General features: G+C 43.2%; 2 protein-coding genes across 3 annotated transcripts in view; one reads left to right on the plus strand and one right to left on the minus strand.

Moving 5' to 3' along the window:
- Positions 1 to 19719, plus strand: part of CYTH1 (cytohesin 1) — an 84651-nt gene extending 64932 nt beyond the window's left edge. Inside the window, exons 6-13 of one of the 2 annotated variants that reach the window (XM_032210524.1) lie at positions 202 to 282; positions 1259 to 1371; positions 3046 to 3194; positions 3509 to 3620; positions 13401 to 13477; positions 14109 to 14180; positions 16499 to 16653; positions 18032 to 19719. In XM_032210524.1, the coding sequence (XP_032066415.1) occupies positions 202 to 282; positions 1259 to 1371; positions 3046 to 3194; positions 3509 to 3620; positions 13401 to 13477; positions 14109 to 14180; positions 16499 to 16653; positions 18032 to 18110 (838 nt within the window). In that variant the 3' untranslated portion in view covers positions 18111 to 19719. Of the gene's footprint in view, positions 1 to 201; positions 283 to 1258; positions 1372 to 3045; positions 3195 to 3508; positions 3622 to 13398; positions 13478 to 14108; positions 14181 to 16498; positions 16654 to 18031 lie in introns of both variants that reach the window. The other variant, XM_032210525.1, reaches the window with a different exon arrangement.
- Positions 19720 to 28474: 8755 nt separating this feature from the next.
- Positions 28475 to 56599, minus strand: LOC116523910 (autocrine proliferation repressor protein A-like). Its single transcript, XM_032239002.1, has 11 exons — positions 56586 to 56599; positions 56283 to 56362; positions 51307 to 51490; positions 45391 to 45508; positions 44311 to 44430; positions 42742 to 42840; positions 41783 to 41872; positions 40163 to 40292; positions 39515 to 39635; positions 38304 to 38409; positions 28475 to 28820 (listed from the first exon to the last, which is right to left on the minus strand). The coding sequence occupies exons 1-11, from the start codon at positions 56597 to 56599 to the stop codon at positions 28695 to 28697; spliced, it is 1188 nt and encodes a 395-aa protein (XP_032094893.1). The 3' UTR covers positions 28475 to 28694.
- Between the last annotated feature and the right edge of the window lie 10162 nt (positions 56600 to 66761).

Raw genomic sequence — 66761 nt, forward strand, 5'->3', positions numbered from 1 at the left:
GAGTTGAAGTCCACAAGTCTTAAAGTTCCCAAGTTTGGACATCCCTGCTCTAAGCTATATGGATCCATCATATAATTCTTAAGAAGGAGGTGCAAACACAGACCTTAACTATAGTTAAGCATTGTCACCTGTATATGATGTAATCGATAACAATAAATTGCTCAGTCCAGAATTTCAATGTATTTTGTTTCCTTCCCTCAGAGATGATTTCAACATCCAAGTATTACATTCTTTTGTGGAGCTGCACGAGTTTACAGATCTCAACCTTGTACAGGCACTGCGGTGAGTGACAAGAGGAAGAGATGATAATATTAGACATATGCATGTGTGTGTATCTATAGGTGTAGCTGTAGATCGTGTTTTCTTTCCCATGGTTTTGGATTAACTAGATTAACTAGCATTTTCTATGACTGTAGAGAGCCAGTTTGGTGTAGTGGTTAGAGGCACCAGACTAGAGGTTGGGAGACCATGAGTTCTAGATCTACCTTAGGCACAAGGCCAACTATGTGATTTGGAGCCTGTCAACCTTTCAATGTTGGGAAATTCCCAGCCAGGCAGGAAGGAGGAGTCAGGTGGGGAACTAGCCTTGGGTGCTTGCATAGCCACAAGAGGTATAAGCCTGACTCTACACCCTAGGTTTCATGGAACCTTATCTGGTTATTCCCAAGAAGAAGGTAAGTAGTCTGGAGAGATTCTTGTATTATAGGTAGAACACAATAAAGTTGCTGACTTGGACCCTTCACTAATGGACTCCTAATCCTAAAATTGAGGGAATGGCAAACCGCATCACACTGACTGAAAAACTGACTCAAAGGCACACATACACACAAAATCAGCATCCATGATTATACAGCATGTTGGCTGGGGCTGTGGGAGTTACTGAGGGTCTGGTAGCACTTGAAAGTCCAGATCTGCTCTGTTCCTGATGTGGCCCGTGGGTAAAGGTGTGGAAAAAGTTTGAATCCTATTTCAGCCTCAAAACAGGTTTTTCTGATCTTACCAGAAGTATGCCAATGCTTTGTTGACAATTCTGAAGCATTCCTGCCTTTGAACCAGCCTTATTTTTCACTAGCCTCAATCAGATATGCTGGGTTTGTAGAAATTCCCAGCTGGTTGCTTATGTAGGCAAGAAATTTTAAAAGTTGTATTTCCAACACTTTGCCAGGGAAAAGATGCACGGAATGTTAGTTGTGGTATCTTTCCTCACAACTGTACAGCACACAAATGGACTTGGGCTTAATTTTCATTGTCCTCACAGGCAATTCCTTTGGAGCTTTCGGTTGCCAGGTGAAGCACAAAAAATTGACCGGATGATGGAAGCATTTGCACAGCGGTACTGTCAATGCAACCCTGGTGTATTCCAGTCAACAGGTAAGTGGACAACCATCTCCAGAGGTTATGGCTGTTCCAACATTGGAGGTTTTTAAGATGATATTGGATAGCCATTTGTCTACAATGGTAGAGGGCCGTGATGGTGAACCTATGGCATGCGTGCCACAGGAGGCAGGCAGAGCCATATCTGCTGGAATGCAAGCCGTCACCTCCAGCACGCATATGCGTGCCTGTTAGCACCTCTCCATTAAATAATTAGGAAAGAAAGACCATGAGACTCCATGTGTGGAAATCAAGTGTACTTTTACTAATTAAAAATGATTAAAGGCATAGCGAAGCGAAATCTGAATATTTAGGCGTGAAAGCGATTGATATATAGAATACCCCATTCCCCACCCCTTGGCATCACAGTTACAGTCCAATCATAATTCTCCCAAGTGTCAGGTGCGAGATAACTTCAAAAGGCATCATGAAGATGGAATGTCGGTGCCGTTAGTCCTGGCGGGAAACTCCCACGCATGTGCAGTCCGATCAACTGGTGAACTCCAGAACCTTCCTCCAGCACAATGAGTAACCCCTCCCAAATACCATTCCCCCCCTCCCCGTTTCATGGCAGCTGAAGCAACAGCAAAGCAGAGGCTGACAGTGCCAGGTAGCTGATTTTCAGCCTTCTGGAAGGCTGGGAGAGGCAGTTTTCACCCTCCCCATGCTTCAGGAAAGCCTCCAGAGCCTGGGGAGGGCGAAAAACAGAGCCAACAGGCTTGTTGGGCCCCTTTTTCACCCTCCCCGTACTTCAGGAAAGCCTCCGTAGCCCGGGGGGGGGGGGTTGTGCACGCATGTGCAGGGTGTGTGTGTCAAGTAAGCTCCCATTACTCGTCCCACCTTCTGCCAACCTAACAGTTCGAAAGCATGTAAAAATGCAAGTAGAAAAATAGAGACCACCTTTGGGAAGAAGGTAATAGCGTTCTGTGCTCCTTCAGTGTTTAGCCATGCTGGCCACATGACCATGGAGATGTTTTTGGATAGTGCTGGCTATTTGGCTTTGAAACGGAGATGAGCACCGCCCCCTAGAGTCAGGAACGACTAGCACATATATGCGAGGGGAACCATTACCTTTACCTTACCTTGAGTTACTTATAAAAATATTAAATGCGGGATATAAATAAATATGGTAGCTGGCAGTATTTTAGGTAAAGTGACCCCAATTGGCTTAGAGTTTCAAAATATTTTAAAGGTCAAGTTGGGCTTCTCAAGTAGTCCTCAACTTACAACCATTTCTTTAATGCCCATTGGAAGTTGCAACAGCACCGAATAAAGTGAGTTACAAGCAGTTCCATTTACAACCGTTGCAGCATCCCCATGGTTATGTGATCAAAACCAGGGCACTTGGCAATGGGCTGCAGTATCCTGGGGTCACATGATTGTCATTTGCAATCTTCCCAGCTGGTTCTTGACAAGCAAAACCAATGGGGGAAGTTAGATTGGTTTAACAATTGTGTAATGCAGTGATTCACTTGATCATGACAAGAAAGGTTTTAAAATTGTGTTGTCTCGTTCAACAACTGACTTGCTTAGCTATGGAAATTCTAGCCCCCAATTGTGGCCATAAGTAAAAAACTATCTGTAGGCTCTAATTTGGATTTGATCTTGTGTAACCTGAACTATGTTCCCAAATGGGCTTGAATCCCCTGTTCCTTTTTCTTTCTGTCCCAGATACCTGTTATGTGCTTTCTTTTGCCATAATCATGCTGAATACCAGTTTGCATAATCCCAACGTGAAGGATAAACCCACTGTGGAGCGATTCATCGCTATGAACCGTGGCATCAATGATGGCGGGGACCTACCTGAGGAATTGCTCAGGGTGAGTTTTGTGGGAAGAGAACAGACTGAAATGCTGTGTGTAGGCCATAATGGAGAACTCGGTGGGTGTGGTGAATCACCGCAATAGAGGGCCTTCTGTCTGTCTATCTGCCTGGCAGGCTCACCAAGGACCCAGGAATAGGTCAGGGTTGAGCCTACCTTGGTCTTCCCAGTATCTCCTGCTCAAATATTGAGCTTCCATAATGCAGTCATGGTTCTTGGGAAGTAGAAACTGCACTAGTGCAATATTGAAAAGGTGGCACAGAACCTTTCCGTGGAAGTGATCCCCCACATGTTTCTCCTCCCTCACACCAGAATCTCTATGAGAGCATAAAAAATGAGCCCTTCAAAATCCCCGAGGATGATGGCAATGACTTGACGCATACCTTCTTTAATCCGGACCGTGAAGGCTGGCTTCTGAAGCTTGGTGAGTGTGTGTGTGTCTGCACGAGGCAAGACCTGACCAACAAGGAGCAGGGCTGCTGATGGTGTGGCATGGGCTGCAGGGAGCATGGAGCTCAGCAGGAGTCTCTTTGCATGGGGCTCGGTGGCCACAGTCCAGCACAAAGGACCAGCTATACAACCTGAAAGCTTCTCATTGTCTTTTCTTGAACAGCGTACCCAGTGAGGAGGGCCTTGGTTGCAGTGCTCAGGAACTTCCTATGGCTCTCTTAAGTTGGCTTGGCCAACCAATTCTTACCAAAATTGGGCAAAATAATGTACTTAGGAAGAAAAAAAAGGCAGGTTACTTGAGTCCCAGGAATGGCAGATGAATCTAGTTCCAAAATGCGCACCTACAACCACCTACAGAGAAGCTGAAGACTTATATATGGTCCCTAGCTTCTCACTTTCATTTTTCAGACTCGTCTCTGGCATCACTGCACGCATAGCAGCTCTGCACTCACTGACAGGTCAAACTAGGATGCATTCACCAGCTCTCCTTCTGCAGCTCTTGGCTCCCTCTTCACGTTTACTCAAACCTGGTTTTTTTTTTAATTGCCAGGATTTGGCTCGAAAAATCTTCCGGGCTTCTTTAAGGAACAGGTGGTTGCCTAGGTCCCCCCCCCACTCTCTTGTAGGAATATTAAATCACCTGAAATCTGAAAATCAAATCTGAAAATGGAATTCTCCTAAATAGTCAAACTTGTAATTGCTGAATCTGAACTGAATTAAATTCATGAAATTATTCTACATATGTAACTTTTCATACTTTGCTTTGAGCCAGAGAGAAGACATACACTCATCTAGCTTTGATGTCCAAAATAAGATCTGATTCTAAGTCCACACTTTTTCTGCCCCTCTTCTTCTGTTTCTTTCAATCAAGGCATGCAAAAAACTATTATGGAACCTGGAGAGTAGACTGATAAGTGTGTCAGTAATACATACCGGTAGTTGTACAGTAGTAATATAATTGAGTACTACTGCAAGTGCACATAATAACTACATTTTCCTATATAATCATAATATAAGATTAATACATTTTGTAATTACAGTAATTGCAATAAGGTTTGTCTTAGCTCGTTAGCAAATGATCCAGACATGTGATGGGAATAGAAAAGCTATGGTGCTTTAGGAGTTAGATTCAAAATTTCTTCTCCACTAACTAGCCTCTATAGCCAAAGGATGATGGAGCTGTAGTCTATCTGTATCATGTCTGCTCAATGAATAATAAGCATTCCATTTAAATCAGAGGTCTTCAAACTTGGGAACTTTAAGACTTGTGGACTTCAACTCCCAGAATTCTCCATAGCTGGCTGGAGAATTCTGGGAGTTGAAGTCCACAAGTCTTAAAGTTCCCAAGTCTGGGGACCCCTGGTTTAAATAGTCGCACAGTTGAAAATCTGATAGCTTTCAATTGCACAGCAAACACCAGAAATCTCTTCCATTTTCAGTTTTACAATTCCTAAAAATGTATTGAAAAATATTTCACTGGACTTGGAGTAGCTGCACGAAAGGAATTTAAAGTGCCTTCTGAGCAAGCACCGTGTTTCCCCGAAAATAAGACAGGGTCTTATTTTCTTTTGACCCCCCCAAATTTTGCTTGGGTCTTATTATCGGGGGAGGGCTTATTGGTTTGGGGTTGCCAGGTGGCTGCTCTCTTGCAAGTGGGCGTCCGAAGAGCTGGGCCCAGGGGGCAAACGGCTGTGTTGCGCTGTCGCAGCAGCGCAACAAACCCGCCATGAGGTGACCACGCTCATGAGCAGCTGCCAGCAACGCCCTTTTCCAGCCAGGCAGAGCACCACTCACCAACCCAGTAATATCCCAAAGACGCTAAGCCATGTGGCACTCTTCTGGGAGTGGCCGCTCGGAAGACTCGGCAGCGGATCTCCGGAGTATGGAAGCTGGTTATGCTCGGAGCATGGCGGCGGCGGTGGCAGTGGGGTGGTTGCGGCGCCCTGGCCCAGCCCTTCAGGGAGAATTGGGCATGGTGAGGCAGGGAGGCACACAAGCTGGAGGCAGAACAAGTGCTCGTGCAACCTCTCTTTCTAGCCGGGCAGAGCGCCACGTGGCTTAGCGCCTTTGGGATCAGTGAGTGGCGCTCTTCCCGGCTGAAGCGGGGCATTGCCGGGCAGCTGCTCATGAGAGCAGCTGCCCGGCAACCCCCCGCTCCAGCTGGGCACAGTGCCACCCACCAACCTAGCAGTATCCCAAAGGCGTCAAGCAATGTGAGCGCCTTTGTCCCCCCAGCTCCTGTGGCTTTGTGCCTTCGGGATATCGCTAGGTTGGTGAGTGGCGCTCTGCCTGGCTGTAGGGGAGGTTGTCCAGGGGGCTTATTATTGGGGGAGGGTGTATATTTTTGCCCACAGGAAAAATACGGCATGGTCTTATTATCAGGACATGTCGTAATTTCGGGAAAACACGGCATGTTTAGCTCGCTTGACATTTTGAAGAATAGCTGCAGTATTTGGGCAGAACTATTAAGCTGCATATGCAGAAGAACTAGAGTTTGTTATGGCTCAGAATAAAAATTTAAGGCTGTTTGGTTGGCTACATGCTGACCCAGTTCTAAAGAGGTTCTTCACATTGAGGAGGTTAAGCAAGTAGAGGCAACTGAGGGACAGCACAACTTTGTCACCTTCTTTCTGCAAGATGGGTGGCTATATAAATTTGATGAATCCATAAAATTATAGTCATATTGACTATCAGAATAAGACAATGTCTATTATTAGTTGTTTTTGTGCTTCCCCTTAGATATAGAAGTGACCATGGTTTAGGGTAGATTCTTGCCATCTAGTCAAGAGAGGTTGATTGAAACAAAAGAAATGAGGATTTAGAAGTGAAATGCAATTTTCAACATTTAATATTCCATTTCAGGAAACAAATTTACTTCAGTTCCAAAGGCAGAATGTTTTGTTGTTTGCATTTCAACTTCTATGGCAACTGTTTTAAAAAATATGTCTCAAATTGTGACCGTATTAATGCCAAGAACCCCAACATTGTACCTGACACCCAATTCTGCAATCCCCATCATTGTAGGTCAAATCTTTTTAGAATTGTCATGATTATGTCTATTCAGTGACATCATTTAAAAAAAGAGAACTGCAGCATTGTGCAATTCAGGAAAATGTGGCTAAGAGCACAGCAAAGAAGGGGAGACTGAGGTTTGCCCTGTAGAGACAGGAAAATTGGGAGGGGGTTTCCATTATTCATCCAGAGGGAGACACGAGGCCTCTTTGCTGTGTTCCAGAGGGGAGGGTTGAAGGAGGTGGAGGTAACAGGAGAACAAAGGTGGATCAGGTAGGCCCACTGGCCTTGACTGTGTGGGATATAACCCTGGTTTTCTCCACATATGGCTGTTCTTTGGCTGAATCCTTTGGCCCTTGATGATGCATGCTGCCCTTCCCATCCCACTCCTAGAGGTCTCCTGGCTCCAGGCCATTTTAACACCCCCACCACTGCCTTGGTACTAAAATCACTAACTCCTCAGTCAACTGTTTGTGTGGCAAACACATTCATGATATGGCCAATGGCAAGAATTAATCCAGAGAGGTGAACCTTTCTATCAAGCATCCCAGCGGCTGCTGCATTCATGGCCTTGGCATGCTGGTAGCCCCAAAAATGTATCGGTCCTTTTTTTTTTTTTTTTTTTGTATTAAAGTAGGAGATATGTTGACTCCCTTTAAGGAGAGCTCTCCCTCCCTCCTTTGTCCCTTTTGCTCAAAAATGTTTAGCTTGGGCGGTGCCCACTGCTGACTGCAATTGAAATGTGCACGAAGGGCAAATTTTAGTCCTTTGTTTTTTAATTTTCTTTTTCCCTCATTTGTATGTTTCCATGATTTTGGCTCTGCCTTTCCCTGCCCCCAAACTTCAGGAGGTACGTACCCCCATATCTCCTTGCTAGCTTTGCTGGGGCCGAGGCCGTGCTGCAGTGCTTGCTTGTTTTTTCTGTTCTCTTTTATTTTTACTTGCTGCTGATGTTTCTCGTATTGCTATTGTTGCCACCATTGCTAATTGGCTGCACAGTCCCTGGGGAACTGGGGTGGGGTGGGGGAGACGTGGGATGGTGGGGGGCAGAGGTGGGGAGAGGAAGTGCTTGTGTTCTGCTAGGCACGAAACGGAGAGAGAAGATGGAGCAGTGACTTTCCCAAACCATGATTCGGGTAGCTATCCTCTTCATCCTGCTTTTCTAAAATTCACATTGATCTTGCTGGATGTCTTCTGTGAGAGTATGGCAAGTTCTAAAGTCCTGAAGTATTTCGTGTTGTCAAAACTAGGCCTGGGTGTGGGTTTGAGCTTCCAGGGGGACAGGAGCTACCCTCTTTCCCTGAAAATAAGACCTCCCTGGATAATAAGGCCAATCAGGCTTTTGAGTACATGTGCTAAAAAAAGCCCTCCCCAAAAACAAGCCCTTTCCAAAAATATTGCAACAATGCAGTAGCCATGAGGTGACCATGTTTGCCACCTCCCAAAAATAATAAGACCTCCCCAAAAATAAGGCCAAGTACTTATTTCAGGGGTCAAAATAAAATAAGACCCTGTCTTATTTTGGGGAAAACACGGTAGGAAGGGCATGATAGGGCTTGGGGAAAAAACCCTCTTCCTCCTGTGGAATAGGTTGCTTCTCTTGCTTTAGGAAGCCCACATCCCTTTGGAAGTATTCAGGGTTACAATTTGATAGCAGAGAATATGGATATATCTGCATAATATTTTCAGTAATACTAATTTTTAAATAATACTTTAAAAAAAAGGAAAGAATTGAAAGAGGGCAAATTTAAATATCTCCAACCCCATTAAAAAAAAGAGTGGGGAGAACTCACAATTGTCAGCTTCTCTCTTTTTTTCAACCTCGCCCTTAGTATTACTGAAATTTTTCCCTATGGTGCTGACAGGCTGAAAATAATAATAATTAAAAATAAAGTATGACTTCCAACCCCAAAATGTTGTTTGACCTGTTCTGGGATAGATATTGCAGGAAAAAAAACATTTCTCATTAAGTTTGAAGTTGCTGGGAGTTGTATTTCGGCTACACTTAGCATACCACAGATTAATTATGTATTTAACACAATTGTTATACCATTCCAGTCTTAGGTAATGGGCAGTTCACAGCAATGTAGTTGCTTCAAGAGGCTTTTTCCAGATGCTATACTTCAGTCTTGATGATTGTAGTGCCATCATGAACCTTCATCTACCCTGCATCATACAGCTGATGAACTTAAAATGATTGTAAGATGAATCATGAATCTCTTTTCCATTTAAAAGTCTAGCAATTCTCAGTCATCCAGGTGATGGTTGTCCCAATGGTACTTTTTCTAGAGGCAACTGGACTTTCTTGTTTTTTCTTTTGAAGACGTTTTGCTTCTCAGCCAAGAAGCTTCTTCAGCTCTGACAGGATAGTGGGGAATGGAAGGATTTATTTTCCTTCAATTTTCAAAAGAAAAAACAAAATCCAGTTGCCTCAGAAAAAAGCACCTTTGGGACAAGCTCTCGCCCAAGGCCCTAGAATAGTGCGTATTTTTGCTTAAATCTAAAATATCTTCTGTTAATTAACCCCCTCCCATTACTTTCAGATAGGAAAAGTATCACTGTGAGGATACTTTTAAGAGGAGCCCGTTCATATTTCCTGCTTGTCATTTAAAAAAAGCAAAGAAAATGGAAACAATTAATGAATGAGAGCAGATTTAAATGCAGAATCCCTATTGGTAATATGTAATTTTCATCCAGGGGCACTAAACAAAACAAAAATGCTGCCAGTGTGAAAAGGAATAATAAAATATTAGTTGTTTAATTGATTGTGGCAATGAATTAGCCATGCTCTGGTCCTGTGTGGAACAGAGAAGAAGAACCTTCTCTTAATTATATATGAGAGAGCTTCTAGTTAGTTGGGATGGCACAGGATCAGAATATCCAACTGGATCAGAGGAGAGAAGATCGTGATCCTATCTCTTATTACATTCAGGTTTTTGGTTTAGTGCTACTCCAACTGACTAGAATTCACCACGCATAATAAAGGTTCTTTTTTTCAATTGGTTAACTTACTGATCAATTTATGGATGTCACTTTTTAACAATCCCTTTTCTGATATTTACAATAAATCTGTAAATAGGTTATCCTTTCTATTTTATGGACTTGGAATAAGAACAGGATTGGAACCAGAGGTGGGTTCTTACTGGTTTGGCCGAACAGGTAGTGGTATGGCAGACTGCTCGCTGCTGTCGCTATTTTGTTTTTGAGTTCAATTTTCATTGAACTGCACAAAGCGTGCATGCGTGAGCAAACTTGCAGTAAAGCCAGCCAGAACCCACCCCTGATCGGAACCTTCCCGAACCCTGTAATTTTTAGCCTGCATGGTTATTAAAGTATCATCATACCTGGAGATGCCTAGTTGAAGAAGGCAGAGGCTTGATTAATGCCACCCAATGAATTTGTAGCTGAATGGATGGAATCCATCATTTGTTAATCATATAATATTAGCATTAGCTATAATTGTATTATTCAGTGATTTGTAACCGGGAGGGGTTAAAATAGTTTGTAACTAAAAGCAACGCAGGTGTTTCCTTTATTGTAGGAATCTCCCTAGGCCAGGTGTGTCAAACTTGTGGCCTGCCGCCGGATGTGTCATATGCTAGCCACCCCCACCCACAGTTTTGTGAAGGGGGAAAAAGTTGTGATACATCACATGATAATGTGACACCACGAGTTTGACGCCCCTGCCCTAGGCCATTAAAAATATACCCCAACCATTAAAGTTGCCACGTCTGAATTGAAAATCAGGATGAACAATAGTTGACAGCAAGGAGCTCTTTGGGATTTTAATAACCCTGTCAGTTATTATTCTATAAGTTATTAGCTTGTAACATTTCAGATATAATACTGTTCCCTCAGCATTTCTTAGTTATAAATATGGCAGCAAATTGGAATTCTCTGAAGCGAGGGTGTTTCTTGAATATTCAGCTGTTTTACACTTACAGTTGTTCAATTGTCAAAAGATAAAAGTTGGAAAATGATGGCTGAAACCTCCTGGAGGTTTATGTCCCTCTAATTATTCACTGGAATTCTAGAGTTTATTTACATATTCACCCAAATTCAAAGATGTTTTGAAATTGACACTTGTAAGTCTACCATCCTGAAACAAGAGCTTCACTTAAGAACTTTTAAGAGAAAAAGGAGGGGAGGTGAAATGACAGAGCTTTTCACATTTTGCTTTTCAGTTCACAGTTTGGGACAAATACATCAAAAAAACTTTAATCATCATCTTCATCCAAGGCCCTGATCCTCAATTGTTGGTCTTAGTTTTAATATCATGGTGGACAATTCACTTCTCTTCCGGTTGAATAAAAGCCTCAGTTTAAAGGTGGCTGGCCTAGGGTTCCTTAGAAGCCAGCTCACCGCATTCTTTTCTGGTGGGCTCTTCTGGAAGTTGTCTTCTGCTTGCACAAGTTGTTTGTCCACCCTGCTGAGCTTGGTCTACAGTGAAATGAAATGGGCAAAACACTACTGCCAAATACTTGTGAGGATACAACTGGAGACTTGCTGAGTTTACCAATCGGTTCTTTGTCTTTCTGTAATATATTGACTTGCGATGAAGTTGGTCATTCCATGGTTAGAGGGGCTCACAACAGTTGAAACTTTCCAGGTTCCTTGGGGACTGTAGCAGGCGTTATCTGGAGCAATTGGCTTCTTCCACCCACCATTGTCCCTTTCTTTCTGTTTTTTGTTTTTATGTTGCTTGAATGAAGTCTTGTTGTTTGTGTGTGCCTATATGTGGCGTAAGAATCTCCCTGAGTGGGTCTTTATATTTTTGCTCCTGGTAATTTCTGGTTAGCTCAACTCTACTCTTCTGGATGTGCCAGAGTAGCCCCTGCTGATTGAGCTGATCTTGCCTCTTCACTTCTCAACTTTGATCTGCCTCTTGGAACCACAGGATACCCCCTCCCCCTTGCATAAACTGGCTAGACCAGCCCAAGGGGGCTGTGCAAACCTCCGTCCTTTAATGAGTGAAGGCAGGCAGTTGTGGATGGAAGTGATCTTGGTAGTCCCTCTGGGAAGTAACTGTTCAGAATAGTACCCATTTGTACCGATTCCTTCACAGTTTCTGAATCTCTGACAAAACCCGAGGTCGGTTTTTTTAAATGTTTGTCACAATTTGCCAAAAGTAATGTGCTTCCCTGCATCTGAGGCTTCTTATTGACATTGAGTTGACTTCCGGGAAAAAAACCTTTGGCTAATTGTGGGCACAGTTTAGTTGGGGAAAAGGGGAGAAAATCCAGAAAGAATCAATTGCCATGAAATAAACTGACAGGATTTATGTCTTTTCCACCGAGCTTCTGCTTTGGATAAACAGAAGGATAAATGTCTGAAACACACTGGGAGTAAAAAGGTTGTTTAGCAACTGGCAAAGCCAGGTTGTTTTACCTGTGAGGAACTTAGTATTGGGAAAAAGAAAGGAGATCGCTATATACTGTATTTTTCAGAGTATAAGACGCACCAAGGTTTTGAAGAGGCAAACTAAAAAAAAAGTTTTTGCACTCTGCAAACCTCCCCAAAACAGCCTGTTTTTCACAAAAACAGACCTGTTTTTTGTCAAAAAAGGGCATTAGGAAGCTTATAGAGTGCTCCTGGGGGCTGGGGGGGCAAAATTGAGCAAAAAGTGGTCCGTTTTTTGCTCATTTCTGCCCTCCCCAGTCCCCAGGAGCTCTCTGAAGGCCTCCTACAAGCTATACACGGCCATTTTGGTGAAGGGGGTGGGGTTTCAGGAGGGAAAAGGAATGCTGTATTCAGTGTATAATATGGACACAGATTTTCAGCCCCTTTTTTGAGGGAAAAAGGTGTGTCTTATACTCTGAAAAATACGGTACATAGCCCTAATAGGTGTTAATTTGAGCCAACTCCCTTGTAGACCTATCCCCTATCTATTGGGGAAATCTCATCTGAAAATATCCTGTTTACATAGGATAATGTTTGTTCACCTGGTACCCTTTGGGTAATTTGGACCGCTGTCTTAAGCTGGGAAAATAGGAATCATAGGTCTGAGATAGTCATTTAGAAGGCATGGAGTTGAAAGAATAAGCTAAGAGCAAATTCAAATATCAGGCCCTTTAGCATGCTTTCTTTTTTCTGCATGGGGCACAAGTAATGTTTCACAAATCCAAAATCCTTATTGCATCTTGAAGGCAAGTGGGGTGGGCATAGCTATTCCTGTCACCCATTTTGATCAAGGACTTTTCCCTTAGCGTAGCTTATTGTATCTTAAAATACAATGGTATCTCATGGGGTGAGAGCATCAAGATCAAAAAGGCTGTTTCCTGGCTGCCAAATTATCATGCAGTGTAAATAATTCCCTCTTCTTTCACCTGTAATAAAAAAGAGGTGAGAGGGTGGTATAGATTTGGCTTTCCAGGCTCAAGTGGAATCCTAGAGAGCAGCTTCATCTGAGGATCTGGCTAAAATATAGACTTTACTCATAGCAATTCTATCTTAGTGGAAATCTGTTGCCTCTTCTCCATCCTTGTGCAGAGCAGACACAGGCTTGTTCGGTAGCATATAATAGGGTTGACCAATGCAACGTTTTCTCCTTCCCCCAAGCTGTTGTGCTCAGCTGGAAGCCACCTGCTGCTCTGGTGTGGGGCTGGCTCTGCTTGCGCTCTTGACAACCATGTGCTCGGCTACTGTCTGTTGTGCCCATAGGCTTTGCCTTAGCTGCTCTTGTGTCCAGAGCCAGCTTTTTGGCCTGGGCACGCATTGTCAAGCTTGCTTCTCCCTTGTGCAGGTGGCCGAGTGAAGACGTGGAAGCGACGCTGGTTCATCCTGACAGACAACTGCCTCTACTACTTTGAGTACACCACGGTGAGTGTCTCAGGTTGTTACCATTTGTGCAGATGCATCCAAGTACAACCCAAGGGCTACTCTAAATGTGAATTCTTGTGTTAACATAAGATTGGAGTGTTTACCCTGTTTCCTTGAAAATAGGACCTCCCCGGATAATAAGCCCAATCAGGCTTTTGAACGCATGCTCTAAAATAAGCCCTCCCTGAAAATATTGCAACACAGCAGCAGCCCTGAGGTGACCATGCTCGCCGCCTCCTGCACCTAAAAAATAATAAGACCTCCCCCAAAATAAGGCCAAGGGCTTATTTTGGGGGTCAAAAGAAAATAAGACCCTGTCTTATTTTGCGGGAAACACAATAGCATAAACTGTTGTCCTGAAATCTTCACTATTGGAACAAATACCACAATGAAAACCAGAAAACTGTACCCCAATATATTTGTTGGCCTTTTTCATGCCATTTTCCCCTTACTTTATTATGATATATGCCTTTGGCCTCCTCACTGAAAGTTTTGTCTTTAAAGCATCTGTCTAGATATATTTGTCTAAGAGAGGAGGTTTTTCCCCACTTAACTTTGTGATGAATAAACATTTGTAACATGTCTACAACTGAGAAGATAATTTATGGATTCAAATCTGACTATCTTGTAGGACAAGGAACCGAGAGGCATTATTCCACTGGAGAATCTAAGCATCCGTGAAGTGGAAGATTCTAAGAAACCGGTGAGTCATTCTAATCCTGGAGACTGTGTTGTTCCTTTTTGTTTTGTTTTAATTATGTTACTATGGTTACTAAAAGTTGAAAGCATAGTTTCTTGTGGGAAGCAAAATGAAAGTTCTAGTACTGGGATGGTGAACCTATGGCACATGCGCTAGAGGTGGCATGCAGAGCCCTCTCTGTGGGCATGTGTGCCGTCACCAGCTACTGTTCTGATTTCCGGCACGCATGCGGGTTTTCATGGGCGCTGGAGCACCGGAAAACAGCCTGAAAAATGAACAAAACCCAGGCCCCTTCGGGCTGTTTTCAGGCTGGTTTTTGGGTCAAAAACGTCCCGAAAACCAGCATGAAAACAGCCCCCAAAATGGTGAAAAAACAGGCATGTGCATGACAGCCAGCTGGTCTTCATGTTTCCAACACTTCAGCGCGCACATATACACGCATGCTGATACGTTCCAGTTTGGGCACTCAGTGCCGAAAAAGTTCGCCATTGCTGTTCTAGTATATGCACCAAGATGGGGAGATCATTATTCAAAACCAAAATGAACCCCCCAAGAAAACTCCCAAGCCCCATTTGTTGCCCTTCTACATGCTTTGAAAGAAAATGAGAGGGAATTCAAGAAAAGTGGGAGTAACCTTGAAATATGAGTTATTAAGCAGGCTTACCCACATTGCAGAATTGTTTCTGTTTCTATTACTCAGTGAGAGAAGGAAAATTACGTGTGACACCCCCAAAGCACTGAGATGAGGGAAATCCCACAGAGGAAAAAAATAGTTTTCTGAGAATTGACCAGGTCTTTCCCACGACATTTTCAAGTCCTCCTTGCTGCCTTTGATCTATTTTACAATAGATCTTGATCAGTTGATTTCTTAAGATGATCGGCGTTTGTTTGTTTTTTAGAATATTTTATTTTAGTGCACAAACCATTAACTGAGGCTGTCCTTGCTTCAAAAGTGATTTGGAAGAGGTTTTTTGAATCATAAGGGAACAGTACTTCTTTAATACAAAGGAGAAATACTTCCTTAATACAAATAACACCAAGAATTATACATATAAAAGATAAGCATCTATGAAAAAAAAACATTACAAAGAAAAGAAAAACTAGGTGTGTAAAAAAACAGAAAGAGAAAGAAAAAATAAATAACTTCCTCCTTCATCCCAGCAGGTAAAAACTATTTTAATAGCTTAACACTGTTTCTTAAAAAGGTGCTTCTCGGAGGGAGATTGGGCAGTTCAAAAATGTGAATAAATAAATAAATAGGAAGCACTTCTTTAATGTGGTTGTATCTTTTCCAGGTGTGCACAGTAGCCTGAAAAAAGATTTAAGTTACCTTAAGGAGGTGATCTGCTCATGTTCCCCAGCATTCCAAATGATTTCTGAAGCATGGACAACTCTGATATACGCTATCCAGGGGTGGGCTTCAAAATTTTAGCAAGGGGTTCTCTGCCCGGTTGCTGGGCAGGCGTGGCTTAGTTGGCCTTCTGCACCATGTTTGGGGGTTTTTTTGCCCTTCCTGGGCTCCAGAGGCTTACCTTGAGGTTCCAGGAGGGCGGAAAATGGCCTCCACAGGCTCCAGAGGCCCTCTGGAGGCCAGAAACAGACCCATTTCTGGCCTTCCCAACTTCCGATACACCCATTTTTCACCCTCCCTGAGTCTCCGTGTGAGCCCTGCACTTACCTGCATCCAAAATGGGCTGTGTGGGGACTCTTGGGAGGGGAGGAGTGGGGTGGGCGGGGTCAGCCAGGAGTGGGATTTGGGGGTTCTCTGAACTGTACTGAATCTTAACTGGATGTTCTCCCAAACCCCTGCAAACTCCTGGAAGCCCACCCCTGGTGCTATCCTGAAATTGTTGCCCAGTCAAGATGAACTTTGTCGTATCTGAGCTAGGATGTAGGTGCCACCTTAACATTTCTATAAATTGCTATAACTTGACTTTGGCTTAATAAAAGAATAGATGAAGACACTTGCCTACCAGTTTTCTTTTGTTCAGGCCTCCAACAGAGGAACAATCAAACTGGGAAGCCTTTTAACCATATTTTCCTGTTTCAACTGAATTTGGAAATTAATACGACCAGTTTTGCAATAAAGTGATTGATTCAAGATTAATACTGATGGTTTAATTGGTAGTCATGATTTATCATTTTGGATGACATTGGAAACTGAATTAATATCTTCCTACTTCAGTTAATAGAAGTTGGTTTACGGAACTGATATTTGCTGCAGAAAACTTGTGACTTTTCTGTCAACTGCATTCTGTGTGTTGACACTTCTGACTTCCGTCTTCAATGAAGCAATAAGTTTTGACCTGTTCTTCTTGCAGAACTGCTTTGAACTGTATATCCCTGACAACAAGGACCAGGTCATCAAAGCATGTAAGACGGAGGCAGACGGACGTGTGGTTGAAGGAAACCACACTGTGTACCGCATCTCGGCACCCACGACAGAAGAGAAGGACGAGTGGATCAAATGCATCAAGTGAGACAGAAGAAGGGAATGGCCAGGGTTTGAAGCAATATGGCAATTTGCTAGAACTTTGTGTGTATAATTCAAATTTTTGATAGGGAAGCAGGAAGAGGAAGTATAAATCTCTTGCCAAAGAAGAACCTGAAATTGGGGAGAGAGGAGCAGCATTAGGTTTTTGCTACCGTTTTTCTGAACATAAGACAGGATCTTATTTTCTTTTGACCCCCGAAATAGGCCCCTGGCCTTATTTTGGGGGAGGTCTTATTATTTTTGAAGTGCAGGAGGAGGCAAGCTTGGTTACCTCATGGCTGCTGCTGTGTTGCAACATTTTCACGGAGGGTTTATCTTAGTGCATGCGCTCAAAAGCCCGATTGGGCTTATTATCAGGGAGGGCTTATTTTCATGGAAACAGGGTAAACTTTGTCACTAGACTTGTAGGGATACAAGTGGTCCTTGACTTACAACCGTTTGCTCAATGACATTTTGAATTAATGACAGCTCCCAAAAAAAGTTGGTTATGGTTACGACTTAAATTAAAACTTATGGCTATTACCCCACTCCTGCGCCCACATGATCTAAATTTGGGTAACCAGCTCACGTTTAGGTGTCCTTGGTGCTCTCTGAGCTTAGTTGTTTTCTTGCAGGTGTTTTATTACCCAAAATAACATCAACAGCACTGATGATGTTACTAGTTTAGGTAATGAAACGTCTGCAAGAAAACAACCAAATTCACAGTGTACCCTGAGCTGCACATTTTCTCCTTTATTCTCTTGATTACGATTTGCAATTTTAAGTACGATTTACATTTTCAGTGGGGCAAAAAAATATTTAGTCAGCCACCAATTGTGCAAATTCTCCCACTTAAAAAGATGAGAAAGGCCTGTAATTGACATCATAGGTAGACCTCAACTATGAAAGACAAAATGAGAAAACAAATCCAACAATCACATTGTCTGATTTGGAAAGAATTTTTTTGCAAATTATGGTGGAAAATAAGTATTTGGTCAATATCAAAAGTTCATCTCAATACTTTGTTATATATCCTTTGTTGGCAATGACAGAGGTCAAACGTTTTCTGTAAGTCTTCACAAGGTTGGCACACACTGTTGCTGGTATGTTGGCCCATTCCACCATGCAGATCTCCTCTAGAGCAGTGATGTTTTGGGGCTGTCGCTGGGCAACATGGACTTTCAATTCCCTCCAAAGGTTTTCTGTGGGGTTAAGATCTGGAGATCTCCTTGTTAGGTAGGAGAATGGGCGGTGAAGGCAGCTTTCCTTAAAAGAGTCAGAAAAGAAGTTGAAGCCATTCTAAGCTCCTGTGATTTAAGTCCTCCTGAGAAGCTGACTAAGAGTTTAATTATCTCTCCCCCCCCCATTTTTCTCTCTTCAGAGCTGCAATCAGCCGGGACCCTTTCTACGAGATGCTTGCGGCACGCAAGAAGAAGGTTTCCTCCACCAAGCGGCATTAGTCCCCTGGTCTAACTCTATGGTGGTGACCTTGGCAGGGGATGCCTCTTCATCTCCACCAGAGTGGGGGAAACGAGAGGCTGCCCTAGACTGTCTGCTCTCTATTGCTGCCTTCAGGAGCCCAGCTTCAGCTTTTGCTATTCTTTTCCTGTTTGGGAGCAGGAAGAAGGGGCGGGGGCACTAAGCGGACGGCAGCCACCCACTCACTAACTTCTTTCTTGGGGAAGAATGCCAGCTTCTTATCTTGGCAACCTGAATCCCAACGGCATCTTCTGCAGTCCAGTTGACCAGAAGAGAAAGCGGTTGGAGTCTTTGGGGGCTATCATAGTTTAATTGTTCATTGTGTGAGCTTAATGGAGAGGTAGAGCGCATCACGCAGTACGCACCCCTAAGGGGATGCAGCTCTATTTTAAGTTGCCGTTGCTACTTTCTAAAGCCCAAGCACCAGGAGTGGACCACAGACCTTTAAAGGCATACATTGATCTATAGAGCAGACATGCTAGCTTTGAAGCCTAGAGATTCCAGAGACACACCTCCTATTGCCTTTATTTTTTTATTTTTTAGTCAAGCAAGATTGGTGGCTTCCATTCCCAAAGCGATTCAGCCATGGGGTCTGTTAGGCATGGTTAGCTGGGGATCCTCTTTCACTTTTTTTATAATTAATCATTAGGAGTATTGAGCAATCAAGATGTCTGCTCCAACACCTGGATGAGGGGGCCTAGGGCAAGGCTGCCACCTCCAGGATCTCCACTGCCCTCATTCTAGAGGGCACCTACTTTAGGGGGTTCTTGTTATTGCTGCAAGCCAGTTCACAGACTTGCAGAAGCAGGCAGGCGGATTGTGTGGTTAGTATTGATGCTTTGCAGGAAGACCTTTGCCAACAGTTGGTGGGGACTGCCCCACGCAGCTGCTGGCTGTGAAATCTCCACCCTCTGTTTTATTTAGCATTGGAATAATAGCTCAGAATAGCAGCATTTAAGGAAGAAGGGGAGGGGGGGACTTCCGATAATAAGGAACGGTAGAGCACACACACCTTGAGTGTTGTCTTTCTGATCAGTTCTGTTGCAGTTCTTTTTTTGGCAGGGATGAGTTCAACTGAGGTGGCCAGTAGAAGCAGTAGTTCTTGACCTCGAGTGAAGCACAAGTGACTGGTTGGAGATGAGGGATTTGGAGCGGGTGTGCTTTGCTGGCTAATGTTTGCAACTCTGTTTGTGGGGTGGGTAGGTGAGAAGGGTAGCCACAAAGAAGGCTGCTTTCCCTTGCAAAGCTTTGGGGGAACTCTCGATTCTTCACACAGTTCTCCAAGCCTCCTAACCCACCGCTGTATCAGTCTATTTATCTTGAGATGTAGATACTCTCTGTACAGATTTCTTTCCCCTGGAGATTATTTTGTATTTGTTTTAAAGATTGTTTTTATGAAACACGGCAGGATTCCTGCATATTGCTGTAGCACACGGGGGAAATGGGGGAAGAGTAAAAGCTATTACAAGTCAGGCAGTTGGGTTATAGTTTCATTTTGAATCTGTTTTTCAGGGCTAGTTTGGAACTTTTATTTCCCACCACTTTGTGATTTAGCACAGAACACCTGCAGCAAATAAACATTGAACTCACCTCTGGCTCACATTCATCTTTGTCTGCTTGTGTTCCTCTGCCGACAGTTAGGCAAATTTTGTGTTCTGAGAACTGTCTTGCACCAAAAAAAGAAGAAGAAAAAAGATTCCAACTCTTGCTGGTTAGGGGCCAGATAATCTCAGCAGTCTCTTTGAATTTGCAAAATCAAAATCATATGAAGGTCTTCTTGTAGCTGGGCAAACAAGGATAATGAGATTGAACTAATTTGGAATCCAAGCAGCAATGTTTTTGCATGAGGTTATTGCCAGCCAATCCTAGGTTTTTTCCTATTGTTGGGGAGGGGGGGGGGAATAATACATTGAGGTGGGTCTAAGCAATTCTTAATAGCTATGGAGGATGTAGGCAGGATGAAGTCCAGTGTTGGACGTAACTCTTCCTGATTTGCACCTTATACTGAAAGATGTCTATTTTCTTTAAATAATTATATGATATTAAAAATATGATACAGAAATGATGAGCTTTTCAACATGTGCAGACTTGTCTGATGATGGGATTTTGTATATAAAAAAACTAAGATAATTGTTGAAGTCTTAGAACATTTCAGGGCTATTCTATGTAATTAAACTAAATAAAATGCCATCTTGTATATAAAAAAATTAAGATAATTGTTGAAGTCTTAGAACATTTCAGGGCTATTCTATGTAATTAAACTAAATAAAATGCACAGTTGCAAGAAGGAAGCGGGAAGTTTCCCACTCAGCCAAGAAAATTTGTAACTTTGTAACTTTAATAAGATCTGTATGCCACCCACTCCCTTGGGACTCTGAGCGGCTCACAACAAAAGTAAAAACATATAAAAATTTTAAAAATACAATTGTTAAAATTAATCTAGCATCCATTCAATCAAATGGAGCTGGATATTCATCAACAGCCCCATGCCTGCCGGAACAGCCAGGTCTTAGTTGCTTTACGGAAGGCCGGGAGAGTGGTGAGGGTCCAGATCTCGGCGGGTAGCTCGTTCCACAAGGCTGGTGCAGCTACAGAGAAGGCCCTCCCTCGGGGAGCCGCCAGCCAGCATTGTCCAGTCAACGGCACCCGGAGGAGGCCCAACCTGTGTGATCTTATTGGTCGTTGGGAGGTGAATGGCAGGAGGCGTTCTGTCAGGTAGCCAGGTCCAATACCATGTAGGGCTTTAAAAGTAACGACTAGCATCTTGAAGCGGGTCCGGAGACCAATGGGGAGCCAGTGCAGCTCGCGGAGGATAGGTGTAACATGGGTGTATCTAGGTACACCCATTATCGCTCGCGCGGCTGCATTCTGGACCAACTGCAGTCTTCGAACATTCTTCAGGGGCAGCCCCATGTAGAGTGCGTTACAGTAATCCAGTCTTGAGGCGATGAGGGTGTGAGTGACCATTCGAAGTGCCTCCTGGTCCAGATAGGGCCGCAACTGGTGCACCAGGCGGACCTGGGCAGATGCCCCCCTGGTCACAGCCGATAAATGGTGTTCTAACATCAGCTGTGGATCCAGGAGGACACCAAATTGCGGGCCCTCTTCGAGGGGTGTATAACTTCACCCCCCAGGCTAAGAGGTGGAATGTCTGGACCATCCTTGGGGGGCAACATCAATAGCCACTTGGTCTTGTCTGGATTGAGTGCAAGCTTGTTCGCTCCCATCCAGACCCTGACAGCCTCCAGGCACTGGCACATCACTTCAACTGCTTCGCTGAGTTGGCACGGGGCGGACAGATACAATTGAGTGTCATCCACGTATTGATGGTATTTGATCCCTTGCCGGCATATGATCTCACCCAGCGGCTTCATGTAGATATTAAATAGGAGGGGGGGGACAGGACCGAACCCTGCAGCACCACATATTTGAGGGGCCTAGGGGTCGATCTCTGTCCCCCAACCAACACCGACTGCGACCTGTCTGAGAGGTAGGAGGAGAACCACCTTAGGACGGTGCCTCCCACTTCCACCTCCCGTAACTGTCGCAGAAGGATACCATGGTCGATGGTATGGAAGGCCGCTGAGAGGTCAAGAAGCACTAGGATAGAGGAGTGTCCTCTATCCCTGGCCAGCCAGAGATCACCGATCAGCACGACCAAAGCAGTTTCGGTGCCATAACCAGGCCTGAAACCTGACTGAAAGGGTTCCAGATAATCTGTTTCATCCAAGGTCCATCGGAGTTGAAAGGCCACCACCTTCTCGACAATCTTCCCCACGAAGGGGAAGTTGGAGACTGGGTGATAGTTGTTCAAAATGGCTGGATCCAGGGACGGTTTCTTAAGGAGGGGTCTCACCACCGTATCCTTTAGGGGGTGCGGGAAGGATCCCTCCCGAAGAGAGATGTTAACAATCCTCTGGAGCCAGCCATGTGTCACCTCCCTGCTGGATGAGACCAGCCAGGATGGACACGGGTCCAGTAAACAGGTGGAGGCACTCACCGCTCCCATGGCCTTGTCCACTTCCTCAGGAGCGACATTGAAACTTGCTCCATAAAATCCGATCAAGACCTTCCCCCGGTACCTCGGCTGGTACCGTCCAAGTGGAGTCCAGGTCCGTCCGAATCCGAGCGATTTTATCCGACAGAAAGTGAACAAATTTCTCAGCTCTACCCTGTAGAGGTTCGTCCGTATCCCTTTCAAGAGGGAGTGGGCTATCCTAAACAGGGCGGCTGGGCACGATTCTGCGTATGTAATAAGAGCAGAAAAATGCGCACATTTTGCCGCCCATATCGCCACTAGACAAGTCCTAATAAAGGCTCTTAATTGTGTTCGGTCGGATTCAGAGTTACTAGCCCTCCAGCGTCACTCTAGGCGTCTCTTTTGGCACTTCATCTCCCAGAGTTCCTCGGTAAACCAAGGAGCCCTCCTGGATCCACTGCCGCGGAGAGGCGTAAAGGCGCAATCCAGTTTAGAGTCTCCGCTGCCGCTATATTCCAAGCAGCAACCAAGGACTACACCGGACTGTGGGCCAGAGAGTCAGGTATCTCATCAAGTGCCATCTGAAATCCCATCGGGTCCATCAGGCACCTGGGGCGGAACCACCTAATCAGTTCCACCTCCCTACAGTGGGGGATTGGTTTCCGAAAGTCGAGCCTCAATAGGAAGTGATCTGACCATGACAAGGGCAAGATCTTAATGCCCCTCAAATCTAGATCACATCTCCACTGCTCTGAGAGAAAAACAAGGTCGAGCGTGTGACCCGCTGTATGAGTCGGACCCTGAATTACTTGGGTCAAATCCATGGCCGTCATGGAAGCCATGAACTCCTGTGCTGCATCAGAGCGTTCACCGAGCGACGACAGGTTGAAGTCCCCCAGCACTATAAGTCTGGGGAACTCAACCGCCAGCTCGGCTACTGACTCAAGGAGCACAGGCAGGGCTGTTGTAACGCAGTTGGGAGGTAGGTACGTTAGTAACCCCACTTGACCCCCAAGGTCCAACTTCACCAGAAGGGACTCACACCCGACAATCTCCGGAGTAGGGATCGTACGAGGAACTAATGACTCTCGGATGATGACTGCCACTCCCCCACCCCTTTCTGGTGTCGTGAGTGGTGGAGCACCCGAAACCCTTCTGGGCACATTTCAGTGAGGGGGACTCCTCACTCATGGCCCAGCCAGGTTTCAGTAATACATGCCAGGTCTGCCCCCTCGTCTAACATTAGGTCCCGGACGAGGGGAGCTTTATGAACCACAGACCTGGCATTTAGCAACAGCAGCCTGAGACCAGGGTTCTGACAACTCTCGCCATCTGGTCCTGGAATGAAGCTAACAGGGCCGGAAGGGGGGATCGCTGTAACATAGCGAACCCTCCTTCCCCGGTAATGGCTAGCCCTATAACTCCCGTCAAACCTGCCTCTCCCAACTATGACCGGAATGCACCGGCCCATCCCCGCACCCGTAGGCCCCACTTCCCCTCTCATGGCCTCCATTCTCCCCGGCAGGCCATTCATACCACCCATTCTGGGACGAGAGGCGGATCTGGGCCCCCATCCACTTCTGCTTCTGCACTCAGTGGAGGGGGCACCAGGCCGCACTCTCAATCCCCCCATACATACCGACCTAACATTCTCCGCATGCATACCCCACTAATATTAAATATACAAAGATTCAGTAAAAAATAATTAAAAAGCGTAAAAATAAAATAACCAGGTCCCTTTAGAGCTAACGAATGCAGTGTTTATCCTTGGAGCAGGCAAAAAGGAAACTCTGATATGCTAGAGCTAGACCGTGTTTGGGTATTGGAAATAAAACAGCAAGAGTTTCTGACTCCCAAGCATTTCACAACAGCCCACTAAATTGGGATGCTGAAATTAAGAAAGTGTGGATGAAGAGGAAAGTTAGCTAGGAATGGATGTTTGTATAGAAAATGAGTTGGCACATCTTGTTTCCACATTCACAATTTTATTTACTGACCCTTTCTGGGTTGTAGAGATGAAAAAAGTAGATTTCACCAGCCAAAGGCAGAAGGCATGGACTTTCCACTGGGGCACCAGGGAAGGAAGGCTGCTCAAAGAGAACTTTGCAACTGAGAGGCTGTTGCAGAGGTGGTATTCTACTGGCTCGCACCAGTTCGGGCGAACCGGGAGTGGCAGTGGTACAAGGCTCCACCCACCCACCCAGACGTCATCATGCACACTGCGCATGCTCCCACTGCTGAATTGGTAGCAGAGATAAGAGGATTTCATGCCTGGGCTGTTGATAGTGCTTTTGCGTGCAGACATGACCTAATCTTAAATTTAGCCTACCCTGGATGCCTTTCAAAATAGATTCTGAAATGAGGTAAGCATTTAGAGCAGCTGAAGTTCTATAACGAATCAGGCAAGGGAGTCAGCAATGCTGTCTGGGAATGCTGGGTGTCGTAGTCCAGCACATCTATTGAACACATGGTTGTGTTCTAAAGAATAAATTGTGAAGCATTACAGTATTGTAAATTACCTAGAACAGGGGTGTCAAACACAAGGCCTGTGGGCCAAAACCGGCCTGTGAGACCATCCTGGAAAATGTAAGGGCCCATGTCGCTTCAGCCTGCTTTACCCAATGTGAAGAGGAAATGTCATGCCAGTGTGCCTTTAGCCCAGTCTACCCAATGCGAAGAGGAAACATGCCAGCAGTTTGGGGAGTGGCGTCAACCTCTCCACGCCCACCCAGTCAGCCACACCCAGTAAGTGGCATCAAGCTGGTCATGCCCATCCAATTGGCCACACCCAGCCAGCCAACCACGCCCCCTGAGCCCCCGAGGTAAACCACAGCTCTGATGCGGTCTTCAGTGAAATTGATTTTGACTACCCCTGACCTAGAAAGTTGAGTAGCAATGCTATACCACTTGGCGTGCCAAGTTAAATACAAATATTCATTTACTTACAGGGAGGATCGGTGTTGAAGAGGGATGACTCTTCAGAGTTAGAGCTACATCCACCATCCTCTCCAATTTTCCAGATCATTTAAAAGGAACAGGGTGGTGGCAAAATGAACCAAATTTGTTTCCTAGTTTGCTTACAATTTGTAAAGAAATGTTTGAGAAAGGAAAGCAAAAGGAGAGAAAGAAAAAGAAGAACAAAGAAAAGAAAGTCATATTATTAGTCTACTTTATTCAAAACTCAACATGTTCTGACAGTCGCTGTCCATGGTTTCAGTGCAGGAGTTGGCCACGGATGAAATCTCACATATGTTATTTAGTGTCACTAAGCAGGCCCACCAAAACAAAGAGGTCTATTGTGTGGTTTTGGGAGTGATTTTTTTTTACTCTTCATCAAAACCCAAACATTTCATTCATTGTCTATGAGGCATACAAGGGTGTCTGAATCACTCCAGCGCTATTTTCTCGTTTCTCTTGCAAGCACGCAGGCAAATTATATTCACTTTATTATTTCCACTGGCAAAATGGAAAAGAAATGTCTGATGGTGATTATCTCCCTTTTACTTTCACTGCCAGTCAGAATTTGAAGCTGCTTAGTTTTGTAGCTACCTGATTCAAGTTATGGAGCCCTTGTTTATTAAAGACACGCAGGAAATGAGTGTGTGGGTGTATCGTGTATTTCCTCAAATGTACGTTTTGAAACTCCTGCTGCCTGGTTGATTATACCTGAAGATGGCAGCAAACTCTGCTTTTTGAATTGTCACTCTACTATTGCAGACCTTGTTTAAAATGAGAATTGCCAATTTGGAATTCAGTATTTTTGTGAAATGGCCTTTAGCAATCACAAAGAAATCATGTCTAGAAAATGTAATTTGACAACTGGAATGGGGGTGGTGGTATTGTGTTGATTCATACTGTAGAGTACCTCACTTTATACCTACATGCAAAGTTTCTTCTGTATATGAAAAGTGTTGTGGCCTGCCAGCGGCCAGCAGAGCTGGCAGAACTTTCGGACAGTGAGGAGGTTGGGGAGGAACATGGGCCAGGCCTGGAGTCTGGGGAAGGCTCTGATGAGGGCTCTGTGTTGGAGGCAGAGAGGGGGCCAGAGCTGTATGCCAGTTATCAGCTGCCTTCAGAGTCAGACAACAGTGAGGCAGATGAACAGCTGGAGCCTGTTCCCAGTGTGCGAATGCGCAGAGTTGACAGACGAAGGGAACAGCTAAAGAACAGGGGTCGATTTGGGAGTACGTTCACAGGTGGATGATGAATGGCCAGAGGAAATAAAAGGACGGAAAGGGGAGTGGAGTTTGCAGGAGACAATTAGTTCACTTAATTGGTTCGTGACTCTCCGAGACTCCTTGCCAAGTTTTGCAGATATCAGCCTGCCAGCTCTCTAAGCCAGATAAGGTCAGTGATTGTAAATCCTCCCTTGAAAGACTGCTGGATGTGAATGAGCAGAATTCACAGTAAATTAATAAAAGGGTTGTTTGTTGGGGCAAGGAGTTGCTTCATGCTCTTGGGAAGCCTCGGTCAGAATAAAAAGCTGTTTCCTTCAGATCATAGAATCAGGGCTGGAAGAGACCTGGACGTTCTATCAATCCAACCCCCTGCCTAAGGCAGGGATTCCTATACCACCTCATATAAACAGATGTCCAATCTTTTCTTGAAAACCTCCAGGAAAGCATATCAGTCCTCATCTGCATAAAAATTTATTAACTTTCTATTTCTCTGCTTGTTATGGTGGCAAACATCCACTGCCTTCCAAACTCTTAATATGGGCATGGCAGCACTTTTGTTTATCTAACAGCCTAACATCCTGGGAATACAAGAAGTGAGAAGAGATGATGTGAATCTCTTTCAATGAGAGCAAGATTTACTTACCAAAGAAAAATAAATAAATAAATTCAGAAGTGATTTTTCACCCCTCACCAAAACTCAGAAGGATCTGTTGGAACTTTCCACAAGGGCAAGTCCTTCAGTGATGACTATGTTTCATCACGAGGGGCCCCCTTGTGACGGATCCAGAGCTGTCCTTTAATCTGCAACTATAAACTTCTAAATAAATCAACATTGAGCAAATTGTGTGAATGTATGACTGCAGTTGCAGAGCTTCTTACCAACTGGCGCGCCGAAAACTTAGAAGGTGGAACAGACAGCTTATTATAAGTAACTTGCAATGGAAGAATTAAAGTTGGGATGGTATCCAGGAAACTTCTGGGACTTCATACTATTATGTCTCTGTAAAGTGTTCAGACAGTCTTTTCTTCCTCCTCCCCCAACATGTTTGGGGATATTTTATAACTCCTTGTAAAGATAAAAATGCTATAACCTGCTTTTATATTTTTATTTGAGATTCTTGCATCTGCCAGCTTTCCTCTAAGAAGTCTACTGAGAATGGTAAGAACGATGATAGATTTCTGTCATCTGGGAACTAGAAACATCTGCCACCTTTAATTGTTTGCAGGTGCAATATGTTGGTGCTGCTACTAACTACTAAATAGATGGCATTTACTAACTAGTGGACTGGACAACAGTTTTAGGAGAACCTGTTGATAAATGCAAATGCATTCTGAAGTCTTGTTTCTCTCCAACTGCTCTTAAACATGATTTAAGAATTAATGCTACACACTCCCTCTGTATATATAGCATGATATGTTTATTATAGTGTGATATGTAACAAAGGTAGCGGGTGCCTCAATTCTGCCCTGTTCTCAAAGATGCTTCACACAGAGATCAAGATCAATCCAACCTTTTTCTTCCAGATTGCCAAACATTTTGCAGAACCTCAAACCCAGGGGTGGGCTGCTGGGGGTTCGCAAAGGTTCGGAAGAACCTCTAGCTAAGATTCTATGCAGTTCAGAGAACCCCCAAATCCCACTCCTGGCTGGCCCCGCCCACCCCTCCCCTCCCAGGAGTCCACATGTGGCCCATTTTGGATGCAGGTAAGTGCAGGGTACGCGCGGAGGCTCAGGGAGGGCAAAAAACAGGCCCACTGGAAGTTCAGGAATGCTGGAAGTGGGCCCGTTTCCGGCCTCCAGAGGGCCTCCACAACCTGGGAAGGCTGTTTTCCACCCTCCTGGAGGCTCGAGAAAAGCTCTGGAGCCCGTGGAGGGCGAAAAAATCCCCTCGCACTGTGGTGCAGGAAGCCGAATAGGCCACCCCCACCATTGCCACGCCCACCCAACAACCGGGCAGAGAACCCCTTGGTAAAATTTTTGAAGCCCATCCCTGCTCAAACGCTTTGTAATCCCAAACATACATTAATTCCAATAAACCAGATGTGATGCAGAGTATGATTTTATTAAGCAAGAGTGGAAAATTGTGGAGAAACCATAACAAGACAAAACAAAACAATCATTTGAAGACAACTATATCTACTCATTAATGTTTGTTACCACTATGATTCACAGACATTTCCTTGAAAATAGGTTGCTTTATTTATTGCAAAATATGTGAGTCAGACCACCTATGCTAAAGATGGGGAAGCCGTGTTCTAGAGATAACTGAAGATTACTGATCCAGCAGTATCTGGAAGGACACACTGCTCATTTCCTCTTCTAAGTTATTCCAGCAATTGGATGACTAACCCTTTTCTGAGTCTTCTTTTTGATCATTCAAAGGCCTCTTCCATTTTAGTTGAATGTCCTCAGACCAGCTTGCTATAGCACCCTTCTCCGACACAGTCCTCGCATGGAAAGGTTTCTGGGATTATGTGAAGTTCGGATGTTATTATTAATTTTTCACGGGAATCCGTAGAGCTGGAATATGTAGCCTGTAATGGAATCATATTCTTGAAAGTCTGCTTCAGAAAAAGGTGCAAAAATTGCTGTGCCAAACAGTTCCTTATTCCTCGATTTATATTGCTCATGAAGATGGCGAGGAGGCATTAAGGCATAGTTGGGCAATTATATTAACATGCGGTCTATCCATTTTTGAGTGAATAGAGAAGGAAGCTGCAATATTATACCCTATGCCAGTGATGGTGAATCTTTTCGGCACTCAGTGCTGAAAAGGGACAGAGAGTGCGCTTCTGACCTGGAAGAGGAGCTGCCCAGGGGGGCATGCGCGCACCAGAAAATGCACGCACCAGAAAATGCACTTCTGGTTTCCAGCGGGTGCCTGCATGTCAACCAGCTAGACTTCCAGTTACTGCTGTGCATGTGCGTGGAACAATCAGCTGGTGGGAGAAAATCCTTCCAGTTTCCAGCACTGCCCCATGCATGGATAGCTGATCATTGCATGCACATGCACACCAGAAATCTGGAAGAGGAACGGGCAATGCCGCGCATGCCAGGTGACATGGCTCCGCATGCCACTTTAGCTATGCATGCCATAGGTTCGCCACCATGGCGCTATGCTCTTCTGGTTGGAAAGTAGAACTGCCCTCACAGTTTTATCATAGCACAAATTAAGCAGATTGGTTTTTCAACTGAGTATTACCTTCCAGGTACCTTCATTTATTTATTGCAATCATACCTTTCTTATTTATACAAATAACTCAAGGCAGTGAACATATCCTACAGACTTTCCTCCTCCTATTTACGCCTCAAGAACAACTCTGTGAGATGGTTTGCACTGAGAGTGACTGGCCCCAAGTCACTCAGTTGGCTTTGATGGTTTAAAGTGGGGCTAGAACTCATGGACTCCTGCTTTCTAGCCTGGTGTCCTAATTACTAGATCAAACTGGCTTTCACTTTAGTGTAAGAATTACTCATTCTAAAGAATTATTAACGTAATTCCTCACTCTCAGGTTTGTTCCCTCTGGGATAAGAATTTGTTTTCGATAGATGATGGGTAGATATCTGCACTCTGTTACTGAGGATGTTGATGTACGAGCTCAACAAGGATCACCTGGTAAAGCAGGAGAAATTTCTCCCTATTCCATAGATCAGCCACAGGTAAAGCACCTGGGGACAAGACTCTCAGATTCACTTGCCATCTTCCAGCCCTAGCAGTCATGTTACAAGGTGTGGCAGGGGGAGTTAAGTTGCTAATGCATGCAAGCTGTATTTCTGTCTACTGTTGAATACAAGTTTAGTGTGCGTCTAAATCTAAACAACGCTAAACCTATGTTCTGGTTGTTTCTGAACATGGATTTAGCATTCTTTTAGAGAAGAATTTAAAGAAGCCCCAGTTACTCGTTGACCTTACAGCTAAGATCAAGCATACACAGTAAAGTAGCCCAACTAACAGTTGGCTGCAGGTCTGGTTGCTCCCACACCACAAACACTGTCCACCCCCACCCCCACACCACCAGCCATCTGCCTGTCAGCTGTATTTCAAATTATTTTTAAACACAGCTTTTGACACACTTCTGAAAGAACCTGAAGTAGCTGAAACAGTAATTTTAAGAATAGGGGAATTGCTTGGTTAAATGGAAATTTGGCAGAGCTGATTGACAAATATTGGTGGTTCAAAACAGGCAAGCAAAATACCAATGAAGACTCTAATCTCAGAAGTAGCAAAAAGAGGAGGAATCATTCCTGCCAAATTTCCAAAACGTGTGATCGACCTGGCAGCTAAAGTGCAAATCTTTTGCTGACAAGTACATCATAATCCATATGCTTCTAAAAACTCTCATATCTGTAACCTTTAACTGGATGAAATGGTACATCATAGATGAACACTTTTTCTAACAAGATACTTCAAGTGGACTAACAGAATGTGTCCAAAAACTGGGATCCATGACTCCCATGGAACTGAAATTTGGCAAATTTTATGAAACATAACATAAAATTATCATCAGGCATTTTATGACATAATATGACATGCCACAAAACATTTAGTTAGAACAATTGATCAGTGGAACAACTTGCCTCCAGAAGTTGTGAATGCCCCAACATGGAAGTCTTTAAGAAGATGTTGGATAGCCATTTGTCTGAAACGGTACAGGGCTTCCTGCCTAGGCAGGGGGTTGGCCTAGAAGACCTCCAAGGTCCCTTCCAACTCTGCTATTGTATTTGTATTTGTATTTATTTCCTGGAGTCAATTGCTGATGTTTGACTCTGCTGTACAGCTCAGCATGGACTACTTTCAAGGTAGATGCATCTCTGAATAGTTCTCTGAGTTTTAACAATGCCCCCCATTGTTGAAGGCATTCATTAAGGACTCTGGTAAGGAAATATCTCTGAAACAATAACCCAGCAGGTTTCTATTTGTAGTAAAATGAACAGCAGATAAAAATGGAGGAGAACTGCACCTTCAAACTACTATTTCTCTCTCTGTAGCTTCACTGCCTTACCGTATCACCCCACTGCAACATCTGCATTGGGTTGATCCTTGAGAAGGGGCCAGTTTGAAAGAACCAAGTTGCCAAGAGCAGCTAGGTAGGGCCCAGCCCCTGACCCTGTCATCCACCACACTACCACTGAAACATCCTGGATCGCATCAATGGCAAAAATTGTGTCAGGAGCAGTGGGAAAGAGCTAATTTAAAATGGAAGCATCTAAAGCCGGGGTGTCAAACTCGATTTCATTGAGGGTCGCATCAGGGTTGTGTTTGACCTCGTGGGTGGCAGGGTGTGTGTGGACAGGGTGGCATGGTCAGCTTGATGTCACTCATGTTGGGGGCACCTGTGGTGGCCCAAGCGCTCGGACAGCAAAAACAGGTTCCCAAGCTCTGTTTTAGCTGAGATGGCCTCCTGCACCCTCTGCCAGCGAAAATGAAATTTGAGAGAGCTGCACATGATCCTCAGAAGCTCTGTTTTTGGCTGCCACAGCCTCCTGCAATCCTCTGCCAGTGAAAACGGAGCTCAGGAGAGCCACATGTAGCTCCCAAGAGCTCCATTTTCGCTGGCAGAGGCACCACGGGCCACTGTTTCTAGGGCAGCCCCATGGGCCAGATTAAGCACCCCACGGGCCGGATCCAGTCCCTGGGCCTTGAGTTTGACACCCTTGCCCTAAGACAATAGAACATATAACTACTTTTATAAGAACAAATATTAAATGGGGCAGAAGACAGACCCCATGTCACTGCATAGGGCTAGCTTATCACCACTTGCTCCCCCCACAAATGTGGTTCTCCCCTTCTCATATTGGTTTTATTTTTTTATTTCCCCTTGTTTATTCCTCCTTTGGAACAACAAAACAGAACTAGGTGCAGAGGCATCTCCAGAATAGACACTTGCATCAGAATGCTGAAGCAATTTCTGCAGTAGACTTTCTGCTCCCCCCTGCCCCCCAGGTACAGACAACTCCAAATGGGATGGATTGTCCATTTCATCATTTGCCCCTCTGCCTCTGCAGACCTCAAGTCCATCTGTCCCATCCCCTTTCAAACATTAGAATACCCGGGATCCGAATTAAAGCATGCTTCTTTGGCAAATGTGAAACAATTCTTTGCATGCAGAGGCAGGGATATGAGTCGTACTTTAAAAACATTTGGTTCCCCCCCCCCCCCCAGCTTTATAAAATAAGGAAATAAGTCTTGAATATCCAGAAGTGGAAGAAGCACAGTTTTTAACCCTGACTGCCCTCTGCCCCCCACCCCCTTCAATGAAAAATCATCTGCAAAACTCAATATTTACCTCAATGAAGAATCCTATCCATCCTTGCCTGGATTTTTATTTCTTTCTTATAAACATTTGTGCTCTTTCCAAGAAAGAAAAAGACAGGAAATAGCTGGTTACTGTTTAGAAAGTTGAAATTATCCATGAGGAAACAAGATAGCATGATCATGATGTATATTAATGAGCATTATTTATAATGGTGGGGTTTTTTTTTTTTTGGAGTTTTTGTTAGTTTTGGCCAGATTGAGCCTGAACCAATGGTAGGTTCTGGGCGGTACGGCCCGGTACGACCGTACTGGTAGTAGCCGGAGCAGCGGCCACCGTACCAGTTCGGTGGCTTGTTTGGCCCACCCGCCTGCCCATCTTCCTTACCTGCTTTGAAGCAACCGGACCAATTGCGCACGCACACACAGTGTGCGGCGCCTGCACGACCTCTGCCGAGCAGCTGGGTGTTGTAGGTCAGTGGCGTGCACATGCGGTGCACATGCGTGCACATGCATGCACATGCGTGCACATGCGTGCGCAGCGCACGTGCCTGACTAAGACGCTCGCCCCATGCACAGTGTACCAGTTGCGACGGGATCCAGAACCCACCACTGCCTGAATGTGCAGTTGGGGGGGGAGGGGGAATCATGAAACATACATTAAGAAAGGAAGGCAAAACAGATAAAACAAACGTTTTGCTGCATTTGAAAATGGTCAGGACAGCCAAGGAACTAGCCAAAGTGAGATCTGGATAGCTACTCCGTCTGATGAGTTACAATATGATCACGCTTCTTCAGAGATAACAGATGAAGGAGCTGCTCAGCTAGACACTCAATGGTGGGATATGTTGGGAACTATAGTAATAGCAATGTTTAAACATCCATAAGTTTCCTATCCATGTCTTACACACCTGGGTGCTTGCTATTAATTGGATGGCTTTATTTCTTCCCGCCAAAGCTGAATGAATGAATGAATGTCTACTCACCACTTTATACACCTTAGTACGAGTCCATTTAATAGGATTCTTTTAGGTTGTTCTCCAGATAGCACATGCATCCTGAAATCTCTCCTAGAGATGTTAAAAGTAGTGGAGAAAATTGTACACTCCAATATTGTTTTTGAATTGGTTTATTTCTCATTTAATTCTATATGTCTTTTTGGTTTATATCATTTTTTAAAAAGAAATGTCATTTGGTTTTGCAAATTTAACTCTCAAAAAGGGACAGAGAATGGGAAAATAAATAAATGTATAGGGCCCCCATACCTTTCATCATCATTAGTCTTAGCATAGTAAGCATAGATCAATGAAGGCTCCTGGTCTGTTGAAAAGTGAATAGCTCCTCCAGTATTTTTCTAGAAAAAGAGGAAGGATCAATGAGAAAGAAATGAAGGCAGGTGTTCTTTGAGTGCTGTTTTCCTTTTCCCTAAGTGGAAACAAAAACCACTGTTGACACATAAATCAAATCTTGGATGATCATGTCATTAATGCGGTCTTCTCAATTTGCTGTTGACCTGATGTATTTAGAAGTCAACCCTCATCCTCCTCTATTACGACCTGATGAAGTCAAGTTATGATGGGCCATCAGTTAAATAGCTTTATATAAATCTGGTATATGGAACAAACAAACTTTGGTAGCTTGAGGCTGAATTTGATATTTGGATGGGGTGCAAATAGACTGCAATAGGAAACATGCATTAAGAGACAAGCAAATTCGAGTCACCTCAGTGCATGGGTGGGCCTGTGACTCTTATTTTTAAAGGGTACGATCTTTCTTTATGTCTGTTTAAGGTTTGCATTCCTATTATCTGATGCTTTCTGTTTTGAGATAATTTTACAGTTACTGGACCATAGAGAGCTCTCTGCAAAATCAGCAGTGGAAGCAACACTGGAACACCAGGAAAGAGACAGGCAAGTCAATAGAAATAGCACTTAGACTTATATACAACTTTACAGTGCTTTACAGCGCTCTCTAAGCAGTTTACAAAGGCCCCATATTGCCCCCAAACAATCTGGATCCTCATTTTACCCACCTCGGAAGGATGGGAGACTGGGTCAACCTTGAGCCTGGTGAGATTTGAGCTGCCAAATTGCAGGCAGGCAGCAGAAGTTGCCTGCAGTACTGCACTCTAACCACTGCGCCACCGTGGCTCATCCTTTTTTGCCTTAGCTATCTCAGCTGCAGTGGGATCACTGGGTGGATAGGACTGTGAGTGAATGTATGGAGCCTGATTCCTACCCCAACAGCTGGCATTGCATGTGGTCCTCGGGGCTGCAATCCTCCTTTGTTTTTGTTTTTGTTGTTTGTTTTATTTATTTATAGGCCGCCCTTTTCCCTGAGGGGACTCAGGGCGGCTTACAATCAAAAAGGAAGGGGAGTGTAGGACAATACGAAAAAAGAAATGTGCACAAAGTAAATTACAATAAAACTCAACATTCACTCAGCATTCGGGAGGGGCGAAATAAGATTATCCCCAGGCCTGACGGGGTTAGCCAGTTCTTGAGGGCTGTGCGGAAGGCCTGGACGGTGGTGAGGGTACGAATCTCCACAGGGAGATTGTTCCATAGTGTCGGAGCCGCAACAGAGAAGGCTCTCCTCCGAGTAGTCGCCAGTCGCACTGACTGGCGGATGGAATACGGAGGAGGCCAGCTCTATGCGATCTGATGGGACGCAGGGAGGTAATTGGCAGAAGGCGGTCTCTCAAATAGCCAGATCCACTACCATGGAGCGCTTTATAGGTGGTGAGTAGGACCTTGAAGTGCACCCGGAGACCAACAGGTAGCCAGTGCAGCTCACGGAGGATCGGTGTTATGTGGGCGAACCGTGGTGCGCCCACGATCACTCGCGCGGCCGCATTCTGGACTAGCTGAAGTCTTCGGATGCTCTTCAAGGGCAGCCCCATGTAGAGCACATTACAGTATTCCAGCCTAGAGATCACAAGGGCTCGAGTGACTGTTGTGAGGGCCTCCCGATTCAGGTAGGGCCGCAACTGGCGCACCAGGCGAACCTGGGCAAATGCCCCCCTGGTCACAGCTGAGAGATGGTGGTCAAAAGTTAGCTGTGAATCCAGGAGGACTCCCAAGTTGCGGGCCCTTTCTGAGGGGTTTAAATTTTGTCCCCCCAGCCTGAGTGATGGTATGGTGGTCAAATTTTTGGGAGGGAAACACAACAGCCACTCGGTCTTGTCTGGGTTGAGTATCAGCTTGTTTGCTCTCATCCAGTCTTTAACGGCTTCCAGGTCCCCGGTTCATCACGTCCACCGCTTCATTGAGTTGGCACGGGGCGGACAGATACAACTGTGTATCGTCCGCATATTGGTGATATTTTATCCCGTGCCTTCGGATGATCTCGCCCAGCGTTTCATGTAAATGTTAAATAGTAGGGGGGATAGGACCGACCCCTGTGGCACCCCATATGTTAGGGGCCTCAGGGACGATCTCTGCCCCCCCACTAACACCGACTGCGACCTGTCCGAGAGATAGGAGGAGAACCACTGCAAGACAGTGCCGCCCACCCCTATCTCCCGCAGTCGTCGCAGAAGGATACCATGATCGATGGTATCGAAAGCCGCTGAGAGGTCCAGGAGAACTAGGATGGAAGCATGGCCTCCATCCCTAGCTCTCCAGAGATCATCAGTCAATGCGACCAAAGCGGTTTCTGTGCTGTAACCGGGTCTGAAGCCAGACTGGAAGGGGTCAAGATAGTTAGCTTCCTCCAAGGTACGCTGAAGCTGGAGAGCCACCACCTTCTCAACAACCTTCCCCTACAAAGGGGAGGTTGGAGGACTGGACGATAGTTATTAAGGACAGCTGGATCCAGAGACGGCTTCTTCAGGAGGGGTCTCACCACCGCTGTCTTAAGCGCGGTGGGAAAGTACCCCTCCCGAAGAGAAGCGGTAACAACCGCCTGGATCCAGCCTCGTGTCACCTCACTGCTGTTGGCAACCAGCCAGGAGGGACACGGGTCCAGTATGCAGGTGGAGGCACTCACAGCTCGCATAGCCTTGTCCACATCCCCAGAGGCAACTTCCTGAAACTCAACCCAGAGATGGTTTGCCAAGTTTTCTCCTTGTGTCTCGGCTGGATCTACTGGGGTGGAGTCCAGGTCCGCTTGAAACCTGCTCCAGCTCTCCTTCTCCACCAACCCCAGTTCTCCCACCCACCCTATCACCCCAGTTCTCAAAGAATGGGAAATACCTTTTCTTACTCAGAATTGGATTGGGAGTATAGTCTATATTGATTTGTGGTGACTAATGTTTGTTCAAATAAAGAAATAGCTCATTAAAGGTCTACTTAAAAGTAATGAGTAGCATAACAAAGATTTCCCATGAAGAGTTCACCAGAGGTATTATGACTGAAACTCTTAGAATTCCCAACCACTCCATCTGGACGGTTCCAGGTTGGTGTTCTCATTGACCATCGTATTGGATATACTAAAGTAATAAGGAATATTCTAAATTGTTTGTTGAAAATGCCTTTCTGTGGAACCTAAGCTTTTTTTTCCCTTCACGTTTTGTTTCATTTATATAACATCCAATTTTCATCGAATAGTGTGTGTTCTGAGTACAATTGTGCTTAAGTAATCATATTATACATTTTTGTTATTATAATTCCTTGCCATCATATTAATAATAATAATAACATAAGATATCGTAACATTGATATTTAACTTTTAATACAGGGGTGAAATGCTACCGATTTGCACCAGTTTGCGCAAACCAGTAGGGACGATTGTCATTGGTTCCACGAACCGATAGTAAAAAAAAAGCTTCTGAGGATCGTGTGGCTCAGCTGTGAGCTGGCACGATTGTCGGAAGCTTCCCCCTCCACTTTTAAAGAATTTTTTACTACATATTCCCCTGAATCAGTAGTAAAAAAATGCTTTAAAAAGTTTTTTTAAAAAAAGGTTCCCACAATTGCACAGCACAGCTGAACCTTTTTTTCCACTTCTTAAAGCATTTTTTACTACCGGTTTGAGCAAATAGGTAGTAAAAATGCTTTAAAATTTTTAAAAAGTTGCCCATGCCCGCCCAGTCACATGACTCCCCCACCAAGCATCCCCACTAAGACACGCCCAGAGAACCAGTGGCAAAAATTTTATATTTCACGACTGATTTAAAATCATCTTCTTTAACAACTCTCCTCTTTACCATCTCTTCCAGTTGTATCTCCTCCTTTCCCACTTCTGTTATTTAGCCAACTGATAAAATATGTCCCATATCAAAATGTATTCCATTTCTTCTTTAGCCTTATAGCAAGTGTTAATCTATCCATTTCTGCACAGTCTAAAATTTTCTTAATCATATTCCCACAGACAGGGATCTCATCATCTTTCCATTTTTGCACAAATACAAATGCATTTAAGATATGCAAGATCAAGCATGTGGTCTTTTATCATATGTTTCAGGTCGAATGCCAAGAACAATATCTCTGGTTTCAAATCTATATGTTGCTTTGTCATTTTTTCCAGCCATGTATGTATTTTTGTCTAATATTTTCTTGTGTTGGGGGCATGTCCACCACATATGGATAGAATGAACCAGATGCTTGCTTACACTTCCAACAATTAGCCGATCTATCTTTAAACATTTTTGCCAGTCTTGCTGGTACATCTATAAAAAATTTATACAATTTTCCTTATATGCAGTCAACATTGTCAATTTAATATTCTGTCTGTGGAACCTAAGCTCTTATTTAGCATATCAGAGCAACAGTTTTGGCTGTTGTGAATAATATGTCTCTCACCACAGTCCTGTTCAATGGACCTCTGGATGCTGTTGATCTGCATGGTGATTAGTGTAAAAAGTGGCAGTTGGAACTCCAATACTGTCGTTATGGAAACCTAAGTCATGGTTCTTATTTGGCATGATCCTATAAATGATCAGGGTGAGAATGGTATGAAATGCAAGCATTGCTTGATAAGAGTTCGCTTTGAACACAACTTTGCACAGCTGCCTATCTAATTTTGCACTGGCACACAAAGTAAACAAATCCTGCTATGGGGTTAAAATAAGCTGCAGTACTGGGTTATTTTTCTGCTCCTAAAAAAATGCCGTTTCTCCTCTACCTTGACCAAGGAGGCTATTTAGTGATCCTTGGATATTATATAGGCTTGATATTACTCATCAATCGGCAAAGCCCAATAAATCCACAAACATTGTCAGAGAATTGGAATTCAAGCTATATTTGAGGCAATTTTCAAATAAGACAAGCTTATCATTATTACAAGGCACTTGGGAATAGTAAAGTCTGATTGTTCTCCTCCACTGCCTCTCATTAAGCTCTACGGTGCCTAATTAAACTTGTTCATTGATTTACATGTCCGAAGGAGAGCTTGGATTTTGCCCAGCACAATTTCCCCCCCATTTTAAATTGAAAGTGACTGTCTAACCCAGGGGTGTCAAGCTCAAGGCCTGTGGGCCGGATCTGTCTGCAGGCTGCTTAGATCTGGCCCATGGGCCACCCTGGAAACAGCGAAGGATCAGCCCACAGTGCCTCTGTCAGGTTGCAGGAGGCTGTCATGGCTGAAAACAGAGCTCGCAAGGGCAGTGCCCCCCCCCCAGCTCCATTTTCACTGGTAGAGGGTTGCAAAAGGCGCTGAAAACAGAGCTCAGGAGCTGTTTTTCACTGGCAGAGCACTCGGTCCATCACAGGTACCACCAACACAAATGACGTCAAGCTGGACACACCCTCCTTGGCCACCCCCCCCCCAAGGTCAAACACAATCCTGATGCAGCCCTCAGTGAAGTGGAGTTTGATACCCCTGGGACTCTAACGTATGCTATCAGTATAGTTGTTGCAAGAGTTAAGACGTAATTGTAATAAAATCCCTCAGATGCTCTCTTTTTGTAGAATTTATTTGCAATTCATTAATTCAAACTCTCGCTGAGCACTGGTTATTGCTCCGCTCCACTCTTCTAAAAATGCAACCCAAGAGCCTCTACACCAGAGATTGTTCTGCTATGGCTCAACTCACCTGAGATATTTCTCTCCTTGTAGCTGATTAAAATAATAATAAGAATTGTCAGCCTGGCCCACTTCATCTCCTGATGCCACAAGTAGATACTTTGTTGTGTTTATATAATGATTATTATATTCTGGGAACAGAAAAGGGGGGGGAGGAATATGTGTGGATCTCAGCCTTGCCTCAGTTTGAGCAGAAAGCAAAATAGGATAGGGGTAATTGTTCAGAGGAAAGAGAATAGAATTGCTTTTGATATTTAATTTGTCCCCTCACCCACACCTTAAGTATGTGTCAGCCCTTTAAGGCAAATTGGATATCAGAGTAGATGATCAGAGTAACAGAATCTAGAAACGCAGGTTGTATCTTCCCCTCCCTGCCTTTATGCTGAAGAGAATTAGGGAAAGTCTGGCCTGAGACATTTTCTCAAATTCTTTTCCTCCTTTGGGCTGAGATTTCTCTTATCTGACCATTGCATTAGCTGCAGCTCTTCCTCCTGTTCCTCAAGGTTGTTCTCACAGCCCAACAATGCATGTTTCAAGTTTCTTTCACATACTCTGCATCTCCCTAAATCTATTTTTATCCTGATAAATACCACAGTCCTATAATCTAGTCCTTCATTAATTCAACCCATTCGTTTCATCTTCAGTGGTGCTTACTTACTCAAAGGGTCGATATTTGAAGCAATAAGTTCAAAACGGGGATGGTCGATCTGTTGAGTAATATTGAGGAAGTAGAAAGGCGCCAGTGCGAAACTCCAGCCACAATATGATCTGTACTGGTGATGTAAACTCTGCAGAAGATTACAGCTGTGATCTTTTGATGCAATAAAGGGAACCTTGACAAAAAGCTAGGTAGTTGGCATTAGATTTTTAAGTAGCCGACTCACCAATCACATGGGCAGACCAATCCTGCAAGCATCAGGCATAGTTTGGCTCCTGAGGTCCTATCAGTAATATTGGGGTCAAACCAAATTGTAGCATAGAGGTCAGCTTTTCCCAACTCTGTTCCCTCCATTTGTAAGAACTGCAACTCTCTGAAATTCTCAGGGGACATGGCCAGGGGTGGATTAAGGCTCACTGGTGCCATAAGCACTGACAAATCTTGTTGCCCCCACCTCCTTTGTACATACTGTACACATCTTCATTGTTTTCTTTTCTTTTCTCAACTTTGTGGTGCCCCTTTTGGGCCTGGTGCCCTAGGTACGTGCTTAGTATGTTTAATGTTTAATACACCACTGGACATGGCATATGCTATGAGCTAGATGGGATACAGGTCTGGTAACCCAGAAAGAGATAGCTTCTTCAAGGGACAGTTTAGTTAGGATTTTTGGAAACTGCCTCTATTTTTTTTAGTGACACATCAGATGACATCTCTGCCTTGGAGCAAATGCCCATTTTCATTATTTTTATTCTGAATGAAATAACAGAGATGATAATTCCACTAACTTTTCTAGGGATAAAGGTGATACTCCCAATTATTTTAAGACAGTCTAACTGTGCTCCTTCTTAAAAAAAAAACCAAATGGAAAAGTTTTAAAATTTTGTTTTCTTTCTGGCAGTCATTTTGTATTTTCTATAAATCCTTCAACCTTAATATTATACTAGGATATTGGGAGGAGGCTGGCGGTGGTTGCCATAGAAACTACTGAACCACCACCACCCCCTTGCAAAGTAGCCTTCTTTGGGAGAAGACACCTGAGAACTTTCCAACATGTATTTAATCATCTCAAACCTTGAAACAAAATGCCCCTTCTGGTTTATGCAATAATTTGTAAGTCTATATGTTCAAGTGTAGAGATTTGGATTTATATCTCAACTCAATTTGAACTGAATGGAGAAGTAACCTGCAGATAGGGAAGCACTGAGAGTAGCTCGGACAGGACAGGCTATTTCCCCCCATTAAAATGAGAGCTGGCAATGGCGGCTTGGTTCCATCCATTATTTTGGACTCCAACTTTTCCAGTGCTTTCCCACTTGCTGTGCTGATGAGGACCATTCTGAGGCCAAGTCCAGGACTTCTAAAACAGGCTGCCCACCCCTCTTCTGCCATAACCCAATTTTCATTTCCAATAGCTGAAGTCACCCAATTAATGTCTCAGCCCCATCAGGCTTTGTATTCTACGTATTCTAAGCTGTTTAGCTTTATAATTATGGAACTCCTTCGAAAAGTTAAGAAGCTCCTTTAGAAAAATCTTTAGGAATAGAAGATTTCTTCTGTCACGATCCAACCCAGTATACACAAAGTACAGGTGTATACTGTACTGCATTTGAAAACACTCACCTTAGCCAAATTCAGGATGTCCATAACGACTGAGACAAATGACACCACACGCTTGTCAACGGCTGCAGTCAGCCAAGCAATCCATCCACGCTAAGAGGGAGACATAGAAAGATGGAGAAGGTCTGCTGGAAATAAACTCAGGAATGCATCTGGGACGGATAGCCTTTTCAATACTTAATGAAGAAAGACAGTGGTGAGCAGTACTTTTTTGTTGTTTACAACTTCATGACTTACAATAAACCACACCATCACTCCATCACATTAAAGATTAATTGTAGATATATACATATTTATCTTATGTAGAACTGTTTGGCTTTTATGCTATTATACAACTGTCTGTTGTTAACTTTAAAATTTGTGCTGGCAGCCACCAGAGAATGAAGAAAGACTTGGAAACGTAACTCAGTTTTGTCTCCTTTGCTTTTCCTCCCACCTTCAAGCAATAGCAATAGCAAAAGCAATAGCAGTTAGATTTATATACTGTCCCATAATGTTTTACAGCACTCTCTGGATGGTTTACACATGTCAGTATATTACCCCCAACAATCTAGGTCCCCATTTTATTGACACTGGAAGAATGTTAAGCTGAGTCAACCTTGAGCCCTCCAGGATCAAACACCAGGCGGTGGGCAGAGCCAGCTTCCAATGCTGCATTGTAACCACTGTACCACCAGTACTCACCATATGGATGCCAGACAAATCAAATTTGCATGGAATATCACACTTCGGCTGCAAAAGTCCAGGCAACCACTAGATGTAACTTACAGGTACAGAAAACTCTGTTGTCATTTGGAGTTTAGCAGAATTTTTGCAGCCAAGCTGTACTACCTCTACCAAAGAAGAATTAGAAGCAGAGAAGACAAAGGAAGGTGGGGGAATAAAAGGGAGGGTGTACCCCAGAGGGTGAAAGGAGATTTTACACACACACATCCTACTTAGGCTTTGGTCCTCTCAGATACCTTGGATGAGCCTAGTAGCATAAATTTGGTGAGTTTTACATTTCCACCAGTCTGTTTCACCAAGAAATCTGTAACTGTGTCCATGGCTCGTACAGTGGCCTGCATAGGAAGAGAGCAGGATTATAGCTTCTGGCTTTAATGCCGATTTAACATGGTACATTCAAAGCATCAACAAAATTATATTTTAACATACAGTATATGTTTAATTGGCTCCTGTGAAAAAACAACATCTTTCTGCTGAAAAGGGAAAAGAACAAGCAGTGCTCCACATGTGAGGCAGCAGAACAATTATTATAAGTTTAATTCGTTTGCCATAACTTGAAAGGTTAGCCATTGCATCATCTATGTGCTAATCTTAAAGCGGTCACAAGGATTTATTTAGGTGCATGTATTTAAAAGTCCTGAAATTCTTTTCTAAATGTGGCAAGTACAAGTTATTTGCTAATGATTTTTGTGAAGTCTTCCTAGGAAAAGAACAGTATTTTGGAAACCTTTTTATTGCCCACATGAGTGAACAGTTTGGTCTGAGAATGCCTTTCTCTCTCTCTTCTTTCTTTTAATTGACAACTAAGCATTGCTGATGCTAAATAGATGTTAAATAGAAAAGAGCTTTCTACAGCTCACAAGGTAATCACATGTGGTCTACAGCAACGGTCCCCAACCTTTCCAGCTTGGCAGACTGGCGAGTGGGACGGGATGGTTCTCTGTGAGTGCCAGGTGCACGAGCGTATGCACCTTCATTTGTGCAACCGCCCGCTGCTCCCACAAGTGGAGCTGTGCATGTGTACAAGCGCTTGCCCCCCACTTGTGTGACCCGGTTATGAAAGGGCCATGGGATTGAAGACTCCTGGTCTACAGATACAGACATTAGAAGGACATATAGCTACACAAATCATCTGTAACCTAGAAAGATTCCATTGAGTTCAACACAGTAGTGGAATTAAAAAAAATTACTACTGGTTCTGTGGCTCTGGCTTGGTGGGCGTGGTGTAGCTTGGTGGGCATGGCAGGGGAAGGATACTGTAAAATCCCCATTCCCTCCTGATCAGCTGGGACTTGGGAGGCAGAGAATAGATGGGGGCTGGGCCAGTCAAAGGTGGCATTTACTGGTTCTCTGAACTACTCAAAATTTCCGCTACTGGTTCTCCAGAACTGGTCAGAACCTGCTGAATACCACCTCTGGTACAACAGCTACACTGTACAGTAAATATGGGAAATCTGCAGTCCTCTATATCAGCAGTCCCAAAACTTTTTGAAACTGAGACAGATTTCATGTAAAGGAATTCTTCCATGGACAAGATAGGTGGGTGGGATGGTTTCATGTGCTACCTAGATCCCACACAGGTGCAGATGAAGTTTCGCTCACTTGCGTGGCTGGGTCTCTAACAGGCCACAGATTAGTACTGGTCCACATCCTGGAGGTTGGGGATTCCTGCTCTATATGTTGTAGATTACCAGTTGTCTTTTCTGTTCAAGTGGGCTGAGGTTGATGGGGATTAGAGCCCAATAATCTCTGGAGAATCCCAAGTTCTACAACTCTATAGTAAGGAATGTGAATTTCAGAATTACCTTGACCATTGGGAATTGGATGATACAGTCCAGTGAAGCAGTTGGGTCATTAATAAATCTCCATAAAATATACGCAAATAAACTATTTTCTGTTATATTCTTCATCCCAAAAGGATGTTTCTGGAAATAATAATATGAAAAAATAGTCATTTCTTGTTTTACAAAATAATGACAGATATTATCACTTGCGCCAAGGAAGAATGCATTTCGTCACTTTCCAGCATCTGTTGCAAATTGCTCAGCACTCAAACCTAACCTCTTTGTTTAGCAAGAGATTTTTAGCCAATAATTTACATGTATTTTTCTCTTCAACTGCAGTCTAGGGAAAAAAAGTGTATGTATGAGTTCATATCTGTAAAAGTAATGCAAGTAGAAGTAATCCTCACTTAGCAATTGGGACCGACAATTCCATTGCTATGCAACACAGTTACTAAGTAAACATTGCACAACTGCAATGGACTTTCCATTCAGCCATTAAGCAAGCCATCACCTCACTACAACTCATAATTTTACTGCTTCTCTATTGATCCTGCTTATTGGAAGCTGGTTGTGAAATGGAGAAATAATGATGGTGTATCTACAGGATGTTGCAATTATTGTAAAGGCCCACCTGTTGCAAAGCACTCAGATGTCAAGCATGTCATACTGCCATGATCAGAATGTCAAGAACTTTTTCTGGATCTGTTCCTGCTGCCATGGAAACTCCAGAATATGACAGAACTATTATTCTCAAGTTTTGAAAGGCTGCTTAGTTGATATACAATAAAGTACCATAAGGAAATTTGTAGGACTCCAAAGTTGCAAGCCAATGTATAGCATTTACTCAAGAGCCATATGTGCATATTTATACAACTAAGTTACCATTGGGTTTTTTTGGTTTGTGTGTGTGTTGTGTAATACACATTATTTCTAAATTTACACTGATTTAAGTATTTGAATACACGTATATGATATAAAAATGAGTGATTTCATTTTGTAAAAAATCCAACAACCTCTAAGTGGCTATATTTTTTTATTCCACTCAGTTTAGGACTATTGAAATACTGGCTGTTATTTCTGTTTTCCTTTGAATGTTATTACCTGCTCTTCTGCACTGCTGCAGGCCATACAGTCTACTGCAGTGGCACAGAAAGTTTCCATCATGAACTTCTTTGGGGTCCAAAATGATTGTCCTGCATCACTACCTCTCCTCTGAAAGCTAGAAGGGAACTTCAAAGCAGGCAAAAGCCACAAGTACTTACGTGGAAAGTGAGAGGCTGGAAGGGGATCTGCAGCAGACGAACTGCAACCCTGCCAAGACAAATCAGTCAGTCCAAACCAGTTTCGAAGAACAAAAACATCACCCTGGCAGAGCCTACTTTATAATAGGCAAACTCAGACAAAATACTGAATTTCCGGAGTGTAAGACGCACCAGAGTATAAGACGCACTAAGGTTTTGAAGAGGCAAGTTAAAGAAAAAGTTTTTTTCACTCTGCAGACCTCCCCAAAATGGCCCATTTTTTGCGGAAAATGGGCCAGTTTTTTGTCAAACAAAGGGCATGTATAGCCTTTAGGTGGCTTATAAAGTGCTCCTGGGGGCTGGGGGGGGCAAAATTGAGCAAAAAATGACCCGCTTTTACTCATTTCTCCCTTCCCAGCCCCCAGGAGCATTCTGCAAAGCTCCTAAAGGCTCTGCATAGCCATTTTGGTGAAGGCGCGGGGTTTTCAGGGGGCAAAAAATGCTGTATTCAGTGTGTAAGATACACCCAGCTTTTCAGCCTCTTTTCTGAGGGAAAAAGGTGCGTCTTATACTCCAAAAAATACAGTACTTTGACACCAGTAACACCAGGTAGATGTCATTTCAAAGTTAGTCAGCCTGTGGCCTGCACCCAGCTTCACTCCCTTTTTATGACCCCATGAATTCCCAGCTGTCACAGGGCTGCAAGTATCCTTAGCTAGTTGTTAAGTCAAGACTATTCCACTATTCTAAACAGAAAGTAACAATTGAAAGGGCCCAAGCTTTTCATTTCCACAAAATAGAAATCAAACTGCAGGTTCATAAACATCCATTCGTCACTCCCACCCACTCGTTAGAAAAACAATAAATCTGAGCTCTGCAATTGTGGAAGCATTTTTCCACCACTTTTGTTTCTTTGCCCTCACCACCCCCAAATCCATATATGCCAGGCAAAGATTTGACCTGCATTTGGAACAAATGGTAATTGATTATGTTGCATTGAATGAACTCCTTTAGTAGCCAAATTATATTTAGCAACTGTAGCAAAACTCTGATTTTTAGATGTGGCTGAAAACCAGAGAATGGTGGATATGCTCGCTGTTTAGTAGCTAAGGGTCCTATAATAGCAATAGAAATAGCACTTGGACTATATACCGCTTCACAGGGCTTTTCATCCCCCTCTAAGCGGTTTACGTAGTCAGCATATTGCTCCCAACAAGCTGGGTCCACAATTTACCGACCTCGGAAGGATGGAAGGCTGAGTCAACCTTGAGCCTGGTAAGAATCGAACTGCCCGAACTGCTGGCAGCTGGCAGTCAGCAGAAGTAGCCTGCAGTACTGCACTCTAACCACTGAGTCACCACAGCTCAATGCAATGCAATCCGCTCGCTCTAAAATTCATGGCCCTTGCTCATGTACCCAATGTCTCTAGCTATGTGACATTGAGAATAATTCTGCTTTTCAGATGTAAAACATTCAGCTTATTCCATTAGATCCAACTCTAATATAGTATTGCATTGTAAGAAAATAATGAATTAGTGTGCATTTGAATGTTGCTGGGGTTTAAAGTCTTCATTTAAAAAACTTAATGGAACGTAACTGCAGACTTGGAGAGGATATTCAAATAAGTATTAAACTATATTTAGAAAAAGACATCATAGGTTATTTTTTAATCATAACCCCCATAATTTTCTGTCCTTGTCTTATGTAGGTAGTCCTCAACTTACAACCATTCATTTAGTGACTGTTCAAAGTTACAGTGGCACTGAAAAAAGTGACGCATGAGTGTTTTTCACCCTTACGACCGTCGCAACAGCTCCATAGTCACATGATCAAAATTCGGATGCTTGGCAACTGGTTCATATTTAAGACGGTTGCAGTGTCCCGGGGTCATGTGATCAGTTTTTGCAACCTTCTGACAAGCAAAGTCAATGGGGAAGCCAGATTCACCTTAACAACCGTGTTACTAAATGAACAATTGCAGTGATCAACTTAACAATTGTGGCAAGAAAGGTTGTAAAATGGGGCATACTCGCTTAACTATTATCTTGCTTAGCAACAGAAATCCTGAGCTCAGTTGTGATCATAAGTCAAGGACTACCTGTATCTTTATTCAATACTTCAAGAATCAAAATGAACAAAATTAGAGATAGTGGATATACTATACTAGATTTTGTTTGTTTTCCATTAAGAATTATTTGTGCTTTCTGAGAAGTATAAATCAACTTTACCTATTTAATAGAGTTCATATGTTCCAGAACTTTAAACAGCAAAAGAATAATAAATCCAAATCATCAAAGGACCTTCTCTGCAACTAAGAATATTAATGTAACTTGAAACTTAAGGTCATTTGTAAATATCCTAATGTTAATTTTAGAAGATCCACTAGAGGGAGTAGAAGCATTAATGGAAAAATCAAAGGAATTTCGTATATTAGCAGATTTAAGATTAATAAACAGAAGACAAAAATATTAACAAATGAAACCATAAGTTTAATTAGAACTGATTAAGAAGACGTGTTTTAAAAGTGAGAAAAAGTTAAACATTGAGCATTACTGTGATAAATATGAACTATATGCTATTTCAAAATGATATGTTAAGACAAGAACTGAAATTAAGAAAGACATATTAAGATGGGAGTAATTACAACTGTCACTGTTGGGGAGAATTTGTGTAATAAGATGGGTTTTTTGCCCAAAATGATATTTTTGTTTCAGACAATGTACATCTTTTGATATCAGATGTACCATTTAAATGCCAAGATAAAAACATTAGGATTAAATATGGTATAACTTGCTTAATTAGAGAAAAATACATTATCTATATTTTTATCGGTGACTGGAAGCCTTTTTTGGATTTTTTGTAGAAAAATGAAAAGAATGAAGTTTAATTTATGATTTTCATGATCAGACAGGATAGATTATAGAAAGAAGAACCCTATGATGTAACTTCATAGAAAGATGTATGTATGTATGTATGCATGTATGTATGTACGTCACTAGCCAATATACTTTTGTTACCAAAAGTAAGTGCACTTTGGGGTACCTACTCTGTTTTCTTGGCTTCCCCACCCTCAATTCTTCCCACAGTAGTGATTTATATAAGGTGACACGATGTCCCCGATTTCAGCGGGACAGTCCACGCTTTATAACAATTTGTCCCGTGTCCCAGGGCATTTTAAAAAGTCCCAATTTTCTGGCTTCATGTTGAAAGCCCAGTGGATTTGCTTAAGAAATCCTAACCAGGGCAAGACAAAAGACACTCTGTCCTAACCTCTCTCTCTGTCTCAGTACTTTCATTGAAGATATAATTAAAACATTAAAGCAAGAAAACGGACCCCCCGCGCCCCTTTTACCTCATTTTATAAGAAAAAATGACCAAGTACCATAGAGCTCCAGAAAATACTTGGCTAGAGAAGCCGCGAGTGTTACTTCCTGGATTTTCCGGAGGGGAGGGGCACGGAGGTTGGAGGTCGGAAAAAATGGTGGCAAAGTTTCTTTGAAAAATATTTCCCTGACTAATTTCACCATTTTAAGTTGCTCAGTTCTTTGTATTAACATCTACATCATTCTGGATTGACTTAGAATGATCACTTGTGCCTGCTGGTAAGTGAGCTGGGTTTTTTTCTTTTATTTTTTTAATGTATTTTAAAATAATTTTTATTTATTGTGCATAGGATTTTTTAAAATATTTTTATTCTGTGTGGATTATTTTTTTAAATTGTCTTAGACCATTTTAAAAAAGATTCTATCCAAAATAAATTGAAGTGAAACCATTTTTAAAAATTCTATGCACAATACTTTGAAATGTTTTACTTCAATTTATTCTGTGTGGATTCTTTTTTAAATTGTCTTAGACTATTTAAAAAAAGATTCTATCCAAAATACAAAATACCAGCTGCAGTTATTCACTTAAGAACTGTGGCAAGAAACGTGGTATAGTGACCAAAGTTACAATGGCATTGAAAAAAGTGTCTGATGACCATTTTCACACTTAGTGACCATTTTCATACTTAGCGACCATTGCAGCATCCTCATGGTCACGCGATCAAAATTTTGATGTTTGACAACAGATTCGTATTTATGATGGTTTCAGTGTCCTGGGGTCATATAATCACCTTTTGACAAAGTCAAATGGGGAAACCAGATTCACTTATGCTACTAACTTATCAGCTGCTGTTATTCACTTAAGAACTGTGGCTAGAAAGGTGGTATAGTGACCAAAGTTACAATGGCATTGAAAAAAGTGACTGATGACCATTTTTCACACTTAGTGACCATTTTCACACTTAGCGACCGTTGTAGCATCCTCATGGTCACGTGATCAAAATTTTGATGTTTGGCAACAGTTACAATTTATATTTGTAAATTGTAGTTATGTTGAAATAAAAAAATATCACAATACTATTTTTGCATTGTATGAAAATTTTTGTTGCTCCGTATAAATTTTTAATCAAGTCTCTCCCCCCCCCCCGGTCAAAGGTGTCCCTCTTTACCAATCTGAAAATCTGGTCACCTTAGATTTATAGCATCTTCAAGCATCTCCAGACACCAATACACTGATAAACAGCAACGAAGACATGTTTATATTTCCAGAGCAATATATGATGATACTATAAATCATGATTATGCAAATAGCTGAACTCCTCCTTCAGTCTTTTCCCCCTCTGATTGCTTTGCTTTTTGTTCTGGTAAAGTTTGCAGTTATTGCTGTTCCACTTTTTCCTCTGCCAGCTTTCAAAGACCTTTTCCTCCCTCAAAAGATTAATGTTCTTTCTCCTTTGCTGCCCTTAATATTTCAAACTACTTTCTGGAGACTTTGTGCTGAGCCATCTATCTTAATTCCTTTACATGGTCACAGAAGATCTACAAAAAAGACTTATGATGGGCCAATAGGGTGATCAGATGAAATAAAGACTTGGACAGGTACTTGGGGAAAATGCTGTGATTAAAACTTCTGGAAAAGCATATTCAAGAAGTCCAAGTTAAGTATTAGTAACAATCAACATTCTACTTTATTAGTTCTTAATCTAGGAAGGTGGAGTTACAGCTCTATTTAATCCTACTTCTATTCCTCTTTCCTCCCTCTATATTATTAGGTTTAAATCCTAATCTTATATGAGACAAAGAAAATGTAAAAATAACTAGAGATACAGTAGATGTACAGTTGAGACACATTCAGTCATTACTTTCTACATCTTTCCTGCCTTCAGTTCCTAATTCCTGTAGGATTGGTGATAGCAATAGTACTCAGATTCAGTGGTGGGATTCAACTGGTGTAACAACTAGTTAGCTGAGAGTGCGTGCAGTGTGTTTGAAAACTTACCTTCTACTGCAGCCCCGATTGCAAAACAACTGGGCTTCAGAAAAGGGATATAGGTCAGTACAGCGCAGGGGCAGGCAGCTGGACCCAGCTGATCATCGGAGCAATTGGTTCACTCTCAGCTTGATGGTTGGAGCTACGGGTTAGCCAAAACTGGCCCAAACCAGCTGAATCCCACCCCTGCTCAGATTATATACTGCTTCACAATGCTTCACAGCCTCTCTAAATGTTTACAGAGTCAGCAACAATCTGGGTCCTCATTTTATTGGCCTCAAAAGGATGGATGGCTGGTCAACCTTGAGGATCGAAACCGTTGGCAGTCAGCAGAATTAGCCTGCAGTACTGTATTCTAACTATTATGCCACCACGGCTGCTTGATTCTATGGAAACCATTGAGAACTTTTCCTAAAAAGTTGTTGAACTGCCATTATCCCTACTTAAGGAAAAGTTTACATACGATCCAGTTGTGACTGCTAGAGTTCTAATTTGATTAGCAGAGTATTCCGCAGGTTCTTCTGGATTGTCATTACTTCCACCAGCAAGCAAAAGGAAACATGACTTCTTCATCTGTGCATTCTTATATACTTTGGGTGCAGCAATGGTCACCATGTGCCACCAGATTGTTTTATCCACTTCAGAATCTGGGGATGAAAAGACACATATAGTAAAGATGGGACTCCCAAGGCCCACACCAATGCAACCAGACACAAACTCCAACAATGATACATATCACATCATAAAGTATTCGCTGGGACCATCCATCTCCGTGGGATTGAAAGAGTCTGTTTAAGTTGGTCTGCCCAGGCAACTGATGGCCTGTTGATTTCCAGAGAACAGCATGGGACCAGACCTATCAGGCAGTTGGGCTGACTCATTGGCTATAGCAGGATGGCTAAGCCTTTTTCTCCTTGTGTGCTAAAACCGCACCTGGGACAGCGCCTGCACGCGTGCCACACCCCTAATGCAATGCACCCCACCCCTTGCACATGCATGCATGACCCCCGGCACTCCACTGCTCCTGGGACCACAAATGGGCTGCAGGGAGGCATGCCGCACTCCCTGCAACTCCCCCTCACTCACTGCACATGTGCATGCGACCCTCAGTCCCCCTGTACATGCGTGTGCATCTCCTGCATTTGCAGCAGAGACCTAAAAATCAAACTGACCTTGGGAGGCGCGTGCACATGCGCAGTGCAGCTGAGCTGGCCAATAGCTTGTGTGTCATCTGTGGCACATGTGCCATAGATTCGCCATCATGGGGCTAAAGCCTCTAATAGGCATGTGACTAAGGCCTTGGACAGATTGCTCCTATGTGGCCTCTGTGTGTGTGCCAATCCCAGGATGCTCCTTTGATTTCTGAAGAGCTCAAGGAGATGGAATGACAGAAGTGACCCTTGCTTTTGGTCTCAGGCCTGCGGTTAGTGTATTTTATATTGCGGGGTGCTGTTTTTGTTTCATTTGCATTCTTTTAAGATTATTTTAGTTCAAGTTTTTACAATTTTGTACAGTGCCCAGAGTGTACAATAGCCTACAACATTCTTGTGCACTCCCACGTAAGGAAATATGTAGATTTGTTGACCTACTGAATCCTGGAACTATTTTTGCTGCTCCACTGTTGTTTCATTTTACTACTTATGCTATCACATTTCATTTATTGTAGTTGATTATCCCTAACAAAACCATAAGTTATAGAGTGATTAATATGTTCTTAGAAATGAAGTGAAATAAATCTGAGAGAGAGCTCCTCCAGACCTTTTCAGGATTCCACCAGACAACTGCACTAATATACACTCTCCCATGCTTCAATAGGAAGAGAGATGTGTCCCATGGCGTTATCCCATGGCCCTGCCAGATAGTTTCAGGTAGTCCTCAATTTACAACCATTCATTTAGTGACTGTTCAAAGTTACAACAGCACTGAAAAAAGTGATTTATGACCATTTTTCACCGTTGCACCATCTCCATGGGCACATGATCAAAATTTGGATGGTTGGTGACTGGTTCTGACAGTTGCAATGTCCAGGTTGTTCATCTGATCCCCTTTTGCAACCTTCTGAAGCAAAGTCAATGGGGGAGCCAGATCCACTTAACATCCATGTTACTAATTTAACAGCTGCAGCAATTCATTTTACAAGTATGGCAAGAAAGATAATAAAATGTGAAAACTCAATAACTGTCTCACTTAGCAACAGAAATTTTGGGATCAGTTGTGGTCGTAGGTCAAGGGTTGCCTGTACTCAACCATGTGACAGATGTCTGTTATGAGGAGGAAGAGAATAATCTGAGGGTAAAGAAACTGAGGGTGACAACAAGGGCTCAAAATTTGCAGGATGTAGGAAACAGGACCTAAAGATGAATAGATGAGGTAATTAGATGATAGGGTGAGATGGATAGCTTTTGGGAAGATCAATAGGAGCCTGAGTGGTAATCAGGAGAAGGTAATGAATGGAATAAATTGATAATTTATAAAAAATATATATAAAAGTGTGAGGTCGTGGGGAGACTCATTACTAGCAGGCTTATTAGTGCCAGGAAAAGATAAATAACTGCATAACTTAGGTAATCAAAGGAGATACAAATGAAAACACAGATTTACAATATCAATAACAGACTTATATACCACTTCATAGTGCTTTACAGGCCTCTCTAAGCAGTTTACAGAGTCAGCATATTGCCCCCCAGCAACAATCTGGGTCCTCATTTTACTGACCTTGGAAGGATGGAAGGCTGAGTCAGCTTTGACCCATGAGGCAGAAAGTTTACTCAAGAATAAGAGAGGAAAGAGGCAAAAATGTAAAGGAAGAGAGTGGCTGCTCATGAGCCATCTTAAGAAGACAAAAGGGTAATAAGGAACAAATTGTCCCATTTAGGGAAGCAACTAACCCAAAGATTACTTGTGAGGAAAAAGTAATAGGATAAGGTGACCAGACGTCCCGCTTTTGGGGGACAGTCACACTTTTTAATAATTTGTCTCACATCCCGCGGCGTTTTTAAAAAGTCCCGATTTTTGGCAAGTAAATTTTGGCAAGTAAATACATGGCAAGTAAACATTGCGCAGCAGTTTCCCACTGCCACGCAGTGTCGTTTGCTGGACACGGACTGCAGTCTCTGTACTCTGCAGAATGGCCATGGAATCGTGAACGAAACCCCCTCCAGCTAATTGCAAACAGAGATGAACGCTGTTTGCCCTATATCTATATTAGTCAACGCTTGACGGCTTTCCATTGGATTTGGAGGCATCACCGCATAGCCTGGCATCCATTGCACATTGATGACATAGATGGCTTTGCTTGGGGGAGTTGTTTGTGACGTGGCAGATCGGCAAGGCGGCAGCATACAGCAAACTCTTTTAAAGATTGCTGGTGCTTACTGGTCATTTTTAACTCAAATATCGTAAGGTGGCCTTAACATATCGCATGAACAGCAGGTTCGCGGCAGTATTATATGCCTGTGAATTGGAATACATGACATTAAGTTTAGAATTGTTTTATTTAGTCATGCAACTAAGTATTTCCCACTGGTAATTTATAATGTCTTCTAGAGTCATCCCATAATACATTTGAAAGATTATGATCAGAAAGATCATAATACATAGGATCAGCTGCTCCTCTGATCATGGTCTATCAAAATGTTACTGCCTGCCTGATGCAAATTTAGACAGACGGTGCTTTGGGCTGCCCCTCAAATCCCCCCTTTACTCCTCCCCCTGTAGAATTCAGCCCCCTGAGTTTTGCCTTTGCATGTGTGGTTATGGCGGATGGCAGAGTCAGCTGGAGGTTGAGAGGGGATTGGGGGCTTTTGTCTGCCTGTGGAGTTCTCCCCATGGACAGGATGGGATGTTGGCATGAAAGGGATCCGGGCACAACCTCACCTGTTCCAAGTAAAGTTGTCTTTTGCAATTGGCTACCCGTAATCCTTGACTTACGACCAGGATTGATCCCTCAATTTCTGTTGCTAAGGGAGACGTTTGTTAAATGAATTTTGCCACATTTTGCGACCTTTTATTGCCATGTTAAGTGAATCATGGTGGTTGTTAAGTCAGGAACATGGCTATTAAGTAAATCTGGGCTTCTCCATTGGGTAAGGTGACCAGACGTCCCGATTTTGGCAGGACAGTCCCGATTTTTAACAATTTGTCCCGCGTCCCGCGGCGTTTTAAAAAAAGTCCTGATTTTTTAAAAATTTTAATCAACCCCCTCCCCCGGTCAATGGTGTCCCTCTTTACCAATGTTAAAATCTGGTCACCTTATAATAGGAGAACATGACAGGTTTTTCTCTCCACCCTGCCTTATGCCCAGCCGATATACCTGCTTGCAGCTAAGTTCAGGGGAGATGATCATCGCTACCTGTAAAGAGCTGTGTCCCATGAATCTGGTGGAAAGAGGGCTGGAGCCAAAAGAGTAAGAGGTGTCCAGTTTGTGATGGTTGGTGCAGAGAATCAAGACTGGCAGAGTCTATGAACAGCCCAACCTGCATTTGGATCAGCAAGGATGCCAGCTGGTTCAAAGGAGGGCAAGCCATCAGAAATGCATTGCCCTTTGAGGAAGCAGTTCACATGGGTGAGAGAGACACAAGAACAAGATTCTTGTTCACAGAGCATTATAAGTTACAGTTGCATAAAATTATCCTTATAGTTGTGTAACTCTGATTGCAGACCTGTGTAGTTATTCTTCATCTGAGTAGTGAAATAAAAAGTTAAAAATGGGAAGTAAAATCTTTTCACTTACTGAAGGAGTGAAATGGCCCCTAAAATCCCCTTCGGCTAGAAAGTGTTGCTTTTGAGTTGACAATTTGTATTAACTCAACATAACTTCTCCAAGATATGGGCTGACCGGCATGAGAGATGGTGGGAAGGCATACATAATTAAATAGCCTCTTTGCTGAATGTGTTGGCCACCCACGAATTATTTATTCTGGAAAGTGTACTGCTAGGTCAAGTTTAGTACTATTTATACAATTTCATCTATAAATAAAATTCACTGTATTTCTTCAAAAAGCGCTATAACTCAGTTATGCTTTGTTCCAATCACGGGAAACAAATCAAAGGAATATGAGCCTTTTGATGATCAGCACAGGAGCATCATGTTACCATAACTTTTGGAAAGCTGGTAGGTCGTTCCAGCTGAATTTCTCCTGGCACTTCCAATGAAAATACTTTTGTGCGGCTATTCTGTCTTTCACTTCTAGACAGATTTAGGTAAGTAAAACAAGAATCTATATTCAAACTACAGGTGGGATATAATAGAAAAGAGGATCTGGGGGCCAACTTTTTCCCATCACATTTTATGAAAGAGAAGGAAATTTTTTTATCAACTTGTCAGAAAGCATCTCCTGCCTTTTAATAAACTTCTTCCCTGAAAAGTGTTTATTTTCCCCTCCACCAAGAGCAACAACCAAACAAGTCCCAAATCACCACTTCCAGAGGGCTACTTACCGTCCAACCACTTCAGTGAGGTCATATGGATGGTATAGACAGTGGAGTCATGGTGCTTCTTTTTAGACACAAGGGTGTAACTGTATGAAGATCAGGACGCGCCACATATTCATCCAAAGCCTTCCGACCGATTGGGTAAACAGGGGGCAAATGGATGAAGAAGAGAGGTGGAACAGAAGGTCAATGCCTCAGTAGACAGTTGGAGCTGTGTGTGGTTCCTCTTCCTGCTCCTCCTTTCTTAGAAGGATCCAGGATTTCCTTTCAGCCAAATAGGTGGAGAGATCTACTTGCCTTATTCCTCACCTCAAAACTATCATGGAGTAATTTTCAAAAGGTATGTCAGTCCAAATATCCCACTTCTGCTTATATGTGCAACTCTGGAGGGCTGTACCTGAGGGACATTATACAAGGGAACCCAACGTCCTGGGGGATGAGTCTAACAACAAGCATAATGAGGAGCTTTCCTTCTCTTGTTGATGAGAAAAGAAACAGGACCATCAGTTGGAGAAGCCTAGAGAAAAGTCACATGCATACATGTGACAACTCTTTTTCCTGATATTCAGCCAGCTGCAAAAGGGAAGCAAAGAATATAACTGAAGACAGACCTAAAATAAGATTTATAGCACAGTCTGGAATGTGGTACAAATTGTGGAATTAATGAAAAGAAGGCTCAATATGAAAAGATAAAGGAAGAATACAGAAATACATGCAGATATCCATAGGGTTTAAATCTCTTTAGGTACAAGAAGAAAAAAATAATAATCCTGTCCATTTTTATATGTGTATGCCCTATCTTTGGGGACCAGTAGACAAAGATGTCCTGAATCTTTGGGGACCAGTAGACAAATGTGGAATTTTGAGAATATGTTGGGGCCATGCCTAAGGTGACCAGATTTTCAGATTGGTAAAGAAGGACACCTTTGACCGGGAGGGGGGGGCTTCATTAAAAATTTTATACGGAGCAACAAAATTTTTCATACAATGCAAAAATAGTGTTGTAATATTTTTTTTATTTCAACATAACTACAATTTACAAATATAAATTGTAACTGTTGCCAAACATCAAAATTTTGATTACGTGACCATGAGGATGCTGCAACGGTCACTAAGTGTGAAAATGGTCGCTAAGTGTGAAAAATGGTCATCAGTCACTTTTTTCAATGCCATTGTAACTTTGGTCACTATACCACCTTTCTTGCCACAGTTCTTAAGTGAATCTTAAGTGAAGATGTTATATCTTAAGTGAATCTTAAGTCTTAAGTGAAGATGTTATACAGTAGAACCTCTGGTCACGAACGCTTCTGACCAAAATATTCACATTGTCCCCCCCCCCCACCCCCCCCCCCCCCCCCCCCCCCCCCCCCCCCCCCCCCCCCGGCTGCTGATTTCCCCTTCTGCACCATTTTTTTTGTAAGCGCCAAATTTCCAAAATTAGGTTTGATTCATGACCAAATCAGTTTGCGACCAATGTTATGGAATGAATTAAGTTTGTGACCAGAGGTTCTACTGTATTCATGCCTTTACATACTCTATATCACCTCAAAATGTTGCACAGCCTTCATAAGTTTCTAATACAGATAAAATTAAATACAACATCAAAACCATAAAAAAGTAAAATTAACCTGGCTGGAAAATCCTATGCCTGTCTTGCTATTATTACTGACACACTTGCTGCAGTATTTGATGGCTAAAAGAAAAAAAATGTTAAAGTGTGTATTATGTTCACTCCCATGTCTTGTCTGCTGCGTTGATTTTGAATTCATTAAAAGAGCTTATTTTACATCAAATCCCTCTCATATTATTCTCCTATGTTCAATAAACCCTAAGAGACAGCATACTATACTGTACTGTACATCCCTGCTGCCCCAGGCATAATCTCAAAAGAGTGATCCACATTCCTTTCCTTCACATACTGATGGGGATGCATTTTCCAAAACTGGCATTTGTGTTTGTTGTACTAATCTAATGGATTAGATATACTGGGGGCAGGAGACAGAGGTCAGCAAATAGTAAAAAAACAAAAAAACAAAAAACTAAGTGGGATCAGTGGGTCCTGTTTAACTAGGTCACATAAACATGATAAATGCATTATTTATATCTGCAGGATGCATGGAAAACAGGGTTAATAGCGATGAATTATTAAGTTGATGATGCCTATGAATATCCCTTGTTTTGGTAACTGTTACTTGCTTTTAATTTACTTGACAATATTTAACTGAGCTAAATCATTGTAAAAGGAAATTCTACAGTTCCTAAAAGCAAAGTTCCTAAATCAGATTTTGAAATTCCCTGGTCTTTTAAGGAAAAGTTCTAAGGTTTATAATAATTTCATGGGAATAATATCCCCATAGGAGTCTCTGCCTCTTCCCCCGAAGAGCATACCGCATCGTGCAAAGCTTTAAGAAATTCCCCGGGGATCCCCATCTGGCTTTTAGCCAGAAAAAGTTTTTTTCCTCTCAAGTCGCACAACAGTTCTCAGCAAAGCGCCTCGAAGTTACAGGTTGCTTTAAATCGTCTTTCAGCCGCTTGTCCGCAGACAAGACCGGCAGCCTATTTCTGCGGAGCCTCAATTTCGCTCTTACATATCCCGCGTTTACAAGATTTCTCCTGATCACTGATCCAACCTGACAGCAAGCTCCGCCGAGCTCAAAGAGGGATAGCCCGGCGCCTAATACTTGCAGGACAAACGGTGGAATCCCGGACACGGCTTTCCACTGCAAAAAAACCATTCCCCAAAGCCAGAGCACCGGGAAACCTTTCGCAACAGGCAGCAAACAACTAAATACTTTCACTCCTCGGAGCATTCGCAACTTCACTCCTTCCAATTTCTCGGCCCGGGAGGCTCGCCGGGCTCCGTCTACCCCGGGCCTCCATTGGTCCAGCAGGCCTAAGAATGCACACAAACACACACACGGGAGATGTCACACAAGGGCCCTTCAAAGACTAAATGTTTTTTTTTACTGGTGGGGAATTAAAACTCCCCTTTTCCTCAACGGGAAATCATATTCAGACAAAGAAAATTATTAAAAATATCCTTTCCTTTCTGAAGCCTGGCTCTTTCTCTGCACCTATATTGGGAGGGGGGAATAGGGGAAATGCAAGCAGCGAGGCCAGCCTTCCCCCTTTGTCTCCCACCCACCCCCTTCGCAACGGGACAAGAAGGTGGAGGGCTGGTCTTGCAAACGGGGATCAGCGCACTCGCCGCCTCCCCCTCCCCGGGAGGAGCTCTGCAGTGGGACAGACGAATGGAGGGGAGATCGCCCTTACTCCTCCGAGCCCCCAAACCCCGTCTTCCCTGGCCTGCACCCCTGCATCCAGGCTCCTTTGGGTTTGGGGGTAATCCGAATGGGTGGGATCCCCAGGGTGGAGGCCTCCTGGTGCAACGGTCTTCCGCAGCTCCGGAGCGAACCTTCGCCTTCCCTACCCAGGATTGCAAGGCTGGAGGCCTCAGCAGCCACTCACTCCCAGCCGGCCAACCCTCGCCCGTACCATGAGTGGCGGGACCCGCGCAGTTCCTCTCCTCCCCGGCGCCGTCCTGTGGGCGTGCGAGCACTGGGTGCGAGTGCTGAATGGCCGGCCGGCCCGGAAGGCTTCCAGCAGGGCTCGGCCGCCATTCAGCGACACATGTTTCACTTAATGGTGGCTGAGGGGCACGCTAAACTGCCAGCATGACTTTGAAGTGCCGGCTTGCCTTCCGCGCGGGGCCGCCTGGAAGGCAAGCCAGCACTTCAAGTCATGCTGGCACTTTAGCGTGCCGGCAGGCAGGGCTGGAGCGAGCGAGCGAGCGTGCTCCGTCCCTGTGGGTGCATGAGTGGAGCACTTTTCCAGCTCTCCTGTGCCTGGAGAGCTCCGTCTGCATATGAGACCGGATCTGCCACTTGCACTCCCTTGCTCCGCCCCGCACCCACCTTCCCTATCTAGGGCTCCTCCAGCAGAAGTAGCAGAGCCGTGTCGAGCGCCGCTTTGCCTTCCTCCATGCTCTTCCCGCCCAGACACCCAAAGCCTCCCAGCCCGCCCGGCCCACGGCGAGTCAGCTGCAGTACAGCGGGCGGCGATCCCACCACCATCCTCCCGCTTACTCGCCCCGCCGTCACTTTACTCTGAGTTCGGAGAAGAAGCAGCGGCCCCAGGTGGCTCTTTTCGTGGAGGCTTTCCCACGGCTTGTCCGGAAGTGGGGGCTGGAAAGGGCGCTCACTCCCCCACCCATCCGCCCGCTCACGATCGCTACGCTACCCCGCCCATGCGAGCGGCAGTAGATGGGCGGGGGAGTGAGTCTAAGAAGGCGCCAAAAATTAAGCGGGATCTTTTGGGAATGGCCCAGGATGCGGGAAAAATTATGAAAAGCCGTGCCTATCCTGCCAAAATGCGGGACGTCTGGTCACTTTAGCCATGCCCCCCGCCCAAAGCTGAAAAATGATATGCTCATTCACAGATTCTTTGTCATGAGGGACATTCCATTACAAAGGAACTACTTATTAGAATGCTACTGCTGAAATCCTTGTTTCTCATGTGTTTCCTAAATCCATGTTCCTTTATTCCATTTCTGGGCACACTAAGCACATTTCCAAAGCACTGGCCTCGAGCTCTTTATGTTCACTTCCCAAGAAAGCTTATGTGGGACCATTTGGAGACCAGAGGCACTCCTAGCAGTAAGAATGCTTTTTTGTGATGATATGTGAAAATGACCTTGGGACAGGAGGAAAAGCTAGTAGGCAGTTATCATGCCGAAGATATCTCAGCCAACAGAAGGAAAATGAGCATTGGAAGGTGTCTCAGAAGGGATCTGTTAGAAATGTTGCAGATTCAAAACACAAGTAAGGTTAAATATTTGGGGATATATTTATCACCTAGATGTAGCACTCTTAAAGAGGGTAACTATACCAGACTAAAACGACAAATAGCAATTGACTTGGAGACATGGGAAAATTTGCATTTATCAATGATGGGAAGAATCTCTACAATTAAAATGAACTTCTACCTAGAATTCTATATCTGTTTCAGACATCCCAATCAGATTGGGTAAGGATTTTTTTCAAGATTTAAATAAAATAGTTTGGAATTTATTTGGCAAGGGAAAAAAGCTAGAATAAATTACTACAAGATGTTAGAATCGAGAGGAGGATTTGGGCTACCTGATTGGGAGCTATACTATCAGGCAACAAACTTGATGTGGGATTAAGGAATGGACATTAGTAAAAAACACTAGATTATTGAATGTAGAAGGTCACGACTTGTTGTTGGATGGCATGCTTTCTTATGATATAAGGGTACTAAATCACATGGTACTTTAGAAGACATTATATAGGGAGGCGTTGTTGTTAAATTGGGAAAAGGTTAAAAGACTACATTATTTAAAAATTCCAGTCTGGATATCAACAATTGAAGCATTTTCATATCCGATAATATATAAAAAGGAACAAACAGTTAGATATAGAGAATTATTGAATACAGAGGGTGAGCTCAAATCTATTCAAGAGCTGAAACAAGAAGGGATGGAAATAACTGGTATTCATATGTACAGATACAATCTAGATATAATGAAGATAGAAAAAACTAAAGGTCTTTATAATAAAATGACCGAGTTAGACAAAATTCTAACAGGTACTGATGAAAAAGTAATCAAAAACTATATGGATATTTATTGGAGTTTAAATTGCATGAAGAACAAGTTAAAGAAACTATGATAGCTTGGGGAAAAAACTTTAGGTATGGGATTGATTTAGAGAATTGGCAGAATTGTGGTCTCAAAATTACAAAATGACAATGTCTACTGCATATAGAGAAAACTTGTATAAGATGTTTTACAGGTGGCACCTACCCCCGACCAGAATCGCAAGAATGTTCAAGAATAAATCAGAAAAATGTTGGAAATGTCACCAGATACCTGGCTCATACTACCACATGTGGTGGACTTGCACTGACGCTAAAAGATACTGGACTAAAATCCACATGTGGTTGGAGAAAATGACACACAAACAAATAGACTTAAACCAGAGGTCTTTTTATTGGGGATTATACCAGAAACCTACAACAAAGACTTAAAATATTTGATTGTAAATGTGTTAACAGCAGCCAGAATTGTATTTGCAAAAAACTGGAAAAACGAAACAATACCAAAACAGGAAGAAGTTATTCCGAAAAAATAATGGACTGTGCTGAAATGAGTAAATTGACATTTGAAATTAGAGAGCAGAGGATGAACAATTTATAAGATATGGATTTGTTTTATCGGTGGCTAGGGGGAAAAAAAACTTTGGAAATGAAAAATGATATACTTATGCCAATTGAAAAAGTAAATGATGATATAATTATGCTGTGAAATAATCTAATAATGACACAATGAAGTATTAATATAAGGTCTGGTGATATAATGTATAAGGTTAAGAACTTATTATAATGATTTTTGCTGCTGATAAAGCAATTCTATAGGGGAACAAATGAAAACTGGTATATATAGGTAGCGATGCTTTGTTGAACAATGAAGGAATAAGATCTCTGTTTGAAGGTATGAAATGCAAGGTTAACAATAATAGAAGTATACTCTCTGGGGAAAAATAATGCTAATGTTAACTAAATATATATTGTAGAATGAAAATAAGGCCTTTAGTTATATTAGATCAGTGATGGGCAACCTTTTTGGCGTGGTGTGTCAAAAATCGGCAAAAAATCGAGCATAACTCGCGTTGTGTGTCACTTCGACAAAACATAATTTTGCACAATTTATAGTTTAAACTACAAAAATGTATAATTGCAATATATAATTGTATTTAATAAACCAAAAACAAATTATTTAACATACCTGCTTAGTAACTTCTTTGTTCATCAGTCGATTTCGTATGTTGCCCTTGATATTATTGAACTTGTTTGGGGTGCCGTGAACCAGGGCTGGGAGTCGGCTGCTTCCAGCTCCACGTCCTCATCAACATGCCGCTCCAGCCCGCCCCTGCTATGAATATTCCTAGTGACGCGAGGGCGAAGAATATGAATATTCATAGCGGGGGCGGGCCGGAGCGGCATGTTGATGAGGACGTGGAGCTGGAAGCAGCAGACTCCACAGCCCTGCCGTGAACTGAGATAAGTGTGGTGCGGTCGTAACCGACAGTCCCAGGAGTAGACTCTCTGTGCCGGCCTGACTGGAGAGAGGCGGCACACTGTTCCCGCGCTCCTCTCCTGCGGGTCCTCCCTCGCCGTGCTGATGACGTGTGTGCGCACGGCACGCACGCCTTACCAGCAGCCCCTGCGCTCAGAAAGGGGCGGCGGCGATACAGTAAGTGAGTGTGGGCGGGGGAGATCACACGTCCCGCCCCCCCCGTTCCTCCAGCACAGATTCTTTCATCCTCGGCGGCCGTGCAGGAGCTGAGGATGAATCGCATGAAATCCTGTGCGTGTCACCCCAAATGGCTATGCGTGTCAGCACTGACACGCGTGTCATAGGTTCGCCATCACTGTATTAGATGAAATATTGAGATGGTAAATATTATTTGAAGATGTAGAGGTTAAAACAATTGTAACCAAACGACATGCTGCATGTGATGATGGTTTTTTTTTGTCTTTTTTGTCTCCCCCCCCCCTTTTTTTCTCTTTTTTTTAAACCCTAGATTATTGTGGTGTTTATTAAATATACAACAGAGAGATATGGATGTATAAACGTAGTAGGGATGCACCTGTGATCAAATGACATACTGTATGTGATGATGGGGTTTTTTTTTCCTCTCCTTTTCCCATTGTTTTTTTTCCCATTGTTATGTGATGTTGTCTATGTAATAAAAAATAAAATTATATATATATATAAAAAAAGAAAGGCTCTTCCAAGGGTAGGCTTCAAAAATTTTAGCAAGGGGTTCTCTGCCTGGTTGCTGGATAGGCATGGCCCTCCCCGGGCTCTGGAGGCTTTCCTTGAGTCTCCAGGTGGGGGAAAACGGCTTCCACAGGCTCCAGAGGCCCTCTGGAGGCCCAAATCGGGCCTGTTTTCCGGCCTTCCTGAACTTCCGGTAGGCCAGTTTTTCACTCGCCTGAGCCTCTGCATGCACTCTGCACTTATCTGCCTCCAAAATGGGCCGTGTGGGGACTCCTGGGAGGGGTGGGGTGGGCAGGGCCAGCCAGGAATGGGATATGGGGGTTCTCCGAACAGAATCTTAGCCAGATGTTCTCCCGAACCCCTGCAAACCCCCAGCAGCCCTCCCCTGGGATCTTCCCTAGTTTCTGAACATAAAAATGAAGAAGAAAAGTACTTTTAGAGTTGCAAGTCACTATTACACTAACTTTACAATAAGGGTAATCTTAGTGCTCGTGGTATAATGCCTCTTGTCTGGATACCCTGAAGGCTGTGAAAGATTGATGTTATGGTTTGCCACATGCTGGCTTCTGAAAAATTTAAACAATTCTCCAGGGCAGGGAAACACAAAAGGAAATGCTTGTAGGCATACCAAAAGGCACTCTGGATCATAAATATTTTTCATGCCATTTATGCCATGCCAAAATTAGCTTCTAGGGTTTTGAAGGAACCTAGGCAGAGAGAGTAACCTAAGGTGAAGGAGAGTAACCTAAAATGCTAATATTATGTTCTTTGGATCATTAGACAATATGTCCTGTTCACCATTTTTGAAGTCAAAGTACAGAACAACATGCAAACATTGCTTTGATTGGGATAATATTTATTATTTATCTTGCCTAAAAGGCATAGAAGACAGACAGCTCTCAGACCAGTGGGAGAAGCAATAGCTGTTGCAATTCTTTTAATGAGATTTTCAAAAATAATTTTAGATTAAATTATTTTTAACTGCCAAATAAAAAATGTCCTGTGCGTTCTCAAAGTAAAGATAACTACTGATAACTGTACTGTACGATATGGCACTGTTCTAATAAAAAAGGGATATGATTGGAAAAAGGAGTAAAAAAAAATAGTCCACTGAGGATACTGGAAGTTGAGTTAACTTCCAGACAACTCTACTGGATGACTGAGAATCTTCACTGCATACATCCACTGAGAATACTGTAAGTCTACATAGCTTTATCAGCACTACACGCAATATGACTGCATGATCTCTGCATATATTCCTGAAGGGACATAATAATAACTTGCTGTTTCCCTTCTGTAAGAATTGCTTTGCTCCTGTAAGAATTAGAATTGCCTCTGCCATTTGCTTCTACCAGTGATCTAACTCCTGATATCTTGTTTTTTTGTGTATAACTCAGAGCCTGGTACATATCTCAAACAAGAAGCGGGGTATGTCATACCTTGGCAGGGGTACATCGAGCAAATACCTGTGTTGCTAAGCACTCAGCCCCCCGCCCTGTTCCTTGCTGCACAGCCAGTGCAGGGCTACAAGGAAGGCAGTGGCCAGGGGGACAGAATTGGGTACTAAGCTGATGTCTCTGAAGGTGTATAAAAGGACACCATACATTCCCCAAGGTGTGGCCTTCCTTGCATGCACCTTATCTATATGTTCATGGAATGGTCTACCCACCCTTTTGCTTTGATCAAAATAAATGCTGCTTCTTTCTCAAGCCTCTGCTTAAGTTCTTCTTTTGGCTCATTGTTGACTTAAGTATATCTCCGAACCTTACATTCTTATTTCAGGCATCCTGATCTTAACTTCCTTCACCCTTAGACCTGAGTCACTTCTCTGAATCTGTCCAACTGGGAAGGCAGTTGAGTGATGCATTACAATAGCAGCTGTTACTACATTACAGTAGTAATGTGTGTGTGTTCAAAAACAGCACCAAAATAAATTAGAAAAGAATGATAAAGCATGCAAAGAGCAAAGGACAAGAAAAGTAATCTCGGCTTGGTATTCGCTTATCACATAGGATTCATCTGGTGAGCCAGCTCAAGTCCATTTCCACTCAATGCTACTTAGAAATATTGTCACCACCTTCCTGCATGAACTGTATTTTAATTTTCAGACTGGCCTCAAATGTTGCTGTGAGCAACTCATTATAGTTTTTTGGTTCAATAAGTCACAATTGGCTGGATCCATATATCCATGTCACAAACCAGAAGTTAGTACGGTAGTTTGCCTGTGGCCAGATGCTACACTCACTCACTTTTTTCAGCCTCTCAAGGTCTCAGGGAGCATTATTGCTAGACTAATGAAATCCAAGATTACCATATTTATGGCATTTCTGTGAATACAGCAGATGTGGAGACTTCAAAGGGCAAAACAAGGGCCTTGAGGCTGCTCAATCTATTGCCATTTAATTGGAAATCTGAATGTTTATCTTCGACATTTCTAATACAAATTTGTTTCCTCTGCAGTCAAAAGAGAATGATGACTATTCCAAAAATGATAGTTTGCTTAAAGGTTAAAGTTGGACATGTTTCTATAATGCTCTGGTACTTATGGACTTCATGTTGACACCACAGGACTGAAAAATTGATGATTTATGGATCTGCATAAGGTTGTGTGGAAAAGCTATTTCACGCCCAACCTACAGGGAGTGAAGTTTTATAGGTTTTTCTATACTTGTGATGAAGAT

This window comes from Thamnophis elegans, chromosome 2 (assembly GCF_009769535.1).
Source record: "Thamnophis elegans isolate rThaEle1 chromosome 2, rThaEle1.pri, whole genome shotgun sequence".
NCBI lineage: Eukaryota > Metazoa > Chordata > Lepidosauria > Squamata > Colubridae > Thamnophis > Thamnophis elegans.

Coding starts and splice junctions, on each gene's coding strand:
- LOC116523910 (XM_032239002.1), bottom strand. Junction 44,431..45,390: donor GCAGCAGTGCAGAAGAGCAG/GTAATAACATTC, acceptor TATTATTTCCAG/AAACATCCTTTTGGGATGAA. Junction 39,636..40,162: donor TTCAAATATCGACCCTTTGA/GTAAGTAAGCAC, acceptor TTCTGTTCCCAG/AATATAATAATCATTATATA.